The 72089-nt window shown below is 35.1% G+C and overlaps 2 protein-coding genes across 3 annotated transcripts; both read left to right on the top strand.

The window, feature by feature from the left end:
- The first annotated feature begins 14977 nt into the window (after positions 1–14977).
- LOC18037145 (G-type lectin S-receptor-like serine/threonine-protein kinase LECRK4) lies at positions 14978–31886 on the top strand. The gene is given in 6 exon segments (XM_006427761.2): positions 14978–15178; positions 21813–21951; positions 23256–24368; positions 29656–29771; positions 29773–30887; positions 31685–31886. Coding segments are annotated over 6 exon segments (2886 nt in total).
- Positions 31887–32630: 744 nt separating this feature from the next.
- LOC18037800 (probable serine/threonine-protein kinase WNK7) lies at positions 32631–36873 on the top strand. Of its 2 annotated transcripts, XM_006427759.2 has the most exons (8): positions 32631–32846; positions 33516–33621; positions 33851–33888; positions 34165–34392; positions 34492–34712; positions 34965–35122; positions 35218–35653; positions 35786–36873. In XM_006427759.2, exons 2-8 carry the CDS (start codon positions 33535–33537, stop codon positions 36628–36630), a joined length of 2013 nt encoding a protein of 670 aa, XP_006427822.1. In that variant the 5' UTR covers positions 32631–32846; positions 33516–33534; the 3' UTR covers positions 36631–36873. The 2 variants fall into 2 exon arrangements, with proteins under 2 accessions (XP_006427822.1, XP_024036089.1); XM_024180321.1 differs by lacking the exons at positions 32631–32846; positions 33516–33621; positions 33851–33888 and having other exon boundaries at positions 34301–34392; positions 34471–34712.
- The last annotated feature ends 35216 nt before the right edge of the window (positions 36874–72089 follow it).

Below are 72089 nucleotides of genomic sequence, written 5' to 3'. Positions count from 1 at the left end.
TTGGACTCAAGTTGAACTCAATCTAAAACCAAGTATTGTTCCAATGTGTTCCACTAAGATAGGCCTTTTTGTGGCTCTTTCTTAGCTTGTATCATTATATGGGAGGTCAGCCGAAATAATGACTTTAAATAAATACTATCACAATAAAATGCTATAATAAGCATGGAGCAACATATAAATTCAGTTAAGGAGCCATTAAGATTATTTATCACTCAACCACAAATAATATTAGTTCATGGTTTGCAAAAGAAAACTAAACAACAAAGTTTTAGCTAGCAAATACATTCTCATATCAAAGAATAAACAAGAAATAAAAAAAAGAATAAGAAATACTGAATTCCAATTGATTCCTGCAAACTTCCCACTGGTGCAGCCTTGGTTCTTGCTCTTTAATTCTGTTTTTTGTTGTTTCCTTTCGGTTCTTGATCTTGGTTTGACGGCCCCCCTTTTCTTTTGCATGTGTGCCTCTTTTATAACTTAAAATTAAGGTAAATGGAGGTATATGGTGCATATCTTCCAGATTAGGAAACTACATATCACAATCTGTTAATTGCTTTGCGCGAGATTTTCTCTGTCGTTGTTCTAGAACTACAACAGTACTGGTTGTTACAGCAATGGCTACAATATCTGCACTGTTCTAGATTTGCTCCAATTCTTTTATACCCATATTCTTTTGCCATTTTTGTAAGCCCATTGCTATAACATCCTTCCCATGAAAGTTTAACTTCCGGTTACCTAAAATTATGCATATGTTTTAACACACAATTATTCGAAATCACACAAACTTTATTAACTTAAACTACAATGGATGGTAATGCAAACTATCATTAAAATGCACTAAAACACCTCAATTACTCTCTAAGTAATCTTAATTTAGGCCTAAAAATATTATGATAACTCTTATTTCATAGAGTTATCACCTATCTACCGTTTGCATCTAATAATATATCATTTATTTCGAAAATTAGTCTAACGATCTCCCATTATTTTTAAAATAAATGAATTTTGAAAATTATCTCGCACAAGCTTGGAAAACTTTGCATATATGAAGATTTATTTTGGACTTGAACCTTCATTAAGTGACAGCATATCAAGATTAATCAAGGTGGCATAGTAGACAAGCTTTGAACTAATGACCTTATTCGACTAACCAGATATATCTCACATATAAGTTTACAAAATTGTCAAGTATTCTTTACCTGACACATAGATTGGCCCTGTGTCTATATCTTATTTTCATGAGTGCTTTAGTAACCAACCAAGTTACATAGGAAACAACACCATCTCCTACACTCACTTAGGCAGATTTATTTAGAATGTTCTTATAACTAAAACATTTATAAATCTATCAAAAGCTAAATAGGTTATCCTTTCCCATATATTATAAGTATCAAGTATTGACCTTTGGAACGCATCTTAAAATATCATAGTGGTTGATACCACAACATATTGTGTACTTTGCTCATTGAACCCAAGATCTTGATGTTTCAAGTGTTGGGTTGAGTTTCCATCATTAGTGATAAGATGATGTTGTATTTAGTTCCATCTCCTTAGAAGCTTTTAATACAATGTCCCTTGCAAGGCCTTTAATTAAGGAGTTCGCCAAATTTTGGCATGATTTCATAAAGTCAATTGTGATTCCTCCATCTGTAAGTAATTATGTCACACATCTATGTCTTAAACCAATATGCCTAGACTTTCCATTATAGATTAGGATGTATGCCATTGATAAAGTTGCCTTACTATCACGGTGATTGGATACAAGTGGCATTAATGTAAACCAAAAAGGAATTTTTATAAGCAAATTCCTTAACTATTAAGCTTTCTTGCTATATGAAGCCAAAATTACAAGTTCTGCAGCCATGATGAAGTCTGCTATATAAGTTTGCTTCTTTGAGGCTCATGAAATCGCTCTTCTACCAAGAATAAATATCCAACCACTTGTGGTTGTATGATAATCTTGATCAATAATTTAACTAACATATGAAAATCCTTCAAAATTAAAGGATATTTAGTGTAATATAAACCATAATCCATTGTCTATTTTAAATATTTTAAAATTTTGTACACTGCTTGCTAGTGTGCTTGGTTTGGATTACTAGTATATCTACTCAACTTTCCAATAACAAAAGCAATAGTAGGCCTAGTACAAGTCATAGCATACATAAGACACCCAATAACACGTGTATATTTTAATTGAGATACTATTTTTCAGTGTTAGGGTATAATCTTACGTTTAAATCAAAAAGGTGTTGACACAAACTCACAATCATAATAATTAAATTTCTTTAAAATTTCTCAATATAAAATGATTGGGTCAACACTAGGCCATTATCATTTGTGATAATTTTAATCCTCAAAATCATATCAACAAGTCCTATATCTCTCACTATCATTACCAAAACTTAACATGTCATCTACATATAAACAAATAATTATACATTTATTTTTATTAAATAGGCTATATAACTATTTATCAAAAACATGAATATTAAACCCATTAGAAATAATCACTCTATCAAACTTTTCATGCCACTGCTTTGGAGCTTGTTTAAGGCCATATAAAGATTTGACTAGATTACAAACTTTATGTTCTTGTCTTTCATAATAAACTCGTCTGGCTGTTTCACGTAAATTTGCTCATCTAACTCTTCATTTAGGGAAGTTGTTTTTACTTCCATTTGATGGATTTCAAAATGATAAATTGAAGCAATCAAGACTCTAATAGTAGCAACTCTGGCAACAAGTGCATATGCATCAAAATAATCAAGGTCTTCTCTTTGTGTAAAGCCTTTTCCTACTAGTCTTTCTTCTAACCTTTCAATTGTTCCATCAACTTTTTTTTTTTTAAGATCCCATTTTGATACAGCAGAAGTTTAATGTTCAAAATATTCTGTCGATTCTAGACAATACTGGAATAAAAGAACAACTAAATTTACGTTGATTCAAAAGAATACCACCAATTTAGGGGCTAAAACTCGTTAATTCTCCAGAATACTGAGAATTAACTGCTCAAGTACTCACAAAGAGATTTAAAAGTTGAAAATATTATTGAAATCGAACATGCTTTCAAAGGTTGCAAAGGGGAGCTATTTATAGTAGTAGTAATTATCATAAATCACGAAGGAAAACAAAATTCTAAATTAAAAAGGAAACAAAATTCTAAATTAGAAAGGAAATTAAAAGTCTTAAACCTTAGTTAATCATGAAACATATCCTAGTATAATATAGATTCCTAATTTGCATCAGTTCCCTCCAAGATAGAGAGAAGTCGCCCTCGAATTCAGATTGTTAGTGGTAGCATCTTCTTCATGATCACCTTTGTAAGGAATAAGATGCTTGACATTGAACACATATGCAGTGCAGATATCACTAGGCAGCTTCAATTTGTATGCATTACAATTTATCTTCTCGATAATCTCTAAAGGTTTGATTTCCTAGCAGAAAGCTTGTTGTACTCTCTAATGAAGAACTATCTTTGGTTAAGACAGCCCAAACAAGATCTCCCATTTAAATTTCTAAAGCTCAACGCCTTTTGTCTGCCATAATTTTATAACCTTCAGCAATCTTCTTCAAAGACTCTTGCGTAGCTATATGAATCTTTTTAAGCTGCTCAATAAAGTCTTCTGCCTTGTTGCTTTTGCGAACTAAATCTAGAACTAGAACCAAGTCGATAGGAGCTCATGGATCATATCCATAATTCACCTGAAAAGGGATTAAACTAGTACTACGCTTAACTCCTCAGTTATAAACAAACTCGACTTGGTATAACTTTTGATACCATGTCTTCAGGTTATTGCCAATTAGACTACATAGATGGTTTCCTAAAGAACGGTTGACAACTTTAGTTTGACCATTTGTTTGTGAGTGATAAGCACTTCCAAGATTCAGACAAGTGTTAGTCAACTTCCATAATGTCTTCCAAAAATGGCTAAGAAATCATGTATCTCAGTCAGATACTATAGAACTCGGTAAGCCATGCAATCTATAGACTTCCTTGAAGAATAGACAAGCAACAGTCAATGCATCTGTAGTCTTCTTGCAGGCAATAAAGTGAGCCATTTTCGAGAATCGATCCACAATAACAAATATTGAATCCATACTCCTCTGATTATGGGGTAATCTCAAAACAAAATCCATGCTAATGTAGCGGAAGCACTTGTCTCAAATAGCTGATGCAGCGGAAGTTTAATGTCCAAATATTCTGTTGATTCTAGATAATATCGAAATAAAAGAACAACTAAATTCACGTTGATTCAAAAGAATACCGCAAATTTAGGGGTTAAAACTCGTTGATTATGTAGAACACTTGAATTAACTGCTCAAATACTCACAAAGAGATTTGAAAATTGAAATATTATTGAAATCGAACATGCCTTCAAAGGCTACAAAAGGGAGCTATTTATAGTAGTAGTAGTAGTAATTATCCTAAATCACGAAGGAAAACAAAATTCTAAATTGAAAAGGAAACAAAATTCAAAATTGAAAAGGAAATTAAAAGTCCTAAACCTTAGTTAATTAGGAAACATTTCTTAGTATAATCTAGATTTATAATCTGCATCAACCATTGATTAAGATCAAATCTTGATCCAATGACCGTGAATGAAGGGCTATCATGAAAAATGACAACATAAATGGAGGGGCATAAGCTTATCTATAAATAGAGGCCATGCTTAGGCCATTTGGATATAAAACAAAAAAAAAATGATCCTACACCACTTTTTTCTCAGGCCTCTTTTCTAAAACAAATTTCATTACATAACCTCTGTATTTTATGAATCAAACATCCAATATATTGTTCTTTGTAAGAACAATATATTGATTCTCGATAGGCTTGTGACGTTCAAGAGTATTAAGATTTGCTTTCATTGATGCACAACGCAAGTAAACAAGTAAGTGCTTTATTGTATCCTAGAGGCGCTTTTGGTTAACCCTTGTACATCACTCAATTGATGGGTGCAAATAACATCTTAAGGAAAATAACGTTTGTAACGTGCCCTGAAGTACACATTATTTTTCTGTAGTTTACCTATTACTATTATTTTCTTCCTACATACAAAGTTATAAATACACTACTCTATACAATAAAATTCCATTATTATTACTACAATTCTTTACATTCGCCAGTCTCCACAAGTACACATCCCCAACAATCTTAAGACGTTATTTTTGTAACAATGGCACTAAGTTCATCTCTTCAACAATTTGCAATTGATTTTGTCAAACTAGAGTAGTTTGATGGTGGCAACGTTATATGTTGGCAGAAAAAAATTATTTCTTTTTGACAAGCCTTAATGTGGTATATGTTCTCACAACACCAAAGTCTCAAGATTGTGAGGATGAGACATTAGTAGAAACTACAACGTGATGGAAGTGGAGCAGGATGGCTACGTCTGCAAGGGACACATTTGCAATGCCATATTTAATACTTTGTTTGATCAGTATCACAATAAACCCACAACAAAAGAAATATGGGACTCATTGGAGGCTAAGCATATGATGGAAGACGGCACGAGTAAGAAATTCTTGGCTTTTAAGTTTTTTAATCATAAAAATAGTTAATAATAGACTTGCGATTGAACAATATAATGAGATTTTGCATATTCTTGATCAATTCAACTAACACAACATAAAAATAAATGAGTTTATTATTGTTTCTTCAATTATCTATTGTTGTACAAAATATAAAAAATCAACAAAATCGAGCAGAAAAGTTGAAAAAAAAAACATTCTCCCCAATAGTGGGGAGCAACCATGCTCCATAAGGAGCAGAAACCATGCTCCCCAAGAATGGGGAGCAGGAGATATAATCCCCAGGGAGTAGAAACCATGCTCTCCAAGAATGGGGAGTAGCAGGGAGCAGAACCCATGCTCCCTGGAGAGTAAAAACCATACTCCCCAAGACTGGAAAGCAGTAGTGGGAGCAGAAGCCATGCTCCCGAGGGAGCAGGACTAGTAACCATGCCCCTAGGGGTATCAAAATAAGTGATGGCCGATAGGACCATTGACCTGATTTTGGATTATAGACCACGTAGAAAAGCCAAGTCTAATTAGGGGCTATTGTTGAATTAAGCCCAATAAAACAAAAGTCACCAATGAAAGGATATTACTTAGTCCAAAAGTAAATTAAATAAAGTTTGACACAAATATAACTAGTGAAAAGATAAATAATATTTTCGAATTCAAATCCTAGAGGATAGAGAAGAATTAGAAAGAGTTTAAGTAAGAAAGGGACTTTATCTGTAGAAGGCTATAAAAGCAAAGGTCTCTCTTAGTAAGAGCACGAGCACTAAAAATGAAGCAAAGAGAGGGAGAGTTGAATTATAATTGTGATCTTAATAAAATATTTATTTTCTTTGCCCTTGAACTTAGGCCAAAATTCTTTGTCTTTTTGTTATAATGCCCCCACCTAGGTTAATTCTCACTAGAGTTTACTTCTAAAAAAACCTTAACTCTTACTGATGTTTATGATGTACCTGAAATTAGGAAAAATCTTGTATCTAGTAGCCTTCTTAATAAATTTGGCTTCAAACTTGTATTTGAGTCAAATAAATTTATTTGTCCAAGGGTGATACCTTTGTTGGAAAAGAATACATGTATGAGGGAATGCTTAAACTCAATATTAATAAAATGAACATTTCTTCTGCTTACATGATTGGCATATTCGTTTAGGACATGTGAATAGTAGAAGATTGGATAAGATGGTAAATTTAGAATTAATTCCTTAATATGAAAATGATATGTATGAAAAATGTAAAGTGTGTGCACAGACTAAAATCACAAGAGCTCCTTTTCAAGAAATTTAAAAAAAAAAAACTTCTTTGTTGCATTTAATTCATAGTGATGTATGTGTTATATATAGTAATCCTACTAAAGGTGGTAAAAAGTACTTTGTAACATTTATTGATGATTTTTCAAAATATTGCTATGTGTATTTATTACATTCTAAAGATCAAATGCTAGATAAAATTTATAAAAACAAAGTTGAGAATTTTTATGACATTAAAATTAAATACCTTAGAAGTGATAAAGGAGGTGAATATGCATTTCCTAAATTTTGTGAATCTATTTGCATTGTGCATGAAACTAGCACTGCATATATGCCGCAATAAAATGGCGTAGCCAAAAGGAAAAATAGGACACTAATAGAAATGGTTAACATTATGCTTTTTAATGCTGGACTTGGTAAAGATTTTTGGTGAAGTTCTTTTAACTACATGTCATTTCTTGAATAAGGTGCCTACTAAAGAAAAAAAGTAACCCCTTATGAATTATGGAAAAAGAGAAAACCTAATCTTTCTTATATAAAGTTTGGGGTTGTCGAGCTATTATAAGACTACTCGAACCTAAGATTAAAAAAAAAATCAAAAGAAAGGGAAATTGAATGCATATTTTTGGGATATGTTGAATATAGTAAAGTTTGGAAGTTTCTTGTAACAGAACCTGATAGCTTTGTTGAGATCAATACTATAGTGGAGTCAAAAGATGCCATATTCTATGAAAATAGATTTTTCATTCAAAAAGTTTTGATTCTCAAAAGGATGATAAACCAATAGAAATTAGTCAAAAGTGTAATGCTAATAATGAGCAAAATCAATTGAGAAGAAACAAAAGAATAAGGACAAAAAAATCCTTTGAACAAGATTTTATAGTCTATTTAGTAGAAGAAACAAGAGACTAACAATTTAAACAGATTATTATCATTCTTGCTATAGTGTTTGATCCCCTCACCTATGAAGAGGTAATAAATTCCTAAGGTGCTACCTTTTGGAAAGAGGCTATTAATGATGAAATTGACCCATTATGGGTTAACAAGACTTGAAAATTAGTTGATTTACCACCTGGCTTTAATCCTATAGGTTGTAAATGTGATGTAGATTAGGAATCTATATTATATTAGGATATGTTTCCTAATTAACTAAGGTTTATGACTTTTAATTTCCTTTCTAATTTAGAATTTTGTTTCTTTTTCAATTTAGAATTTTATTTTCCTTCGTGATTTAGGATAATTATTACTATTATAAATAGCTCCCTTTTGTAGCCTTTAAAGGCATGTTCGATTTCAATAATATTTTCAATTTTCAAATCTCTTTGTGAGTATTTGAGTAGTTAATTCTCGATATTCTGTAGAATCAATGAGTTTTAATCCCTAAGTTTGTAGTATTCTTTTGAATCAATGTGAATTTAGTTGTTCTTTTATTCCAGTATTCTCTAGAATCAATGAAATATTTTGAATATTAAACTTCCACTGCATCAATGGTTCAAATTGAACCATCACCATTTCAAATGAAATGCCACCATGAATGGATGTATCATTAAGTGAAAAGGTACCTCTTTTACAAGGCATAATTAATTGGACATGTCTTTACAATAAGACCATTTATTTTTAAAATGGGAAAATATCTACCGTCCACCTGTTTTTTTTAACTTTTTCAAAAATACAAAATTCTTTTTTTTTTTTTGCTAGAATCCACCTAAAGTTACATTTTGTTTCACTTTTACACTTCCGTTTGGAATCCGTTAAAAAAACCAATGGAAGCTTAAAAAAACGACCATTTTACCCCCCAAAATGAAAATAACAATTTCACCCTAAAAATTACCAAAAATAATCAAATTAAATCTAAATATTTTCCCCATTGGTTAATAAAGAAATTAATTCCACAACCATAAAATGCATGTTTTTTTTAAATATGTCTATAATTAGAATGCTAAATTATAATGGTAGTATTAAAAATAGTTCAATCTTACAAACCATCAATTGAATTTAAAATAAGTATAGTTTTATTATTTACTGAGTTATAATTTCTAGTAGTTAAGATTTTTTTATACTTCATTAATGTACCAATAATGATATTTATCATTAAATCTGATTATTTTTGGCATTTTTAAGGTGAAATTGTAATTTTCGTTTTGGGGGTAAAATGGTCATTTTTTTAGGTTTCCGTTAGTTTTCTTAACGGATTCCAAACGAAAGTGGAAAAGTGAAACAAAATGTAACTTTAGATGGATTCCAACAAAAAAAAAAGAATTGTATATTTTTGAAAAAATAAAAAAAAACGGATGGATGGTGGATATTTTCCCTTTAAAAATTAGTCCACCTGTTTTATCTTCACAAATTGTGTATAGAGCTTCGGAGAGAAAGACAAAATCCCTTTCGCCGACATGCTCTACTTCTCCTAAAGCCTTATTCTGGGGAATATCATCAATGCAATGCTTTTGGAATTTTAGATATTGTTAGGTGAAAAATGCATCATTTTTATTGAGCTCGATTTTCTTTTCTTACATATTAGTTGTTTCTACAGCCGTAGCCAGCATTTCTATTCTGATGACCTGATTAATTTTTCATTGCTTGAGAGATAATAATTCCGTTTCTTAAACGAAATTGCAAAGACGATTATGTCAGGACGGAAGTTATCAGTAGAGAAATTGTTAGAAAGCTGATGAGAAAAGGCTTAGCCTACAAAGATACTACGGAATCCTTTACTGAAGATAAAATGAAGATGAGGGAAAAGAAAACAAACGAGGGCACTCTACGGGACACGTTCAATGGCTTGAAAGAGATTAATCATCTGGCTAATGTAAGAATTACAGAGGCGTTGTCAATGTAGGGAGGTTGTCAAATCAATCTGGAGTTAGCCCCAGTTCCCAAGAGCATGCTTGAAAAATATGAGGACACTATCAGTAGCCCGTTTACTCATAGCCTAAAGAGGATTCTCCTTACCATGCTCTGTTTCATTATGCGGGACATGAGGGACACTGGGGTGATGAATATCGAAGTGGACTTAATTGTCAGGTGGTGGCTTCAGTTGAAACTTGTTCAGATAGCTGGGCTTAGAGTTGATTTCGCCTTGAAACATGTGAAAACAACAGCGGATGCTTGTTATTTTCTAATAGATAATGAAACTGTTAACAGGGCAACCCTTTTACGAGCTACAAGAGGAAATAGCTCAGCTTTCTGAAGAGATCGATGAACGAAAGGCGAGAATCGAGAATCTGAAGAAGGGAGCATGAGACAAGATATATGGCCATGGTTCTGAACGATCGAGATTTGAAGCAATGGGCTTCAATGGAGCTCTGAGATAAAGGGGCAAGACAGCAGCCGACGGATTACTTGACAACATCCCAAAATCGTAGTCGTTAGTTAATTATCCATCATTTGTTTTCTGCAATTTTCCATCAATTGAAGATTTGCAAATTGTACTTAATATCCCTGCTCAATTTCTCAATCACATTGTGGAAACAGTTTCGCGATTTACAGACCATTTCAATCCTTGGAAAATATACTTTCAAAATCGACCCTGTTATAATGAATTGAAGTAAAGAGTTAGTCATTGCAGTAAATATTTGCTGAAGAGAGTGCTTTTCCAATAAGGATTCCATAATTTATTGAAGTGTAGAATGAACTTTTATAATGTTGTAAACAGGTTTTATGTTGTGGTAAAACCCAGTTAAAAGCCCTTCTTCACTTTAACCTCACCTGATAATTTCTTATTTGCTGAATTCAGCATATAAGGCCGTTTGATTTATAAACACCTCTCATACATTATAAGCCACTTTTCGCAAATGAACACCAGTGCCATAGTTCCAGTACAGTTGCTGTCATTTACTTCAAGAAAATACAAGTTCTCTGCAACCTACAGCAATTGCTTTCAAACCGCTATTACTGAAGAAAAAGCAGTTTCTTACAGAGATTTGGATCTACAAGTTGTTTACAAAATTGTCTAATGCACCATCTCAGCAAATCCAAATAATTCACGTATAAACACTTGGCAAGGGACATGAATCCCACTGTTGAAATGTTGGAGCACTGTCTCAAGCTTAACTTCTCAAGCTTTTAACAAAGGATCATCAGATTTCATCTCATTCCCTCTGATAAGGCTCGAAATCAAGTCCCTGACCTTGGGGAGAGTACTTAATACCAATAACTAATATTAACTGATGTGGAACATTTTCTCATTCAATGATCATGAATATACGTCTCAAGAGCCTAACGGAATGGTTTTTGAAATAATTTTATTTAGTTGGCCAAATGAATTAGAATTTCAAGGGCATAGGAATTGAAATTTGATTTGGACTTTATTCACCTCTCTATTTTTAAAAGGAAAATAACATAAGTATCTGATTGAAAATTCATTCAGTATGAATCCTCTCACAAAAAGAAATTAAGGCTTAATTGATGTCTTTCGAATGTGCACCACCTTTTGAAATTCCAATCATTTGGCGAAATTACCGAACTACGTCCAGCTTCTGAAAAATCAATTTCAAAGCTAATATCATTTTTGGCAAAAAGTTAACTTTGTATTAAACCTCATTATAATACACCAAACACCGCAAAAAAAAACCCGTGGGGGAGTCGTAATTAGGCAGCATTGCATTCGAAAAGAGAGGCAAAATATTTTCTTCTTCCAAACACGATCCTCAACCTCAGCCACGACTATGAAACAAAATTTCTCTTCTCAAAACCCAAAACAAAACTTTTCTCTCAAACTCACTCGCCTATTCACTGATTTTCCTCCCTTCTCCTTCAATTTCTCAAGAGCCAAACATAATGAACACCTTGTCAGTGCGGCCAAGCCCAGCCGTCGTGCAACGTCAATCATTAAGTGAGTGGTACAGTCGCAGCATCTGAATCTTTGATTGGAGCGACAGTGTCATTTGAATTCGAACAACAGCGTGGTGCGGCGGTGGTGCTACGGCGAGATTCGAACGAATTCACGTGCAGATTTCATTTTTCCATTTAGGTATTCAAGTGTTTGAGTTGATGGCTCTATAAAGCCAAATAAATAATAATAATAATAATAATAATCTATTGAAATCATTTCCATGAAATCTGGAAGTGTAAAGGCGTTGATGTGAGAGAGTGTGATTAAGAGGGTAGTGGAGATTGTGGTGTTGAATTGGTGAATTTAGGAGATGGGCTTTTTTTTTTTTTAATTTGTTGGCTTGTTTGTTGGTTTTTATGTTTGTGTTCTGTTTTCTAGCAATTGTTTTGGGAATGAGGTGAATGTTAAGAATTTGGAGAAGAATGTAAAAATATTGGCGATTTGAATTTTTTTTTTAAGAAAAAGAAAATCATGGCTGATTCTTGCAGGAAGAAGATGATTGCTGCTAGAACAGTTAGTTACTTTTTATTTTTCCCCAATGTTTCACTTTTCCAACTCTTGGTGATTCAGGGAAAGCCTGAGTTGGTGGCTGATGATGAAACCAAGATGGCACAGATGGTTTGCTCTCCAACAAACCATGAAGAGTGCACGGCTTGTGGAAGTTAAAGGAGCGAATTCTGGTTATATTCCTTAAATATATATATATATATAGGTTACAGACCCTTAATTGAAGGGGGCATGTTTTGATAATATGGGTATCTGAAGTATGATTAAATAACTTTAACATGAAGTAACTTAAAATGCTCTGTATAGCTTATGTGTTAATATATCTTGTTAACTGTATAGCTCCTATTTCATACTGGGTTGCTGTATTAAAGAGTTTGAATACTGTGGAACCGGAAGTAACGGTGAAAATTTATTGAATTAGGTTATGACAATTTATTGAATTAGGTTAATTACAATTAACGCTAGTGTTACTCATGATTGCAAAGTTGTATTTTTTGGTTCGATTTTGTCCTAGGAATGATATGAGAAGTTTGAAATATGGTGCGTTACTTAAGATTTTATATGCCTTCTTGTGAATTCATGCATACTTACTCATGTCTCACATCTTTTCATTGGGTGCTTAGAACGCATTTTGGTACTTGCATGCAATAACATTGAGGGGTGAATGGTGATGGCCTCCTTAATTGGAAGAAATGAATGAATGGATTAGGAGAAGCCATAGTGAGAGTGGAGTGCATTTGAAATTCCTATCACACCCATTTGGATGCACTGTTTTCCACTCTTTAAATTTCCTTTATCCTTCAAATTAAGTTGAAAGTAGTTTTGAATTTTGATGATGGAGCCTTAGACTCTTGAAAATCTTGAAGATTGCGATGTTACTGAAGAACATGAAGATGGCGTGATTGCTGAAGATGCTGAAGCTGGTGTTGCTATTGTTGCTGCAATAGTGAAGTTGAGGTTAGTAGCAGCACTGTAAATGGCGGTGCTGTTGCTGCTGAAGAGAGCCCGCATGGTAAGGGATGATATTTGACATTATTTATGGGTATAGCATAATTGTTCTTATTCTAATATTCAACATTAATTTTACAAATGAAGAGAAGCCTTAAGATTGCTGCTTGCTAGGGAAAGAATAAGTGAAGAGAAGCTTAACCAAATCTTAGAAGACATGCTTAAAGTTTTTTTCCCAATAAAAAGAGAAGCAACATCGCAAAGACTACTTATTGGGGCAAAATTAATATTGGGAAGAAGAATAATCCATGGGAAAATGCTATGTAGATGCTCCTAAGATAGAGATATATGAGCCTTGTAACTAAGTTAATATCTTGGTTACTAATTATAGTGAAGCACGTTTATTTAGATTCTCATTAGGTTTATTATTTTCTTGGAACTTATTGTGGACTAAGAATTTAATATGCCAAGTGAATTGTGTCTATTGTACATCAACTTTAACATATAATAAATCAATAAAAGATTCAATTTTAACAGTACCTGTATTTACATCAATAAGAATTTCAGAGATACTATAAATATCAGTTTGTATATTTGAAACCCTAGTGTTCAATAAATTTGAAATTTATTAATAAATTAATATTTTTACATTATAATTTATTAATAAATTTTATATTTGTCAGAATCCTATTTCCTTCTGATACCAGAAGGAAATAGGATCGAAGGATGGATGTGTTTTCGTAAAAACTCTTTATTGTTTACTTTTGATAAAATAATTGGATCGTGGTTGGTTTATTTTAAATAAGCTTTACCGAGTTTGGTTATGGAGTTCTTTGGATCATACAGTGATCAAACAAATTTGAACGCAGTTGGTCAAATTTTTAATAACTAATTGGTACGTGGCGTTCTTAAACCAGATCGATGCTACACAAAGTGAAGCCTTTGGACCCAGATCTGATTTAGAACAGATCAATAGTCCGCACGTTCGGGTTTCCAGCCGATATACCAAATCAGTTTTATTTTACCAAATAAAGTTAAGTTGCTTTAAACGTGGTTGATTCTTTTTATTGGGCTATTATCAGATTTAGATTAGGTTCTTTTAGAGGTTTGGGTACATACACAGTACCAGATCCGGATCTCGGAAATGGTGCTCTGAAGGAATGGAGGGAGAAGAGAAGATTTACAACTGAGGATCGAGATCCGGTCTCTTTGCCTCAGAGGAACGTAGAAATTTTATGGCAGATCTGATAAAGACCAGTCTGCAAGCATGCTTTGAAAAGAAAAGTACTTTAAAAATAAATTGCTGGAATTTAAATGTGCATAAAATTAAATTGCAGAAAAGTAAATTGCAGAAATTTAAAGTACATGGAATTGAAATGGCTTTAAATTAAATTGCAAGTGCTTTAATGAAAAAAAAAATGGAATGCTTACATTGATTGCTTTTCTTTGTAGAGAAGAAAGGGAAATTATGGGAAATTAATCTGAAGACAGGAGAAATTCCTTTTTGTCTTCGGATTCCAGATTCCTATTCCCAGAGAGAGAGAGAGAGAGTTTTAGAGAGAAGGAAGAGAAGTAGAGAGAGAGGCTCTGAAAATGAGAAATGAAAAACCTGAGGAGTCTAAGTCTTCCTCTCGGTTTATATACAAAAATCTTTAAACTGTTCACTGTAGCGGGACTTTAAGTGCACAGTAACATCTGGAACGTTGCACTGTTCACTGTAGCGGGACTTTAAGTGCACAGTAACATCTGGATCGTATCTTTGAATAGTAGAGGCTTTGTACAAAAATTGAAATACGATACGGGTGAAGAGACATGTGCGCTCTCACTTGTGTCCAGAGGACCACCCGAAGAAATACTAGAAATTTTTTTTTTTAAGTAAATAATCAAATAATTATTTACAATGCTTTACAGGAGAGAAAATGCCGAAACAATCATTTTTGTTTTCATCTCCAAGGGAAATGAATGGCTCTTCGTCTTCATCATCATCTTCATCTTCAGAGGAGTCTGCAACTGAGGATTTTGATCTTGAGGCGAGGAGTTGTTCCATAGCTTTGAAATATTCATCTTCAGTTTTGGCGCTTGCCAATAGAGACTGGGCTTTGGATTTTTGGGTTAGGAAGGTCTGTTGGGCTTTAGAGGCTTCCAGGGTTGGTTGTAGGAGGTTTTTAGAGGAGAGCCAATCTTTGATCATGTTAACAGTTAATTTGGACTGTTCATCAAATTTTGACCACCATTTGACTTTGAAGGTTCTTTGAAGGATGACTTGGGACTCATGAGTATGAAATCGGAGGTTCCACATCCAGACCCATGGTAGGAAGAAGTTTGTACAAAAACAGAGAAAGGGGGGAAATCTTTTCTCTGAGTCAGAAGGATTATAATGGTTTTAAAGAGGTTTAAACAATTTGTGGCATTTGGAGTTAGGATTTGAGGTATTGGTCTGAAGAAGTTCCACCAATGATGAAACCAATTTGGTAGGCTTTGGACGGTTATTTTTGAATTAAAGAAAAATAACCAAGAATGAGATTTTTTAGGGTTTTGGATAAAAAAGGTGTTATACCAGGCTTGTTGGTAATCCCAGTAGGAAAAAGTCCGACAATGTGGTAAACGGGTCTCAAAATTTAAAGGAAAGGTTTTGAAATTGTGGAGTAGATCACCCCACTGGTTTGGGCTCAAAACTTTTAAGATTGTGGCCGTGGAATAAGCCGGCTCAGAATGGGTTTTATCAAGAAAGAAATGCTTGAATTTAACGGATTCAGTTATTTCTAAAATGCTTTGATAGTAAGACTGGGGTTTTGTCAAATCCCATGGTTTGAAAAACCAGCCTTTGGGAAAAAACTTTGAAATGCTTTGAAAATGATCAGTATGGTAAAATCCATCTTCCATAGAAAGAATGTTTTGAAAATGGGTTTTATCAAACCAATCAGAGGTTTTCTTTGAAGGTGTTGGCTGAGAAAGCACAATTTGAGAAGATGAGCTTTCAGCAGAGACAACAACATTTTGGGAAGAGGGTTTTGTAATTTCAATTTCTTTTTTAGGAGAAATTTGGCTTTGAGAAAGGTTTTGAAGGGCGAGCATGAGCTCAGGGGATTTTGTAATAGAACTCATCCATTGCTTTACTTGGTCATCAGAAGAAATAGATTTGTATTGGGCTCCATGTTCTTCAACCATTTCTATCCAAGATTTAATGGGCATGGCAGAAGAAAGTAGTTTTTCTTTAGAAGGGGTTGACTGGGGTTCTTTAGAAGGTTCTTGAGAACCAGTAACTTTTAGAACTGCTTTACCTTTATCTTTCTTCTTTGGCGGCATTATCTATTTTGAAGAAATTCTCTGGTTAGAAAATCAGGAACAGAATTTTTGTCACCTTTAATAAATTCAATATCAAAATCAAAAACACTTAAAATAGCTTGCCATCGTGCAAAAATCTGTTTTGATGCAATGTTTTGAACATCTTTTTCTAAAACATGTTTTGCAACTTTGCAGTCAATTCTAAGTAAAAATTTTTGATTTAGTAAATCACTTTGGAATTTAGATATGCATAAAACAATAGAAAGAATTTCTTTTTTGATAGTAGAATAATTTTTCTGGCAATCATTCCAATGTGCAGAAACATATTGTACTATCTGTTCTTTGTCATTTTCCTTTTGTTTTAATATACCTCCATAACCTATATCAGATGCATCAGTTTCAACAATTTTAGGTAAAGCATGATTTGCAAGAAATAAGCATGGAATATTTTTCACAGATTGCTTTATTAATCTAACAACTTTGGTATGTTCTTCTGACCATGCAACAGGATTCTTTTTTAACCTATCATGCAAAGGTTTAGACATCCTATTGATATTAGGGCAAAAATCGAGAACATAATTTAGACTACCAAGAAATCTTTGTAATTGGGTTTTGTCCAGAATTTTGTCTGGGAATTTATCTGCAAACAAAAGTGATCTCTCTATTGGAGTGATAGTTCCTTTGGAAATATGATGACCAAGGAACCGGACATTTGTTTGGAATAAAGAAATTTTTGAACTAGAAAGGGCTAATCCAGCCTTTTTTGTAACAAGATAAAAAGTCTTTAAATGTTTGAAATGTTGATCAATACTTCGAGAAAAAATCAACACATCATCAATATAAACGATGCAAAACTCAGAATAGGGATTATAAATATCGTTCATGATTCTTTGAAATTCTGAGGGTGCATTTTTCAAACCAAAAGGCATTACTGTCCATTCGTATTGTCCAAAGGGAACAGTAAAAGCTGTTTTATATCGATCTTTGGGGTGAATTTGTATCAGCCAAAAACCAGACTTCATATCAAATTTGGAAAAAATGAAAGCTGAACAAAGTTTTTGGAGAAAATCTTTTTTATTAGGTATTGGGTACCTAATCCATTTTAAAGCTTTATTCAAAGGTTTGTAGTTTATCACAAGTCTAGGTACGCCTCTTTCAATTTCAGAATTTTTATTAACATAAAAAGCGGCACAAGACCATGGGGACCTTGACTTAACAATGAGTCCTTTTGACTCTAAATCTTTAATTTCATTTTTGCAATGTTGTTCCAATTCCATGTTCATCTGGATTGGACGTGCTTTAGTGGGTATTTGTTTTTCATCAAACGAATTTTCATAAGGCAAATCTACCAAATGTTGTTTTCTATTCCAAAAAGCAGATGGTAAATCGGCACATATTTCTTTTTCAATAAGGCTTTTGAAATCGGAGATTTTTCTTTGTATAAAATCATTTTGTAATTGACTTCCAATTCTTTGGAAATTCAAATCTTTTTGTAAACAAAATAAATCATCTTGTTTGGACTTAAGAATGGCATTAATTTTATTTTGGTAAACAGAACAAGCTTTGACAATGTTTAGATTTCTAGTCTTTGGTATTTCAATAAACGGGAAAACAAGTTTTTCATTTTTTGCTTTGAAGGATATACTATCATAATTGACAGTATATGGAGTTATAAGATTTATAAAAGGAGTTCCCAAAATGATGGCATGATGAATATCATTTGTGAGGACAAAAGAAGTTTTAAAATCAAAACCATTATTATGGATTGAGGCTTCAACCTTGGAACTGACATTCAGTTTTGAATTATTAGCGGCAGAAAGTCTTTCTTTTGTTTTTTCATGAAATCTTTTGGGGACGATGTCTTCTCTAATGCAATTTAAATCGGCTCCAGTATCAAAAAGGGCAATGGCGTCCATTGCAAAATCATCAGAAAAGATTAAAGTGACTTTAATCAAATACTTTCTTGTGGTGATTTGCTTTAAAACAAATAGAAAATCATTGGGTACTGACTCAATGTTTTCTACTTTAATATCATCACCATCATCAGGATTAGATTCATTGTCTGAATTATCCTGCAATTGTTTTTGTAAAAGAAGTTGGATAGTATCAGAATCACTTTTTTGTTTTTCTTTTAAATCTCTGATTTCACTTTTGATTTCTTTTATCTCTTTCTGAAGATCTTGGATATTAGGAACCGTCTTCTTTGTTTTCTTTTTATCCAAAATTTGAGTAAGATCATAAGAATTCTTTTTAACAATTGGGACTTTAGAAGTCTCGGCTTTATTAAAATCCAAAGTTTTCAAAAGTTTATCAAGATATTCTTTTTGAAGATTTGGATCAGAAATATGCTTTACAAGTTCAAGAAAAGTTTCTTGGTCTTTAGTCAAAACATTGATTTTCTTTAAATATGAATCAGATTCAGATTCACTACTGCTAGATACAGAGTCATCTGAGTCAAAAAGCTCATCAACTTGATATGGATCACTGTCTCCCGACATGGAAGATTCGGAATCAGAAGATTCGACCAGAAGGGGGGCTAATTTGGAAAGGATCTCTTCATCGAGGTCAAGTTCAGGAAGCTTTTTGTTCATCCTGCAATAATTTGCAGTATGACCTTTCATGCCACATTTATGACATATAGCTTCTTTGTAATTAAAAGGGGTTTTTGGTTCCGCTCTAAACTCTTTTCTTTTAGGGAATTTGGATTTCTTATAAGGCCTCGAAGGTTTCTTATAAGGAAGTTCCCTAAAATTACGGAAGGGTTTCCTAGAGTTTTTTGATTTGTAATGTTTCCTGCGAGGTTTAGTAGAACACTCGTCATTACAATCTTTGGAATAAGAAGTTTTAAAGGGGTCATAATTGAATTGTTTGCAGAAACCGCCTAATTCTTGTTTAGACTTCTTAAGCTCCCACTTAAGTCGTTTCTGTAATTTCAAATCTTGACAAATCTTTAAACTTTCTTTATTGACAAAACTGACAAGTTCACCATAGGTAAGCTCGTCATAAGGAATACGATTATCATAAAGGGCTTTGATGGAATTTCTTACTTTTTCACCTAGAAGGGTAGGTAATCCAATAAGAAATTTTTCTTTCCAGGTTATATGATTTGCATCATCCCTTAGAAATAGTCTGGTGAAAAAAGAGGTTTTGTAACTTTGAAATTCACTAAGTTTCCTACATCTTAAATTATGTAGTAACTCAGCGTTTTTATCACGAAGGTGTGAAGGGTCACCAATGAAATGGAGGGAAATGGTTAAAATTAGAGTAGCAACAGCATCCTGAATTGGATTGTTGAACTCATCAAGAATAGGGAGATTAGTGAGAAGATGATCCCACCAACCTTTTAGTTGACCAGTAAAACCGGCAATTAGGAATTCTGATATAGCACGATCAGAGGTTCCTGCTTGGGTTTTATAGGCATTGGCTGCCATTGTCATTTGTTGCAACAATCCTAGGATATTGTACTCAGACATGCCGTCAATATTCCACTCATAGACTGAAGATGCATTATATCTGGATTGATTTAATGCACTTGGTCTATTATCTATTGCTAGATCCGGTGGAGTCTTGACAGTAGGAAGGGCTAATTCCCAATGGATTTTGTTGGCTTTAGGAGTAGGTTCCTCTTGGAAGGCTTCTACGTCCGAAGAGGCTATAGAAGTTTGATCATCTTTCTCTAATACTCCAATCTTGCTAGATTGAGGAGTATCAGGGGCTATCTGAACTTTGCTAGATGAGGAAGAAGCAGCTTCTATCCTATCTAATTGTTCTCTAATGGCTTTAGCAAAATCTGATTTTGACTCTTGAACAAGCTTTTGGCTAGTTTTCGAAACCTGAAAGGGTTTGAAAATAGGTTCCTTAAGCTTTTTGTCAGAATCCGATTTTGTTGGAATAGGTGAAATTGAAGGAATAGTAATGGTTGACTTCTGGATTTGGTTTTCTATCCTAGTCAATTGCTTTCCAATAGTATTTAAGTTAGTATTACAGAAATTATTCTGTTGAATAATACTACTTAAATTACTATCAGTATCGTTAGGCTTAGGGATTTTGTAAGGTGAAGCTCTGATTTCTATAGGAGGTTCGCCGTGGTCAACAGTTATACTCCGGAGGGGTGGATGCTCAGAATCGACTGTTCTATTACTTTCGGAGAGTTTCCATTCAGTGGTCTTCTTCCTAATAGTAATAGGGTTTGACTCTTTGAAGGGGTAAGAGATGTTGTTATTAAAAGAATATATCTCGAACCAATCAAAAAACAATATATGAACTTGATGAAGATTCACAAATTCATAATAAGTTTGTTGGATTTCTTTTCTTTGATTTAAAAAGTGTTTGAAAAACCAAAGTCTTTTTTCTTTGTTTAAATCAGAATAAAAGTCTTTATGCAGAAAAGCTTTATCCAATTCAAATTCCTTTTCAATGACATTAATAACATTTTCTGTAACAGCAGAAAATGTAGGGGAAGTTGGAGGAGAAGGTTCTTTCTCTTCCTGCCTTTGTTCATGTTGACTACTAGTGTAAATAGGGTGAGGAACACTAGTGGCATAGTCAACAGATCGTATAGAAGTGCTAGGTATATCTGAAGTTGAAAACCTAGGTTGACTTTGAAAAGGAAGATTTATAACAGAAGGGATTTTTGTAAATTTCCTTTCTAGTGAAGGAATACTTGAGCACGACTCTTTATCAGAAAATCTAGTTGAAGCAGATCTTCTAAATGACAATTTGACTTTTCCATCAGAATATTGAGTCACATTTTGCAACTCTGTATTAGGCTCAAGTTGTTTTGGAATCGCTGGTGGAGCGGCTCCTTCAAGAATCCATTCTTCTGGAAGATGGACATCTTTCCATTGAATAGGTTTTGGAATGACAGTGTTGGCTCTAGATAAATCAGTCTGCAAGAGAAGAGTCTCATCTCTTTTTTACTGGAATTTATGTTGTGTACTGAATGCAGTGATCATTGCCTTATATGAGATTTTAAAAATTAAGGCAACTGGGATGGATCCCTCAATCATATTATAATTATGAGTTTTGATTTGTAAAATCATGCTTTTCAAAATATTTTTATCTTTAAGTGAAATTGTTATGTTTGGATAACAATCAAATGAAATTGGACCTTTACAAAGACTGGATTCGATGCTACTTAGCAAAGAATCATCAAAAGAGATGAATCGCCCATCTCTTAGGACAGCAAGGATAGAAGTATCCAAGCCTTCTTTGGTTAAGGGTTTTATACCGACTTGAATTAGTCCGATATGAATATAATTGAAATTCTTTTCTTTTAATTTCTTTAAAGAATGCTCAGAAAACAAGTGAATTGTTTCAAATGGATTTGAAAGAGTTATGTCACGTTCTTCAGTCTTTATAATGTAATCACTCTTTAAAAAATCAAGCTTTTTTGTTTTGTAAATCTTTTCTTTAGAAATTTTTGGAAGTTCCCAACAATCAATTGCTTTATCAAAGTTCTCAATAAAGAATTCTTCTGAACTCACAACATACTTTGAAGCACTAGTCTTCCCGGAAGAAGAGCTAGAAAAGGATGATGTTCTACAGTGTATAGGGTCCATGAGTAAAAACCTATGGTCTATCTATGGTTTTGTCAGAATGGCTACAGGTATGGTTTTACAGCCATAAACAGATGACCTTATCCTATGGCGGGACTTACTACCAGTAAGGATTCACCACACAACAAAACTTCAAAATAAAACACAAGTCTTTAAATACAGAACTATAAACTGCTTTACACTATCCTCCCCTTGGCTCTGATACCAGAAGGAAATATACAAAAATCTTTAAACTGTTCACAATACCAGATCCGGATCTGGTACTGTGTATGTACCCAAACCTCTAAAAATATTAATAAATTAATATTTTTACATTATAATTTATTAATAAATTTATAATTTTTATAACTAATAATAAATATTTAAATATGAATAAATTCGAATAATATTAATATAAAATTAATAATAATATAAATAATATGAAATATTAATACAATTTAAATATATTAATATAATATAATAATTTATTTAAATTAATCAGAAAAAATAATACAGTACAGTGTAGCACCAAACATTGTACTACATTGTTATAATACAATGCTAATGCAATACAACATAATATAATACACCAGCATTAAAATAATGCAATATAACATAATATATAGTATACCAAATGCATCCTGAAAGAAAGTAATGCGACCTAACTAATTACGCGGATCGGTCAAAATTTGATTATTCACATATTCTACAACTTAATTGGTCTAAGAAGATTTTGGTTGCAAATTCCAGAAAGTTATTTTCATTGTCCCTCTCAACACGGTTTAATTTCTTGAATGATGGAAGAATGATATTAAGGTCAAATGCTCAAGTCTTTTGCACAATATTCAGTGCCCAAAAAAAAAAGGGGGGGGGGTCAAATGTACTATGCAAGTCATTGTGCTTTGACTGAAAAATATCAAATGCAATCGTGGATTTAGCATATGGAGGAAAATATGGCCAGCGACCAAAAATCATATATAGACCACATCTTTTTTCCAAATCCATTATTGACTAGAGTTACGTTTGCTTGCTTGGGTCATTTTGGCCTCGGGGGCTAGGATCTTAGAATCAATGATTTTATTGCATCAATGAATATTAGACTTTAAATGAACAATAAATAAATAAAAAGCAAGCAAGTGCAACCATATTATTGCCAAAAACAAAATAAAATCCGACCATATGACGTTAGTCCGATTGAGAAAGTGTCAACCTAAATCAACCATTTACTTGACTTTAATACAAAATCAAGCAGAGAGTTTACTTTGTGTCGACCACCAAATTCGCTAAGAAGTCCCCTAGCAATTACTACAAATGGAAGCAAGTAGCAAGAAGCAAAAACCCTTTTGACATTCATTATAAAAGCTAACTCCAATAGGCAAATGGACTAAAACCTTCCTTATCATCTTATTTATCTATATGTTCTCAACGTCCAGAGCTCAAACACCACAATCCAACATAACCACAGGTTCCACTCTTTACACAAATTCCTCTCCAAATTTCTGGCCTTCTCCTTCTGGTCATTTTGCTTTCGGATTTTACCCTACGGGCAATGGCTTCAGGGCTGGAATATGGCTTATTGGCAGCGGCCCAGCAAATGACATAATTGTTGTATGGACTGCTCGACGCATAGACCCCGTGGTCTCATCTGGTGCTGCTCTCCAGTTCTCTGTCGATGGCAGCAGAGTCCTGCTTCGCAACTCCAATGGCGAAGTCCAGTTGATAGCTGAGCCTACTCGAACAACTGTGGCTGCTGCAATACTTGATTCTGGTAACTTTGTGTTGTATGACTTAAGCTCTCAAACTGTTTGGGCTAGTTTTGATAATCCAACACATACCCTTTTGGTAGGCCAAAAGCTAGCTACAAATTCAGCGTTATATTCAAGCATATCTTTAACCAATCAATCTACTGGAAACTTCAAACTCTGGATGCAATCAGATGGGAATTTGAATGCATTTCCACTGAGAAGTATCCAAGAAGATAAATATGGTTATTGGTCATCTTATACCTCAGGTGCCGGACATAACGTAACTTTGAATTTAGACCAAGATGGCACTTTATATCTTGGAAATTCAACTGGATCTGTTGTAAAGAATTTAATTGAAGGTAGACTTTCAGTTAATAGGACAACCTTGTATCGAGCTACTCTTGATGTTGATGGCGTTTTCAGGCTTTATCAGCATCAAATTGGGACTAGCAGTAGCTTTAGCTCCAAGATATTGTGGGTGGCAATCGTTGATGAAGATCGTTGTGCAGTGAAAGGAACTTGCGGATTGAACAGCTATTGCAGCCTTAACGGTACAGGCATTGATTGTTTTTGTCCTCCGAGATTCATTTACATTGATTCGGAAAAGCCTCAAGAGGGCTGCAAGTTAAATTCCACAATAGAAGATTGCCTTGAAGACAAGAGTGGCAACAGTTACAACATTTCTCTTCTAGAAAACACTTCCTGGGAGCGCGATGAGTATGATATTGTCACTCGGACTATTAGTGAAGCTGATGATTTGTAGAGAACAGAAAAGAAACTTCAGTTTAAGAGGGGATGTTAGTGAAGCTGCTTAATATGAAGAACAGAGGAATCGAGTGCAGTTTATTCAGCTGTGCTTGACTACAGCAGATTCACTTCCTCAGCTGATGTGGCTTGGTGACGTGGCTTAGTTAGTTACTCGGAACAAGCATTCTTCGTATGTGTGTAACATATTACTAACAAACGCAACAAGCTGCTCTCATGACATATAAATATCTGTGTAATCTGTTTAGATCAATAATAAGAAGTTTCTCAAGTTTTCATTATGATATTTTCTTTCATTTTCTTTTAGCTTTCTCGCTTGCCAAACATAAATACTTAAAGTTCTATCATGGTATCAGAGCCATCAATGGCAAGCATGATTCAATCTAATACTTTTTATAACTTTGTTACACCTGTAAAATTGGATCAGAACAATTTTATTCTGTGGAGAACACAAGTCTTAGCATCAGTCAAAGGAAATGGGTTAGAAAGTTTCATCAATGGTGGTTTGAAATGTCCAGGGCAATTTCTTCCATTTACTAGCGCTAGTGAAGCTTCGTCATCAAATGTAAGTGAGCTACGATCTGCAAATCCTGATTTCATTGCTTGGGTGAAAACGGATCAACTCCTCTTGAGCTGGATGCTATCATCTATTCAGCAAAACTTGCTGTCAACTGTGATCGACTGCACTACTTCAAAACAGCTTTGGGATTCACTTAACAATATGTTCATTTCTCAGTCTCAAGCTCGAATTCAAACTCTTTGAATGCAAATCCAAACTATTAAGAAAGGATTTTACTAAAATCAAACGAATAGCTAATACATTAGCCTTAGCAAGAAAACCAGTAGAGCTTAATGACTTCGTTATGCATGTGTTGACTGGTCTTGACTCTTCTGATTATGAGTCCTTGACAATTGCTGTTCTAGCTAGAGAAGGAACCATTACCTTAGATGATCTGTATTCGTTGTTTCTAAATCATGAAAATAGGATTGAACAAAAGAAAGGCAAACTTGCTAGTGATGTTATGCATCATATGTCAGCAAATATAGCTTAAAAAGGTTAATATTCTGGTAAAAATAACAATGGTTTTCAGAAAAACTTTGGAGGTAATTTTGGTGGTGATAATAGTCCAAATGGTGGTTGTAATAATAATGGATCTCAAATTGCTGGTGGAAGAAATTTCTCAGATGTTGTCTGGCAAATTTGCTTCATTCCTAGACATGGAGCAAATAGGTGCAAGAACTGGTTTAATCCTTCTTTTGTGCCTCAAAAGATTTTTGGTAGAGGGAATTTCAGAGGTCAATATGGTAAAGGCAGGTCTTTTAATAGTTTTGGAAGGGGCTCAATGGTTCCTGGTCCTCATTTTGGATCAAATTTTGGAAACTCTTGTATGCCGAGGGGTGCTGCTTTTCAAGCTACTATGGCATACTCAGATCCTGCTATCATCTCTGGTTATCCTCCTTTTAACTACACCATTGGATTTAATAACTTTACTCCTGGTTACACTAATAGATTCTCACCATATGCTCCTGGTTTCACTAATGGAATGCCTAGTACTTCAGCTCCACCAACTCAGCCACACTGTGCTGCAAATCCTGAGATTGTTGAAGATCGCTCATGGTATATTGACAGTGGAGCCACAAATCATAACACAAATGATTTAAGTAAGCTTGTCAATTCTAAAGCTTATATTGGTAATGAACAATTATTGGTTGGTGATGGAAATGCATTGCTTATTGAACATGTTGGATCAGTTCAGCTTGTCACAAACACTTTTGAATCACTGCTTCTTAATCATGTTTTACATGTACCAAAAATTTGCTTAGTGTTTCTAAATTGCTTGCTGACAACAATGTTACACTTGAATTTGTTGGCACATCTTGTTTCATTAAGGCCAGGAGCACCGGGATCATCTTGCTTGAAGGAGTTGCTAAAGGAGGCCTCTATAAAATCAAAAGTCCAATCTCATCCTCCCATCCTCAGTCTGTTACTCAGTCAGCTGCTGTCAATACAGTCATTCTTAGTCAAAATAAGTTTCAGTCTCTTTTTGTTTATCTTCCTCATTCAACTTGTGAAAAAATTAGTTCAAATTCTTGTCAGGGCAGTGACAAAGTTTATTTGTCTGTTGTGACTGAAAAATCTCTTGATGTAAATCTTCTTCATAGAAGATTGGGGCACCTGCCATTCACACATTAAAAACAGTTCTAAATTCATGTAAAAAGTTTATTGATATCAATAAAATTCAAGAGTTAGAATTCTGTAATGCATGTCAGTTTGGGAAGAATCATATGCTTCATTTTAATTCTGTTAAAACCATTTTTACAGCACCATTACAACTTCTTTATGCAGATCTTTGGGGACCTTCTCATGTTGTTTCCAGCCTAGGTTACATCTATTACATGTCCATACTTGATGATTTTAGCAGGTTTACTTGGATTTTCCCATTAAGTGCAAAATCTGATGTTCTACCTGTATTTGTTAGTTTTAAAAATTTCATTGAAAAACATCTACAAAGAAACATCAAGGTTGTTTAAACAGATGAGGGTGGGCAATTCAGGTCTTTTTCATCTCTACTCAATAACTCAGGGATACACTTTAGGCATTATTGTCCTCACATCCATTATCAAAATGGAAGAATTGAGAGAAAACACAGGCATATTGTTGATATTGGTCTCACCTTAATTGCCCAAGCTCATCTACCCTTACATTTTTTGTGGGATGCCTTTCATACATCAATCTTCTTGATCAACAGACTTCCTACACCAACTTTACATAATATCTCTCCATATCAGAAACTTTTTCATCAAACACCAGATTATTCTACTCTTAGGATCCTTGGTTGTGCATGTTTTCCTTATCTTAGACCTTATAATAGACACAAACTTGAGTTCAGAACTGGGAGATGTATTTTTATTGGATACAGCTCTCATCATAAGGGATATAAATGTCTTCATTCATCTGGGAGGGTCTATATTTCTAATCATATGATCTTTGATGAAAAATCTTTTCCTTATGTTCCTGGTATAGATTTTTCATCAGTTACAGAAGTTGTTCGAATCAATTCTTTAGTTGAGTCAGCTTCTGAGTCTTCTTCTGTTACATAATTCCAGGTTCCTTTAACAGCAACTTCAGCAGCTGATCATGTATCTCCAGTTTTCAACTCTCAGGTATTGTCTCAAAATTTTAATGCACATAATACCTCACTATCACACTCAACTATTGCCATACTTAAGATCTCACCATTTACTTCTCATTCCCATAATTCCCCCCTTCAAATTCTTTCTGCACCTCCTTCCATTGGTAATTCTATGATAACCAGATCAAAGAATGACATTTTCAAGCCAAAGTCTTATCTTTATGTTCTTTTAGCACAAACCTTTATCTGATCCATTATGGTTGAAAGCTATGCAAGAAGAGTTTAAAGCCTTAAAGGTTAACCACACATGGGATTTAGTTCTGCCTACTGCTCTTGTTAAAGTAGTTGGTAACAAATGAGTTTTCAGAATCAAATACAATCCTGATGGAACCATTCTGAAGTACAAAGCAAGGTTGGTTGCTAAAGGCTTCCATCAGACCCATAGTGTTGATTATACTGAAACTTTTAGTCCAGTAGTAAAAGCATTTACTGTCAGGGTAGTTCTAAGCATTGCAGTCATGAACAATTGGGTTCTTAGGCAAATAGATGTCAACAATGCCTTCCTAAATGGCATTCTTGATGAGGAAGTGTATATGTCACAACTTGAAGGTTTTATTGATTCTCATAAACCTCAGCACATTTGTAAACTAAGGAAAGCTCTCTATGGTTTGAAACAAGATCAAAGAGCTTGGTTTGCTAGACTTAAAACAACTATGCTGTCTCAGTGGCATTTTCAGAATTCCAAGTCAGATAATTCACTCTTTTATAAGAGAGAAAATGGTCACTTAATTCTAGTTTTGGTGTATGTGGATGATATTATTGTTACTGGTTCCTGCTCAGTAAAAGTTCAACAAGTTATCCAAGATATGCAACAGACTTTTGCCTTGAAAGATATAGGAGAACTCAGTTACTTCTTAGGAATTGAAGTTTCTAAAATTTGAAATGGAATTCATTTGTCTCAGGCTAAGTACATTGCTGATGTTTTGGCAAAGCATGATTTAGTCAACTACAGTCCAGTGCCAACACCTATGTCTACAGGCCAGCAGCTAACAAAAGCTTCAGGTTTTGAGATTTCCAATATCTCTCAATATAGAAGTATTATTGGAGCCCTGCAATATGTTACTCTCACTAGACCATAAATAGCTTTCACTGTCAATAAGCTTAGTCAATTTCTTTCCAATCCAAGAACTGCACATTGGGAAGCATGCAAAAGGTTGTTAAGATATCTAAAAGGCACAATACATTTTGGTCTGCAGTTCTATAATTGTGGAGCTATGCAAATAAATTATTTTACTGATTCAGACTGGGCTTGTGATCGAGATGATAGGAAGTCAGTTGCTGGTTTTGGAGTTTATCTAGGTGCTAATCTAGTTTCATGGTCATCTAAGAAACAAGCAGTTGTCTCAAGATCTAGTACAGAAGCTGAGTATAAAGCTTTGGCTCATGCTGCATCAGAGGTTATTTGGATATAGTCCTTGCTTGCTGAGCTGAGAATTCAGTTAAGTGCTACACCAATTATATGGTGTGATAATCAGGGTGCAATAGCATTGGCTTACAATCCAGTTTATCATGCTAAAACAAAGCATGTTGAGCTGGACATTCATTTCATCGGAGATAAAGTGGCATCTAAAGAGTTAGTTGTTTGTTTTGTGCCTAGTGAAGATCAAACAACTAATGTCTTAACTAAAGCTCTCACTTTCACTCAGATTCATTATTTGCATAGCAAGTTAAATGTTCATCCTAGAAGCCTCAGCTCAAGAGGGGATATTAGTGAAGCTGATGATTTGTAGAGAATAGAAAAGAAGCTTCAGTTTAAGAGGGGATGTTAGTGAAGCTGCTTAATATGAAGAACAAAGGAATCGGGTGCAGTTTATTCAGCTGTGCTTGACTGCAGTAGATTCACTTCCTCAGCTGATGTGGCTTGGTGACGTGGCTTAGTTAGTTACTCAGAACAAGCATTCTTCATATGTGTGTAACAGATTACTAACAAACGCAACAAGCTGCTCTCATGACATATAAATATCTGTGTAATCTGTTTAGATCAATAATAAGAAGTTTCTCAAGTTTTCATCATGATATTTTCTTTCATTTTCTTTTAGCTTTCTCGCTTGCCAAACATAAATACTTAAAGTTCTATCACGGACAAGTGAAGAAGCTTGTTCAAGGGCATGTTTGGAGGATTGTAATTGCGTCGTGGCAATGTTTCTGAACCAACTGTGCTTTAAACACAAGCTTCCTTTGAGATATGGGAAAAAAAAATAGTACAAGCCAGAACAAAGCTCTGATCAAAGTTAGAGTTAGTGGCTTTTCTAAAGGTGGAGATGAGGTTATCAATAAGACAATCAAGAAAATTGGCAAGGAATTTGTAATTGTTGTTATTGTTCTAATTGCCTTTTCCCTGATAATTTTCTTCTCAACTCTGTATTTTGTGTTGGCTCATCAGATGTGGAGCTACAAGATCATCTCAAGGCAAGTGAGTTCACCTGATGTATTTGAAGAAATCAAGTTGAGGTCATTCAGCTATGAGCAGATCGTGTTGGCTTCCGAAAATTTCAAGGAAGAGATTGGCAGGGGAGGTTCGGGGAGGGTTTACAAGGGCTGTATTAATGGTGGGAAGGAAATTGCAGTGAAGAAGCTAATAAAGATAGTAGAAGAAGGTGAAAGTGAGTTTCGAAACGAAATGAAGATAATCGGTAGAATCCATCACAAGAACTTGGTGGACTTGGTGGGGTTTTGCAGTGAAGGATCAAACAGGCTTCTGGTGTACGAGTTCATGAGAAATGGTTCGTTGGGAAATCTTCTTTTCAGAGCCGAGCAACGCCTAAGTTGGAGTGAAAGGAGAAGGATTGCGTTAGAGATTATGGAAGGGCTACATTATTTACATGATGAATGCGAAACCAGAATCATCCACTGTGACATCAAGCCGCATAACATTCTCATGGATGAATCTTGGAAGGCCAAGATATCAGATTTTGGACTTTCCAAGCTGTTGAAGACCGATCAAACGAGAACATACACAGTTTTAAGAGGGACAAGAGGGTATACAGCTCCAGAATTGCACAGCCGCAACAATCGTATTACTGTGAAAGCGGATGTGTATAGCTTCGGAGTCATGTTGCTTGAAATTGTTTGCTGTAGAAAGAACGTGGATGAGAGTTTGAGAGATGATGAAATTGTTCTCATTGACTGGGCTCATCAATGCTATGAAGCTGGGGAGCTCCAAAATTTGGTAAGTGATCAAGAAGATGTTAACATGGAGGAATTTGAAAATTTGGTGAAGATTGGACTTTGGTGTGTGGAGTGCGAGCTAAATTTAAGACCAACAATGAAACAAGTGATCTGGATGATGGAAGGAATTGTTGTTATACCACACTACACAAGACAATTGTTGATGTTGAATCATCCACTGGATTTTTCCGCACAGTATATTTCTGACAGCTCCATGTACCCTCGGTAATAATAATAAAAGAAAAATAAGATTAATTTTTTTTCAAGGGTGGTGATTTAGGACGAGTTTTCGGAGTCTAGAAGTACTTAATCTTATTTTAATTGGATTTTGATTTATTTAGATTTTGTCTTGTATCTGTTATTTTAATTTAATAAGAGTTTGAATTTCTTTATTTTTATTCAAGGAAGTTTAGAAATAATTGTATAACGTCATTATTTTAATGGTGGCTTTATTGTGGTTGTTGTAGTTTTTACGGCATTAATTTGATCGTCTTTTGTTCATTTTGAATTCAAATTCTCTACTCATCTAAACTATACAAAACTAAATAAAAATAGACCCCTTGACTATATTGTTTACATAGAGGTTAATCATTTGCATATTAATTGAGTATCTAGTATGCAACGAAGATATTGGGACAATAATATTATAGAAAACATTTTCTAAATTTATTTTGTGAAATACATCTCATTAATAAGTGATAACCCCAAATATGAAAAAAGGGAAAAAATAACATATTTGCCAAATTAGAATTAATTTTCTAGTAGTGAACAATTGAAATATTCAGTAGGATTAATTATATGATTTATTATTTATACAGCATTATGAAATTCAAACTCAAACAATATCCAAATTAACGGTAAAAAAAAAAAATCCATCCAAGTTTTTACAAATACCATTTTCAGAGGAAAAAAAAAAGAAAAACTTTTTCAAATACCATCAGTCCATCGCCTGTCGCTAATGTTCCTCAATGTCCAATAGCCACCTCATCAAAACATGCTGACACATCCAACTTCCACCAACCAAGAAAAATCCACGTAATCATAAACAAATCACCCGATGTCGGCAACCGCCACAATTGGCAAACGTCAGAATTTTATTTTGTTGAAAATAAGATAATGAGTAAAAACGTCTAGGGTCCCTAGATTTCAATTTAATCGCAGTTTAAGGCCATGGTTTCTAATTACCATTAATGCTATCCAATTTTCAGAAACAAAATTATTAATTTGAATAATATTAAGAAATGGTAGAACCAACAGAAAGGCCGGTTCAGTTTGATTTTTTCAATTTTAATTCAATTTTTTAGAATGAAAAATACATTCCCTTTTTTCTTCTTTTCTTTGTTACATCTGAAAAATAGGTTCGATAACAGTTCAAATTTTGGAATTAAAAAACTTAATATTTTGTTACATAAGTGAATATGTATCATGTTATTATTGGTGGGCTATAAAATAAACATAAAATACAAATAAAAGTAAATATAAATTATAAATTATAAAATCGAACTAAATTAAAATTGGTCGACTAAGTCTAATTCCGATTCTATTCTATAATATTTTGATTTTTTTTTTTAAGTTTCTGTGAAGTCAAAATCTTATCGAAACTAAGTTGATCAACATGGTCTGAATTGAAAAATGAATTGAAATAATCTGGTGCCAACCCCTACCTATTATACTCATAAGGCCAAATTATCCACGTACTTATGTGTCGTTGATTTTAATAAAAGAAATTAGAGTACAAGGTTCGGCATAAACTGCCATAAACTATCATCGTTAGTGATTTTATAATAAGTTAGGGAGCTGAATGTTATATATTTCCAATAAGATAAATTTAAAACGAAACAGATAAGTATAAATATACGCTGTGTAGATCATGTCGAGGTTTCTCTGGTTTTAGAGAGAAATTGATTTGCTTTGAACACGGAATGTGTTGGTCTCTGATTCATCAAAACGACACTTGTTTCATTTTTGTCTCTATCTCATTCTCTCTCTTTTAGGAATCAAATTCATTAGGGTTAGGGTTTTCATTGTTCTCTTGCTAAGGATAATAACATTTTGGTTCGTTTAATTAGCAGTGAAGCCAAACCAAGCAACCAGGTATGAACAGAAGAAACCGAATTCTACATATTAATTTTATTTAATTACTAACAATTACTTTTTAAAATTTTTTTATCGATATATGCAATGCATTATCCTTTGTGGCCATATGTATGTTCTTTTATTATTTTTATTTGATTGTTATATTGAATTCTTTTAGAAGTAAATTTAGGTTCAGTTGCTGTTTTAATGAATTGGGTTCTTTTTAGTTTCTTAATTAATTTGCCTGTATAATTAGTTTTGGTTTTCTTGGGATAAAGTATCAACACCTTCTCTGGCTCTGTGCTGTTGTTCCTTTGGAGTTGCTGAACTTGGGAATTAGGGCCTTGGTATTATGATTTGGACTTTTCGGGTGTTTGGATTTCTTTTTTTTAAAAAAAAAATAATGGATTTGTGTTTGATTGGGGTTTATTGGGTGTTTGGATTTGAATCTTTTTTTGTATAATGGGTTTGTAATCTCTTTCTCTTGAATGCCTTACTGTCTGTTTTTATATGATAGTTCTCAAATGATCTTTCATTAAAAGATTTTTATTTAGTGTCCTATACTTAATGGAACCTTGAAGTAGCAACGATGGTTTCAGTTTTAATTTGGTTTTTGAAGTCTTGCAGTAAACAAGTTAGATATTTCAATTTCGATTCAGATTTAAAAATTTGGATAAGTTGTTGCAGAGAGTGGAGCTTTGTTAATATGGAAAGTTCAGAAGATGGTGCGGCAAAAATGGAGCCTCCTGATCCTGATGTACTTGAGACTGATCCAACTTGTCGATACATCCGGGTAATGTTATGCTCTTTTTTATATTGTTAATCAATTTCTTCTATTTTCCCTGCTTGTTTGCTGGGAAAATTGGGAGGTGAAAGAAAATTAGTGTGTTGTTATCTTTTTTTGTATGCCTTGTTTTGCTTTTGAGGCAAGAGACTGAAGTTCTATGATGTGTCTTTTCTTATGTTTTTCTGTCAATCCCCATCAACAAAACTGAAATATAACCCGATGTGGGTTCTTACAGTACAAAGAAGTGATTGGAAAAGGGGCTTTTAAGACAGTGTATCCTTCATTATTCTGTTTTTTTCTTCCTTTTTTGTTTCATTCAGAGATACTAGTGTTTGTACTTTGTCCTGTGGATACATATGTTTGCAGAAGCTGTTACAGCCGACATTTTTTTTTCTTTTTTTTTTCTCTGATAAGAAAAAGGTAATGTTGGACAAGCTAGTCTGTGACTGGATGTAACAAAGTTGCAAATGGAAATAAATTCCTTTTTGGTAGTTTGAGCTTATTTTGTTCATGGATCTGTATGCTTTCCTTAATTTTATGAAATCCTAGCTACAAGGCATTTGACGAAGTCAACGGACTTGAAGTAGCATGGTGCCAAGTTCGGATTGACGATGTGTTGCAGTCACCAGAAGACTTAGAGAGGCTTTACTCTGAGGTGCATCTCTTGAAGTCACTGAAGCATAACAATATTATAAGGTTTTACAATTCATGGATTGATGACCAGAACAAGACGGTGAATATTATAACTGAGCTCTTCACCTCGGGTAGCCTCAGACAGTACGTTTCCTCTCCTTCTCATGACTCCCTTAAAATTCCCCTTTTTTGGTTTTATAGTGACATTAGCCCTGTGATTAGTGGCCCTGAACTGTGATTTAGGTACCGGAAGAAACACAAGAAGGTTGACATGAAGGCTGTGAAAGGTTGGGCAAGACAGATTTTGTCAGGCTTAATTTACCTTCACAGTCATGATCCACCAATAATACATAGGGATCTGAAGTGTGACAACATATTTATCAATGGTAACCAAGGAGAAGTGAAAATTGGAGATCTAGGGTTGGCCACTATCATGGAGCAGGCTAATGCCAAAAGTGTAATTGGTATATTTATATTTTTCTTCTTTAATATCTTTGACACTTATCAGATGCAACTTCTCCTCTTACATGCAATTATGCCCTGATTGATTTGGGGAAAAATATTCCAACAGCCCCAGGCATTATGGGCTTGATTCACATTCTAATGGTTTTATTGGAGATTTTTGTTTTATATGCCTTCTATATTTACCCAAATGTCATTGCTTCTGAGTTGGCTCCTCATTCTTTCCAATTGATCCATGGAGATGGTCTTCACAGGAACCCCAGAGTTCATGGCTCCTGAGTTGTATGACGAGAATTACAACGAGTTGGCTGATATATATTCCTTTGGAATGTGCATGCTAGAGATGGTGACATTTGAATACCCCTATAGTGAATGCAGAAACTCTGCTCAGATTTACAAGAAGGTTTCATCTGTAAGTTATCTATGAATGATATTTTGCATTTTCTTTAGCTTGTAATGGCTATTGCCTATATGTTGGTCAATGACCTTTGTTTTATGACTTTGAAGGGCATCAAACCTGCTGCCCTTTCTAAAGTGAAGGATCCAGAAGTAAAGAGCTTTATTGAGAAGTGTCTAGTCCCTGCATCTCAAAGGCTCTCAGCAAAGGAGCTTCTGACGGACCCTTTTCTCCAAGTGAATGGAACAACAAAAAATCGTCCACTGCCGCTGCCTGACATTGTTTTGCCCAGAGTGGGAGCCTTTGGAGATAGGTGTCTAATGTCAGAAGGACCAGCTGGTGTGCGAAATAAGCATCCCTCCATGGATTTTGATAGTGACACAGAACTGCCTGTTATCACTTTTCTTGATAACTCTGGTGGTGGGGATTCCTATTCTCCGAGCATTGAGGTTCGAAGATCTAAGAGAGGGAACTTTTTCTTGTTAAAAGGCGAGAGCAATGATGAATACTCTGTATCATTGATCCTTCGAATATCAGATCAGTCTGGTCAGTACTTTGCCTTTTAAATGCATGTCTGCTCTCAGATTCTTATCACTTTTTCTCTAAACTTTGTTTCATTGCACTCTCTACGATTTGATATATTTTCACATAACGTTTGTTTGATGTCCTTAAATGCAGGCCGCCTGAGGAATATTCATTTTCTTTTCTACCTTGATAGTGATACAGCCTTCTCAGTTTCAAGTGAAATGGTTGAGCAGCTGGAGCTGGCTGACCAGAATGTTACATTCATTGCAGAGTTGATTGATTTATTGTTACTGAACCTGATACCTGGTTGGAAACCATGTGTTCGCATTGACCATCTAATTCCCCAAAAAAGCAGACGACAATCTCCTGGGGACCACGAGAAGGATGCTTTGTCGCTAGAACGTGTAGACAATTCTTCAGGGTTGTCCCAGAGGTCTTATGAAGCTGACAATCATTCAAGGTCTTCAGATGGCCAAGATTCTACTTCTCTCAAAGAAGGCATTCAAACAACAGTGCTAGGGCCTGATTTTATTAAGCCCGATGAGAAAAGATCTCATAATGATTTCAGCTGTCAGGGTAAGGCCACAGCAGATGATCAAACTTCTGAGAAATCAAATGTTTCTGGATCCTCCAGTGAGCAGAATGAAAAGAAATACTGCTTTAGTTCAGATATATTCCCAGAGCCGGGGACTATGGACTTCGATGGACATGCATTTGTTGTTAGAACGAGTGAATCTCCTGCCAGAATGGGATTAGGCGAAACCCCAGATGAAAAGAGCAATATCATGGACATATGCTCCAATGGTGTGGTGGACACTTCGAGTGGTCTCACTATCTCTTCTCTGTCTGACCTAGAAATAGACGAAGAAATCAGAATGAAGCTGGAAATGATTGACCTGCAGTACCAGGAGGAATTTAAAGCAATCTCCAAGAGAAGACATGATGCCATCCTGGATACGAAAAAATCGATGAAGAAAAAAACAGAGCCGGTTTATTAGTTCTTTTCTTTCCTTCTTTTTTTTTTTTTTTGTTTTTTCTTTTCTTTCCTAGCCTTTTCTGTCTTCTATTTTTCGATTGTTGCCCTAAATCCTCCTTTTTCTAGTTCTTTACAGTCTAAAGTCCTCCCTGCAAGTGTAAAAATTGTGTTATAGGGGAGAGACAATCGTAATAATCAAATCACTTTGTTTCCAGAAATTCTTCTTGAAGTCCAGTCTTCAAATTTACTTCTCTTTTTTCCCTTATTTATTCTTAATTTTATAGAAATGATAAAGGTAGAAATTAGAATGAAAATAGCCAAAAGAGTAGTGATATGGAGCCATATTTATTTAATTATTGTTTGACACGTACCCCATGTTTTAACATACAAATTGATGTGGGGCACAGTGATTGATTAGGGATGGTAAAAATCTCCACAGGGACGGGGATCTTTGGGAATTTTTCCTATTCAAGGAGGGTATGGAGACAATTTTATACCCAATTACTTATTCGGGAAAGGAACGGAAATAATTTTTTACCTAATTTTTTATTCGGAGAAGGGACGGGGATGAGGTGGAATCTCCATTCCCTACCCATTTCCCCATTTTCTCGTATTAATTTTTAATTTTATTTTTATTTTTTAAAATTATTAATAAATTAATAATGAAATTTAAATTATATTAAATATTAGTATAAATAACAAATATCAAAATATTTATACAAATCTACTATAAAAATTTTGAGCCTACTTAATTAGTTGTAGTCCTGAATTACTATTTGACCAAACCTTATTCTAAAGGTCTTGTCCCAAAATTGTTTTAAATTATGAGTCATATTGCTTATATTATTTTTATTGTTTTAGATTTGAAACCTGATGTTATCTCTCAATTTGTCAAATTTCTCGAGAAAGAACATGAGGAACATGAGGTGCAAGAGTAAATGCTTTTATTAAAAATATTAATTTCAGTATCTATATCAATTTCATTAATTCTATTATTAATATAAAAATAATTTTTTTATTATAAGATCAAGATTGACGAAGATAATTATTCTGATGATTTGTATTTGGTAGTGTGATTTTTGTAATGAATTAATATTAGTGTAAGATATATTGTCAAACTTTACTTTGGCTTAAATTTTTATTTTAATATGGTTAAATCAAGTTTAGAATTTAAATTTAAAAATGTATCAGTTATTCGGGGATTGAAGACTTTTCGGGAATTCTCTCTTATTATTCAGGGAGAGGACGGGGATCCCATCAAGCAATTCTAATGGGGACAAGGAGGGGACGAGAATATATGTAGAATATCGGGGATGGGTGTGGGGACGTCGGTCCCTTCCCCTCCCCTTCGCATTGCCATCCCTATGATTGATTGATGCAACATGTAATGCAACAAAAATTCAGTGGTTAAATCGCTATGAAGCATGCAAAAACGCAATCATAATAAAAGGTTAAGATCTATTAACGATGGTGAACAATGAGCACATGGCCTCCCATTGCTAATGCTTCAACCCCTAATACTGAGAAAGATTTTCCGAACAGCACGTAATTTCGCCACAACATCTATTATTTGCATTCGCCCGGATGGGGATTCCGATGAGCAGAGAACTCCAATTTTCACTATAATAACCAAGCACTCCTCGATTTTGGCTCCATAATTTTCAGGATTCCTAGAGTTTCTCGCCCTTGCTTTCAGGTCCAACAACAAAGAAGGATAAACAATTTCATTACTTTTCTGGTAGAACCTGTTGTGCGCGGAATGCGGAATCAAGCGCACCAAATAATTATAGAAAAATAAAGGACACAAAATTTACGTGGTTTGGTAATTAAACCTACATCCACGGAGGCAAGAAAGAATAATTATTTATTTAACAATTAATAGAGTACAAATATTTGAATAACGAATCTCACTTCCCAGAAACCCAAATATACCCAGTACTCTCACACTCTGCAGGAAAGATAAATTCCCCAGACACACTTCTCTCACTTCTCTTAAAAGCTTAGAAACTTATAAGCTTAACAATTTAGGGATGCTTAGAATGGAAGAAGTGTCATCTATTTATAGGGAAAACAATGGCACTATTGCAACAACCCCTTTACTATTCCACCTAACCTAAGCAAATTGTCAATGGTGTCCATTTGGTAAATTTGACAAATTTGCCAACTTTTCATTTTTTTTCTTTAATTGTTTGGTAGCCCTTTGAAAGTTTGCATGCCTTCTTGAATCTGGATGCCATATGCATGACTTTTCAACAATTCTCTACCTCGACGAAAATTTGTCTAAATCTGAGCCAACTACCAACGAACCATCATCCCCAAAATGGCTGCATCTCTGTGACTGCCTACGTACCCAAAATTTGGGATCAAGCAATGTTGAAACTTAATTCCAGAAATCACCTTTGTCAACATATCTGGTGGGTTATCCTTGGTATTAATCTTTGTCAACAACACATCACCACCCTCGATAATCTCCCTCACATAATGATATTTCACATCTATGTGCTTCGTCCGAGCGTGATATGTTTGATTCTTCGCGAGGAATATCGCACTTTGGTTATCATAAAAGATCGCAATGGTCTCCTGGATTACTCCCAAATCACCTAACAAGCCTTTCAACCAGATAGCTTCCTTTACAGCTTCAGTTACTGCCATGTACTCTGCTTCTGTAGTGGACAGAGCAATTGTCTATTGTAGAATCGACCTCCAGCTAATCAGACATCCACCTAATATGAATACGTAGCCCATTGTTGATCTTCGCTTATCTAGGTCTCCGGCGAAATCAGAATCACAATACCCCACACATTGTTGACCACAATCCTTCTTGAACAATAACCCAACATCAATTGTCCCATACAGATATCAGAGAATCCACTTTACCGCAAGCCAGTGATTTTTACCCGGATTGTCCATGTATCTACTTACCATGCTCACTGCTTGAGATATATCGAGCCTTGTGCATACCATAGCATACATAAGACTACCCACAGCACTAGCATATGGAACACGAGCTATATAATCACACTTTTCTTGAGATGTAGAACATGAAGAAGAACTTAATTTGAAATGAGGAGTTAGATGTGTACATACCGATTTAGTTTTGTCATTCGTACCGAATCTTTCTAGCACTTTCTTCAAATAAGACTTTTGAGTCGACCATACGCTCATTTTCTTCTTGTCTCTACAAATCTCCATCCCAAGTATTCTCTGTGCATCACTCAAGTCTTTCATCTCGAACTCAGAAGCCAGCTACTTCTTTAATCTTTCGATCTCATCTCTATTCTTCCAAGCTATAAGCATATCGTCGACATAGAGTAACAAATAGATGAAAGCTCCATCTAGTAGTCTTCTAAAGTAAACACAATGATCGTGTTCACTTCTAGTGAATTTCTGCCCTTGTATAAATTGATCAAATCTTTTGTACCATTGCCTTGGCGATTGCTTCAGTCCGTACAAAGATTTAATCAACTTACACACATGATTCTCCTTTCCAGCAACTTTGAAACCACAAGCTGAGTCATGTAGATTTCCTCTTCCAAATCTCCATGTAAGAACATCGTCTTAACATCCAATTGAGCCAACTCTAACTCATATTTTGCAACTAAGGCAAGTAAGATATGAATGGAAGTATGTTTTACAATTGGAGAGAAAACTTCATTGTAGTCAATACCTTCCTTCTGAGCAAAGCCTTTTGCAACGAGCCTTACCTTGTATCGAGGAGTTGATTGATTTAGAGATCCTTGCTTCTTGGCGTAGACCCATTTATTGCCAATAGCCTTTTTCTCCTTTGGTAACTTCACAAGTTCCCAAGTCTGGTTTTGATGGAGAGATTTTATCTCTTCTTCCATGGTTAACTTCCATTGATCACTTTCACTGCTGTGTAATGCTTCACTGAAAGTGTTGGGGATGTAATCATCAATAACTGGAAGTGTATAGGCTACTACCATATCTTTAGTAAGCCATCCGGGTTTCTTTATCTCTCTTCTTGACCTCCTTATTGCTATAAAATCATAATTATCTACATCATCAATTGTTTCTTCATTTTGTGGGACATCAGAAGAAATAACCTCTTCTTCAACTCTATGTGTCACCTCCATAGTTGAATCATTCTCTGATGTACAACTAACTAGTACATATGGAGTTGTATCAAACTCCACCTGCTGCAATACCTCTGTGGTCTTGTTCTCCACCTGTTAAGAACTTGAAGCTTTCATCATTGAAGCTTTATTAAATGTGACATCTCTACTACACACAAACATTTTATCTTCGAGATCCCAAAACTTGAAGCCCTTTACTCCACCTTTGAATCCCACAAAGATAACTTTTCTAGCACGAGGATCCAGTTTACCATCTTTGACATGATAATAAGCTGAACATCCGAATATACGAAGGGAATCATAGTTTTGTGCATGCTTTCCAAGCCACATTTCCATAAGAGTTTTACCCCCAATTGCAACAGAAGGCATCTGGTTTATTAAGTAACTTGCGTAACTCACTGCCTCAGCCCAAAACTTTTTGTCTAAACCAGCATTAGATAACATACATCGTACCTTCTCCAGTAAAGTACGATTTATACGCTCAGCCACACCGTTCTGTTGCGAAGTATGTCTTACTGTGAAATGTCTTTTAATACCCTCATTCTGGCATACTTGCAAGAATGGATCAAAAGTATATTCACCCCATTATCATATCGTAATACTTTGATCTTTCTGCCAGTTTGAGTCTCCACCAGTTTCTTCCATTTCACGAAAATCTCTAAAACCTCATCCTTTACTCGCATGGTGTACACCCATACACATCTAGAGAAATCATCAACAAATATAACAAAATAATGGCTTCCACCAATTGATGCAGTCTTGGTTGGTCCCCATACATCACTGTGAACATATTCAAGGATCTCACGAGTATCGTGATTAGCCGTACCAAACTTGACCCTTATTTTCTTGCCTACTACACAATACTCACAGAAATTTAATTTATAGGTTTTGGTACCTTTTAAGAGTTTGTGCCTCATCAGAGTTTGCAAAGACTTTTCTCCAGCATATCCCAATCGTACATGCCATAGCTTAGTGGTGTCACTGTGCGCCTCAGCAACATTTGCTTCATCAGTTGTACCTCCCTTCAAATAGTACAGATTGTAACGCCGAACTCCTTGCAGAATCACCATAGTCCCATGTGTAAACTTCATTGTGCCACCTTCAATGTTAACCTTGTAGCCTTTAGCTTCCAAAGCATCCACATAAATTAATTTTTTCTTTAAAGCTGGAACAAATCTAACCTCTTTTAGTTCTCTGATCATTCCATCAAACATTTTGAGCTGAATTGTTCATATCCCCATTGTGCGACAAGGTTGATCATTCCCCATCATAACTGCACCAGATTCCAATTTGCTGAAATCCGTAAACCATTCCTTAATGGGACACAAATGATAGGTTGCTCTAGTATCAAGTATCCACTCACTCGAACTAGCCACGTATACTGCAGGAGTAATACTTAGTAAATAATCAGAGTCTTCATCTTTCCGTGCCAAGTTTGCTGCTGCTGGTTTGTTTCCATCTCTCTTTTAAGCCTTTGGTCTACAATGGCCCTTTTCATGACAAAAGGCACACTCGTCTCAAGCTATATTTCTGATTCTCGATTTGGATCGAGAATTCTTTCCACCACGCTTCTTCTTTTTCTCCATCGGCCAATCTCTACTCACCAAAGCTTCAGACGATGCTCCTTCAGAATTTTTATCATTATTCTGAATCTCCAAATTAGTCAATGCTGTGCAAACATCTTTGAAGATGATCATGCTTTTCCCATATATCAAGGTAGTCACAAAATGTCTATATTCCTCTGGTAGTGAGTATAACAGAATCACAGCCTTGACTTCATCCTTAATATCCTCATCAAGATTCTTCAAATCAGCAAGTAACTTTTCAAATCTTGAGACATGATCATGCATTGACACCCTAGGTTTCATTCGAAAGCCATATACTTGGCTCATTACATGAAGACGATTTTCAAGACTTTTCAACAGGTACTTCTCCTCCAATGTACGCCACAAAGACATCACACACTCTTCATCTTTCACCAAGTATTTCACAGCCTTGGTCAAACAAGATCTGATCTGACCACAGGCTTTCTCGTTCATACGATCCCAAATTTCTTCATCATACAAGTATCTTTTATTTTTCAAAACAACATCGAGATCGATTTGAATAAGGGCATCCATAACTTCGCGCCTCCACATTCCGAAGTTGATTTTCCTGTTCAGCATGTTCTTCTTCATTGTTGCTAAAAATTAGAACATCATTAATGTATACTAGGCAAAATTCTGTTATGGGCTTGTTTGCTTTATCCATCCTATGGAGAAATTCTAATAGAGCATTATTTAGTCCAAATGGCATAACATTCCATTTATAATGTCCATGTGGCACTATAAATGTTGTCTTATGCATGTCTTCATATTTTATACCGATCTGCCAAGATTCTGACTTCATGTCGAGCTTGGAATATACTTTTAAAGATGTTATTCATTTCAAGAGATCGATCTTTCTAAGTATAGGATATCTAATGTCTTAGAGAGATTTATTCAGCTTTATGTAGTTAATGACTAAATATTTATTCACATAAAATATTGGGTTAGCCCAATGAGACTTAGATGGTCTAATGAGCTTGAGGTCCAAAGTCTGTAAGATTTGTTTTGTGAAATGCCTATTTGATAGCTCCATAATCGTCAGATACTTTTTTAAAAAATTCTTCACTAATTGTTGGAGTATTGATAATTCTGATTAGCCTTATAAGCCTTATTGAACAAGATCTACGCGACATGCGAGGACAAGAATTTAGATGCTTTCCTTCAATTTGACAGCTTTCACATGGATACAAAGGCTTTGTTTCTCTGAAAAAGAATACTGACACTCTTTCTACCGTTAATCTATCCATTCGTGGAGTCTTATGAATCTGTAACTGTTTATTATGGGGAAAGTCCAAAATCACACATGTTTGACAAGCTAAGATTAACATTAATAATGGGGAACTGAAACTAAACCACAAATAAAGAAGAATCTATTATCAGTAGGGTAACTCACTTCAAATTATCCATGTTTCCATTAAATTCTTATCTAATGATATTGTGATAAAAAGACAGTCAAGGCAGGATCATAATCCAAAGGTATAAAAAGGGGGGACTTTATACACTTAGAGAAGCATGCAAGGAAGCATTGGCAATATATAAACCAAATAAAGCTTTTTTTTTTTCTATATGGCATCAGCGAATGAGACATCCACATATGAAGTTTTTTAAACACTTGCAAGTTAAGTAATTCATTAATGTATCTAGTTGGGTGAAATCAAATTCTATTTGTATAAGTTGCCAAATGGAAAAGAATTGTAAGTTATCTTTTGACTCTTCAAAGAAAATCTCCAAGTTTTTTTTAGAGATTGTGCACTATGACCTATAGGGATCATCACGCTTGACATATAATTAAGGTTTTACCCTTTAAGAAAGAAATTTGAATTTTATGAGTGTTTCTTAAGGTTTCAAGAATTTGTAGAAAATCACTTTGAAAGAAAAATCAAAACATTCTAAAGTGATGGTTGGTGTGACTTTAAATCATGAGATTTTGAAAATCATTTAAGTCATTATGGAATTTTATTACATCTATTTTCCTGTCCATGCACTCTAGAACAAAATGGAATTGTCAATAGAAAGCACAAGACATTTGGCTGAAACAGGACTAACTTTTTTATTTCAAGGAAATTTGGCGCTAAAATTATGAGTTGAGACGTTTATGACAAATTAATTGTAACACCCTAGGTAAATCCTACATCGGCAAAGCACATGAGAGATGCTGGGATTATAAGGGTGATCCACACCTTAATTGGCAAGACGCGTTTTGGGGTGTATGGGCACCCTAGAAACAAACCCGTGCGGGCCTTGTTAAGACTTAAAGTGGACAATATCTTGCAAGGTTTAGGTTGGGTCATGACATTAGTTACATAAACCCTCCTTAGGGACTCAATGCCCTCATTGAGGTTTGCCCCACCATCGCTCAAGAGGACACGCGGAGCCGTTATGATACCATAATATCATGATCCAACTCAGACCTGACAAGATATTGTCCGCTTTGGTCCTTAACAAGGCCCGCACAGGTTTGTTTCTAGGGCGCATACACCCCAAAACACGTCCTGCCAATTAAGGTGTGGATCACCCCTTATAATCCCAGTATCTCTCCCGTATTTTATCGATATGGGATTTGCCTAGGGTGTTATATTAACTTAATGTCTTATCCTCTCTTAAGATTGAAACTCCATTGCACAGCGTATATAAAAAGATCATGATTATAGTAGCTTAAGGGTATTTGGGTGTAGATACTTTACTTATTTAAGGAAATAGAAAAAAATTAAATTTGAAAGTAAGACATATCCCTACGTTTTCATTGGGTATAGTACACATCACAAAAAATACAAATGTCTGGATCCTAAGATGAGCCGAGTATATATATCTCGTCATGTAATATTTGATGAGTCTAACCTTCAATATGTGGTTGATTTTCAATAGGAAACTAAAATTAAAGGCACTCTAAAATTAATCAATTTTCATGAATTTGAGGCGTGGACCAATAAGCTAGTAGTAATTGGAGATTTTTGTTGACTGTTTATTAAATTCAACTGGATGTTGTAATCATGCTAATGTTAATGAGACAAAAGAAGCACAGACTCGGTACAACACAAATCCTTCAATTACGAGAAACCAATATTAATGACTTAAAGGAAACAGAGAATTATCGCAACACCTCTTCACTAAGTTTTGTTCCTGTTTAGCACGAATTTATTGAGCCAACATAACCTGAAACTAGTAATGATACACTCACTCCCTCACATGAATTAGAAAAAGAAGATTGCCTGCTAATTCTACAAGCATTGAATGCACTGAGAAAAATAATCAAAATTTTCATGTTCATGATCCAAATGGCATTGATAATAAATTGTTCATTGATTTAATTTATTTAATCATCCCAAAAAAAGTAAGAAATTATCTTATCGACATTAGAAAATCACCATTAGATTATTACAAGATGAAAATTGTGCAACAATCCTACTTTGGCTTATCAAATGGCAGTCACAACAAAATATGCTCTATATATTTCGGAACCAAAATCGTACAAGACGGCTTTGAAAATACCATACTGGCTAGAAGCTATAAATGATGAAATTGAAGCATTGAAGAGCAACAATACACGAACCATAGCTCATCGGCCAACAGGTGTGAATACACACTACAAAAGAAAGTGTCTTTCGCAATAGCTCTTGCGACTGCAAAATAAGCCGTCGCAATTGTCACTTACACAGCCCACTTATGACTTTATTGGGTTAAACAAAACGGGGCCCAAATTCAAAAAGCTTATTAATTTTTGTGCAACCTTTATTCTTCGTTATATCAAAAGCTCAGTCCACTTATAATACTCTTTGTTTGAAAAACACATTTTACCTCATTTCTCAAAACAAATAAAATCAAATTCCAGAAGACAGAGCGGGCTGAGCTATTACGAAGATGAATTGGTGTTTATCTCCAAAGTGAGCTCCAAATTAGATGAATTGATGCTTTCTCTACAGAGCGGGCTCTCTGTGGCTTGTGCTTTCTCTGGTTCTTGCCTTTTTTTTTTGTAAGTTTTTTCAATTCAAATTTATTTCTCCTTCTTTCTAGATTTAGTTTTTATTTTTGAAATGTGAAAAAGCTTATTGTTGGAATTGTAAAGACCCAAGCCGAATTGATTCTTACAATTTAATAGAGAAAAAAAATTGGTGCCTAATTCACCTCCTGTCTTTGTTCTCATTTGCTACAGGATCCATTGCTTCTTCATTTACACCACACAGGTGAGAGAACTTAACTAATATTTTTTTAATTTATCCTCGTTATTTTCCTTTGCTTTCTAATTACTGTTGTATTTTAAGTTCATGCATTGATGATATTTCGGCTAGATCTAGCTCTATTTTCATCGATGATTGTTAGCTTATCTAGAGTAAATTTTATGTTTAAGTAATTTCTATGAATGATTTTATTTGTCTACAATTGGATTGTTGAGCTGTAGTATATTTAGAGTGAATTTTGGTTGTTGAATTCTATTTGAGTAGCTTTTGTGATTGTATATTTAAGTAGCTTCTGTGACTAATTCTACTTGCCCACCAAATTTTGAATTAGATGAGTTGTTTTATTGAGCTGTTGTTTATCTAGTGTGATGTTGGTAGTTGAATTTTGTTTGATCAGCTTTTGTGAGTGATTCTATTTACTTACTGAATTCTGAATTGGATATATTGGATTGACTAAATTGAAGATTATATAAAGAAAAAATGTTGTGCATTAAAGAAAAAAAAGAAGAAAAAATATCTTGACTTAATATATGTGAAGAATTAATGTAAATTGACTTAATGGAAATTTTATCAGTGTGAAATAGGATTTCAAGTAATATTGTTGGGTTGGTAAAAGGACCAAAGTGTGAAAAAGAAGTAGAGAGAATGAAGTGGTGGATTAAGTACTTTTTGAGAAGTAATAATTTAAGGAGAAGTGGACTAATTTGCTTCCTGGAAAATTTGCATTTGTTGGCAGTGATTGATTTTGGTGACTTAAATTCTTTAACTGTCAATAAGTTCTTAAGAATGACCTGTTAAATGAGTAAATATTTTTCATTTAATATCTAGCACTTATCTTTGGAATTAAGCAGCTTATAGTGTAGAGACAATTAATCAAATTCATTGTTGATTTTATTTGCTTCTCATTTGCAGATTCCAGATGCATCAAGTTCTCACCATAACAATCAAAATGCAAACCCTAATTTTGAGAGTAACAACTAGCATGCTTGCTTACACAGTGGATTTTATAATTGATTTGCAGATTTTAATGGATAATGTTGTTGGATAATTGGTTCATTGTATTGATTTTAAAACTTGTTATTTTAGGTTTGTAATTGTTACTTTTCATTCACATTGTATATTGAATTGAAAATTATCAATGATATATTTTATATTTTGAAATTATATGAATGTTATTCAGAATGTGAATGATGTTGTTAATATATATTTTGGGTAGAAAATGAAAAAATAGAACAGGATTTGGGAAGAAAATAGATAAATAATAACAATTGATTACTTATTTGCGTCGCCTAAATTCTAACGACGTCATGTTAATTTACGACGGCTAGTTTGCCGTCGCAAAAAATGTCATACGACAGTCATTTCCCAATCACAAATAGAAAACGACGCGATTACTTGCGTCAACCATTTGCCGTCGTATTGCCGACGTAAAAGGCCTTTCACGATGGTAAGTAGCCGTCGCAAAAAGTCCTTTTTCTTGTAGTGACAGTCGAGTCAAAGTGGGTTTTTAGAATGAAATTTAATGAAGATGGCACAGTAGACAGATTTAAAGCTCGTCTTCTTTCTCATGGGTATAGTCAGATTCATGGTTAGGACTATGATGAGACCTTTAGTCCAGTTGTGAAGGCTACAATGATAAGATTAATTCTTGCCATAGCAGTTCATTTAAAATGGTCCATGAGACAAGTTGACATCAAAAACATTTTTCTCCATGGATTTCTTAAGGAAACAGTACATATGGAATGACCTTCAGGATTCCAAGATTCAAAATTTTTTAATGGTGTTTGCAAACTCAATCGGTCGTTGTATGGACTTAAACAAGCATCACATGCATGGTTTGATCATATGTCATAGTTTCTTCTTCATAGTGGTTTCCTTCTTCATAATAGTTTTTATGCTAGTTTACGTGGATGATGGGGTTCTTACAAGAAACAATGAAGATTATCTTGGCAAGTTTATTTAAAGGTTAAGCATAGAGTTTGCATTTAAAGGTTAAGATTATCTTGAATGCTCACACACCGCCAACCAAATCACAGCAGTCAAAAAACACCAATCCGCCATGGTAGCCACAAAAAACAAACCAAAATAGTCACAAACTGCTGCACTAGCCCTCAATTAGCTACCTGCACCATGATTTTCCAGCCACCATCACTACCAATCCGTTTACTATCGTCAACCCTTTCTTTCTAACTAGTTCCCGCATTATTATCTGCCATCTTATTTACTGGAATTGAAACAAACCTCTAACTACCAATTCCATCCAATTTTTTAATGAAACCATCACAATCTAAGTAAACAACCACCAGCTCACACTCATTGACCTCAACTCTTCCAAATCCACCCATCTTTTTTTAATTTTTCGATCACATTCATCAGTATCCCATCTTTTGCTTATTTATAATTTTGACCTAATAATTTCTTTTAATTAATTGTTGCCCTTTAGTTTTCTGTTCTTACAAAAAACATAAAAAACTAAAACAAAAAAAAGAAAAAAAATTAAAAAAGAAGTGTATAATGAGATATACCGAAAATGATGATGATCTTTTCTATTATGATGAATTTACTAATCCTAAAGATATTTTTTATTAGATTTTCAAAATTGAAGATACTCTTGAAGATATTCCAGAGAAAAAACATGTCAAGTATGTGTCGTCTAAATTAATGGAACATGTATCACAATGGTGGACAAACTTACAAGCAACATGAATTCGATATGGAAGAGATAATATTTGAACTTGACATAGTATGAAAAGAAACATAAAATCTTATTTTATTCCTCTTGAATATTTTTGAATGATCTGAATAAAATTTGATAAGTGTCAACAAGGTATGAATTTTGTTCGATTCTATGAATCTCAACTCTGATATTATCATTCTCATGTGAATCTTCCTAAAAATGATAAAGATACAATTTTAAGATTTATAAAAAGATTAAATGCTAATATTAAGGAATAAGTTTTGTTACAAATTGTTACTACTCATAAATATTAAATTTAATATGTTAAAACTACATTAGAAGTTGAATTACAAATCTAGAGAGAGAGAGAAGCATTAAAGAGATCTAAATGAGTGCAGGAGCATCACCAGAGCCAAAGAAGAAAAGATCAAGAGTTCAATAGATTTATTCTTCTAAAACTACAGCATGAGAGTTTGTCATTGAAATAGGATCCTATCATGGACTTCTTCTAGCTGAATGATAACTCTATAAAATGAGAGTTATCATAACACTTTTAAACTTAAATCAATATTACTTAGAGAGTAAATGATGTGTTTTCATTGCATTTCAGTTATATTTTGAATGGGCATCCATTTTCGTTTTGTTTTTAATAAATGAAGTTTGCTTTAGATCATTTTTGTGCTTGGATCATGTGCATGATTGTAGGTGACCGAAAAACTCGAGTTTCAGAGATGAAATGTTGTTGTAACAAACTTGCAAAAATAATAAAAAAAACTTGGCATAGGAGTTTAAATAAGTCTAGAACAGTGAAGATACTATAGTTGTTGCTGTAGCAATCATGAAGCACTGACAGAAAAAAATTTTGCGCTCAATAACTAAAAGATGGCAATATGATGTTTTCAAAAATGGAGGATACGCGCCACACACTTTTGGTTGCCCTAATCCCAAATTATAAAAGGAGCACGCATAAAAAGAAAAAAAAAAGAGTTGTCATCCAAGGAGAATTCTGAAAAGAAACAACAAGAAAATAGATATTAAAAGAAAGATTTAAGGGTTGTAACAGAGGATTCAAGGAGAAAACAGAGGAGAAATCATAAAGACCAAGCATAACTCAATTCTTCTTCTTATTTTCTAGTTTCTATTTATTTATAGGGATGTATTTGATGGTTGAAACAATTTTATTTACGGTTCTATCGTAAATCATGAACTGAATTTGATTGTGGTTCAGTGATAAACGATCTTAATGGATGTTTAACTAACATATCTGTGTTGCTCTATATTTGCTACAACATTTTGTCTTAATTGTATTTATTTCAATTCTCTATTTCGGCTGACCACCCATTTAGTAGATACTAGCTAAGAAAGAGTCTAAAAAATGTCTAACTTAGTGGAATAAATTAAGAAAATACTTGGTTTTAGATTAGGTTTCTCAAGTTGAGTAAATCTCAATTTGAGCAGGGTTGTGCTTGATCTAAACTTAGTAAAGAACTAGACATAAGGATTCACCTTGTAGGGTAAATGGAACTTAAAATGTTTAATGTTATATTTAATATTAGCATAACAATTGGTCACTGTTGGGTTACATTTAGATATAAGATATCCAATATGTAACAGCTGATGATGCATAAAGGATTCTGCCCAGTGATGTAGTAGATGATGTTGTAGCAACATGTTCTTAATTAAAGAAACAATCAATACCATTAAGTGAGTTTAATCACTCAACTACTCTATTCCCATTGGTTACATCCTTATTTTTGATGTGAGAGTTTTCTTTAGTGCATTTATTTATTGTAATTTTAGTTTAATTAGTTCATTAGTTTTACAATTTATTTTATTTTAATTAGAACAAAACTACATTGTAAGATTGTTGTAGCAAGTCTGATAACATCAATCCATGTGGAGACGATTTAAATATTCATTAGTATATTACTTGTTGTGTATACTTGCACATTAACACCCATAACAGTAGAAAACACCCAACACTAAAGGATACTAATATCAGAAAGCAACCTTCTTATGCCAACAAAGATCATAATTTACCAATGAAAAAAAAACAAATTGTGCTTGATTCTACAATTACTGAACATGTGCTTATTAACACACTCGTCAATGACAAAGCGTTAATCCAAGATTCTAAAGTTGAAGATATTAGTATGGAAGAGTAACCCTTACTAGCTTCATCATTGGAAGAAAAGAATGTTGTAAAAGCTTCTCTTAAAGAGATTTCAAATAAACTTGAAGTTTCAAATGAAAAAGTACAATCCATTTTTGACTTGAGTCTTATCTCTAACAACATGGTTAAAATAATGTAAGAAGCTTAAGGTAAAGAGACAACAATTGTTCTTGAAGATGATAAAGTTGATATAGTTTGACCAATTATTCATGAAGTTAAGCAAATTGTTCTCAAAGACCTTGAGATAATTGATATGGTTTTGTCTAGTCATAGTGGACGCAAGAAGGTTATTCTTAAAGAAGATATGACTACCAAGATAAAGTTAATTGACAAGAACATTAAAGAGAAAATAAAATATGAAGTATTTTAAGTTTCAAAGGAGATTGATTTGAAAGATTATGAGTTCGAGCCTCAAGATACATTTCTACTCTACTTTAAGTTTCATCCTCTAAATAGTCTTTTGTTTTTGTTTTTAGCAAAACTTGAGGATGACCTTTTTTTTCCTAAAGAGGAGGAGACTATTGTAGGAAGCATATAAGGTAAAATAAATTAGAAGCTCTAGATTTTGAGTTAGCTCAGTATTTAATTTTCAATAGGATTTATCTTGTTTTATTATATTTATTGGAGTCATATTTGTAATTTTAGTCTAATTGAGATTTTAGATTAATTCTCTTATTTGAGAATGATTAGGATTAAATTAGCTACAACCATAAGTAGGGTTATTATCTTAGTATATTGTAATACCTTTAGCTTTTCATCAATAATGTTTTAGATTATTCCCTTTTAGGTTTATCTTTGTCATTAAGGAGAGTAGTGTTATTAGCTACAAACATTTTCTACCTTTAAGAGTTAATCTTTCTTGAGTTTCAAGAGCATACACTAGAATAACATTTAGTATCACTTTCACACTGCTTCAGGAAAGAATCATTATCAATATAAGCAATCAGCCAAGGTTGTGGAAGATAGTAAACAATGCACACTTGATAAGGAGAGTAGTCAATAGCCCATGGAATCAATTGATATCCCCATGCAATCAATTGATATCCTTGAAACCAATCTTGTTGAATGTAAGGCACTATTAAACGGATTTACATATTCCAGAACTACAAGTCAACGAACATATCATTAGTGTACAAGCTATAATCTTTATTCTGTTATAACTCACTTTTATTATTTTCCAAGACTATGGGAAGTCTTACTATATTTCTCGTATCTATCTTTATATATAAGAAAACATTGTACAATTAATTCGTCATCAATTAAAAAGCATTTCATAAAAAGCATTTCAATCACCAACTTTTAAATGCAAGACACGAACATAATTTTGCAATCTCAATAAAAGGTTTAGATCAATTGACAAGAGTGAACATCAAGCAAGTGGCCTCAATCCCATTTCTTTTTTTTTTTATCAATAAAGGGCTCTTAAAAGAGCTAAGGCAACACTAAACGGGAGTGTGCAACCCCAGAAACATCATTGTTTAATATGCTAAGCATATTTAAAGAAAAGGACTGAAAGCAATGTGAACCTAGAGGAAAAGAAAAGCTATAAGTAGCAAGGAAATCTGCTGCTGCATTTGCTTCCCGATAGATATGGTTCACTTGAATCAACCAATCACGTCGGAGAAGCTCTTGGATGGCTTGAATTAGAGAAAAATGCTCATTGATGATGGGGCTTGAAGTAGAGACTAACTGCAAGACACACTTGCTGTCCACTTCCACTATCACCCTACGAAAACCATATAGCCAAGCTATAGATAACCCATGAAATAAACCCTAGAGTTCAGCAGATGTTACTGAACAAACACCTAAGTTAGCATTATATCCTGTCTGCCAAACTCCTCTGTAGTCACGAATTAGACCACCAGCTCCTGCATGGCCTGAAGACTTTTTTGTACTGTCAGTATTTAACTTAACCCAAGGCCAAGTAGGAGCAATCCAACGAATCCACTTTTCAATACGGTTCCTGCCAGCGGCAATAAGGAAAGAATTACATTTTTGAATTTCAGTTGCCCTGAATTTTATAACCATTGCTATATTATTGCTCTCCCAATAATCCTTGGTGAAAATAAACCGATTTCGCCAAAACCAAAGCCGCCAAATAGCAACGCCAAAGATGACTCGCCAAAGTTTATTACCTAGGGAGGTGCTATGGGACTGCAAGTTCTCGGACATCCAGTTTGCAAGGCTAGACTCAAAGAAATGATGCTGATTGTTTCCTCGAATAAGCCGTAGCCAAACCGCTCTCGAATAAGGACAGTCACGAAGTACATGAATCGTATTCTCCAAACCAGCACCACACCTCTCACGAGATGGATCAATGTTCAAGTGTCGTGATGCTAGCTCTGCCCGAGTCTTCAACCTATTGTGAAGCACCAGCCAAATAAAAATCTTGATACTCTACGGGCCCTTCCATGACCAAGCTAACCTCTAGTAAGTGGCACTTTCCTGTACATGAGAGTGATCCAAAAGGTCATATGCTGATTTAACTGTGAACTTTCCTTGTGAAGAAGATGCCTAGTAAACTTGATCAACACCATTGCAAGTTGACGGGGGGTGGATTAAAGCAATTCGCATCATTGCATGATGGGGCAAGATATGATTGAACTTTGGCCAATTCCAAGAGCCATCTATAGAAACAAAATCAGCAACATACAAATCACAAAGGTCAGGAGGTATCGGCTGTAAGACTAAATTCGCAAGAGGATGAGGTGTCGTTGCCCAACAGTCCCACCAAAATTTAACTTTCAGCCCATTACCAATATTCCAGCGTAATCCGCGCTTAGCATAATCCCAAACTCGACCCACAGATTTCCACAAATGGGAGCCATACCGAGTAGGGAGAGCATGAGGAATGTCCGATAGAGAAACTCCATGTTTTATGGATAGCACTTGGACACAAAGTTTGTTAGGCTCAGTGATTAAATGCCATGCAACCTTCAACAGCAGCGCTTCATTCATGATATCCAACCTTTTAAAACCAAGACCACCCGCCATTTTTGGTTGGCAAATGCTGTGCCAACTAATTAAGCTCATTTTCCGTAGATCATCATTCCCACTCCACAAGAAACGTCTACAAAGTTGATCAAGTTTAGCCTTGATATTACCCGGCAAGTTTGTAGTCTGCATAGTATAAATAGAAACTGCTTGAAGGACGGATTGGGTGAGAGTGATACGCCCTACAAGAGAAAGTTGAGAGGCTGCCCAACCCAAAAGCTTTTGATCCATTTTATCTAGAATCCCTTGATAGGTTTGCTTAGAAACATGACTGTGCAACAAAGGCATGCCCAAGTCTTTCGTGACTGTATACCCCAAATCTCGGCCTAGTCTGCTGGCAACAGCATCTGGGACATTTTTAGAAAAATAAACATATGTCTTAGATTGATTGACCTTTGCGCCAGAGCTCAAACAAAAATCTTCTAAGACTGAATTGATCAAATGAGCTTGCCCACAAGTAGCCTCGGCAAAGAGAAGAAGATCATCCGCGAAAAAAAGGTGGCTTAAGGGAGTACCCAGCCGAGATAAGCGGATAGGCTTCCAGTGATCTTGTTGAATTGAGTGATAAATCCCATGACTTAATCTTTCAATACAGAGAACAAAAATATATGGAGACAAAGGATCACCTTGTCTTACACCTCTACTGAGAGAGAAATCATCCGTTAATTCACCATGCCATAAAATATTCATACTATTAGAAGTAATACACTCTATTATTAAGCGAACAAGATCCAAACGCAAGGCTAGCTCCGTTAAGGTCTCATAGATAAAATTCCTGCTCAATCTATCATAAGCTTTTTCCATATCAACCTTAATAGCCATGAAACCTTTTTTGCCCATCTTTCGTCGCATGGAATAGACCACTTCTTGAGCAATGATGATGTTTTCAGTGATATACCGGCCAGGGACAAAACTTGTCTGATGGGGGCCAATTAGATCAGGGAGTATAGTTTGCAGTCTATTGACAATAATCTTAGTCACTGTTTTGTAAAATACGGTGCAAAGGCTGATAGGGCGATACATCTTAAAGGAAGTGGGATGCTCATTCTTTGGAATGAGGACAATGAGGGTTTTATTTACTTCACTAGGAATACCATGGGAGTTGAAAATATCATTTATGCCAGAACAGAAAGAATCTCCAACTATATGCCACTGGGTTTGATAAAATCCGGCAGAGAAGCCATCAATTCCAAGCGCTTTGAATGGGCTCATCTGAAAGACTGCCCGACGAATTTCCTCGTTGTCAATCGAGCTAGCAAGAATTGACAAATGAGTGTGATCAATTTGAGGAAAACACCCTTGCACATGATACAGCCGGTGAAAGTCTTGATCAAATTTGTATAAAGTGGAGAAAAAAGACACGGCATGGAACTTAATGTCATCGGTGTCATAAAGCCAAATACCTTTATCATCCTTAATAGCATTTATACGATTTCGAGCCCTCTTTGTGATAGTTTTCTGATGAAAAAAAGAGGTATTCCAATCCCCATAATTGATCCAATCTCTGTGAGATTTTTGATACCACAATAATTCCTCTTGAGATAGGATTTCTTCTAACTTCTTTTCAACTTTGCCTCGAGACAGTACAAGCTACGGAGGGGTTGACTCTCTAAGGCCTTCTGAACCCTACCAAGACGAGCTAGCAACTGTTTTTTCCGTTTGAATATGTTGCCAAAAACTTCTCTATTCCGGTTAACCACTTTACTAGTAAAAATAGAAGCTGCTTGCGAGTAAGGAAGATTTTTATGCCAACTATATTACATAAATTCCCCAAAATGGTTATCAGTCATCCAAGCAGCAAAAAATAAAAAAGGCTTAGCACTCCCCATAAAACCATTCTGACGCTCAAAACGGACCAAAATCGGCCTGTGATTAGATTCAACTTGTGGTAAGTGAGTAACCGAATAATTATCAAATTTTAGAAGCCACTCCTTGTTGCTCATAGCACGGTCCAGATGCTTTGAAAGATTCTCGCGAGTCCATGTGTATCTAGGTCCACTGAACTGCAAGTCAACAATGTGATTAGCATGAAACCATGAGTTAAAGTTAGGACAAATACCCGTGCTCAAAGACGAACCCCCACATTTTTCCTCAGCATACAAGATTGAATTAAAATCTCCTCCTACAATCCAGGGATCATGCATCGACTCCGCAATGCTATTTAAATGATACCAAAGAACACGATGTCCAGCTGAATTTGGGCTCGCATAGACTGCAATGACCTAAGATTGGATGACGTTCTGGACACTGATTTTTAAGTGAATAAACTGAGTATGATTGAAAGCAATCTTGACATCAAAAAAATTCCTCCATAATATCCAAATACCCCCCAAAAAACCAGTAGCCTCTACATGGTAAGAACGGTCAAAACCATTTTTTTTTATGAAGTCATCTGCTTTCTTACCGCTTGTTCTTGGTTCTAGGATCACAACAATTGTAGGGTTGTAGCTTTTAACTAAGGTAGCAAAACCTCATCGAAAAGATAGGGACCCTGCCCCTTGTACATTCCATAATAGTATTGAAATCGTCATGAAGAGCATATAATAAGGAGGGTGAGCGTGAGAGACTTACGCACGAAGCTCCAGATCTGCTTCTCCATGCATTTACAGGGTTTCATTGACGAAAGAGTTTTCATCATCAGACATAGTGTCATCCTCTTTATTACTGAATGCAAGTTGAGGATCACCAGCAGAGTCAGCCATTGATTTTATATTCCCTTTCTCCTTGTCATCGGGAGGATCATTTATTTGTGTTGGGGGAGGTTGTTGTTCAGAGTTGACCAAAGCTTGTTTACGTGGGAAATCTGGTGGGTTGCCTACGGTCTCGTGGCTTTTTTTGGAAAAGGTTATTGCCGTATGATTTTGAGGATCTAAGGTTGTTAAAGTAAAAGTAGGTTCTTGGGGGAAGCTAGGTAAAATGTTTGCAGGATTCGGGATAGGAACATTTGCAATGGGGGATAGAATTTTTGTATTGTGGGGACGTAGGTTTGCATGCTTGGAAGTGGAAACTGTGAGATTCTGCTGTTTCAATATTGGGTGCTCTGATTTGGCCACTTGCTTGGCTTTAGAGAGTTGGTTTTTAGGTTTTAGAATGCTAGGAGTTTTCAGAGTCAGGTTCTTCCAAGTGTGGAAGTGGTCGGTGATGGATTTAGGTTGTCGTTGTGGGGATTCAAGGTTAGGGATCTTTACAGCAACCTCCACCATAATATTTGTATCTGAATCCTCAGATAAAGCATCAAAACGAGAGGTAACAGGAATATCATTTCGTTGATTCCTCTCTGCAGCAATAATGTTCTCCTTTCCACTACAAACTTAGGCTTCCCTTTCCTTGCCACAATCATCCATAGTCCAAACCTCTCACTATTTTTTGTATTAATAGCTAAAGCACCATCCTTTTCACCTGCCGTACGACCTGGTATAGTGTTCTCAGAAGTAACATTATTAGCCTCATTCATTTTTTGCTTGCTAGGACAAACAATACTATTATGGCCATATTTTCCACATTGATAGCATATGATTGGCAACCCTTCGTATTCAACCTTCTGGATCTTCCCGTCTAGATTAAACTGAGATAGCAGAGGCTGAGAAAGAGAGATGCAGACAGCAATCCTTGCAAACTTTCCCCTCTCCCGCAGTTCAGTAAGGTAATCAATTTTGATAACGATACCCACAAGCTGGCCAATCTTCCGTAAAATTCTCTTATCATATAAGTGAAAAAGCCATGCCGGGTAGCCGAATCTAAACAATGGCAGAGTCAAGATCAGTAATGTTGCTATCAAACTAAGGCGTCCAAGGCTGTACTATTAAATAGTGCCCAAAGATAACCCATGGCCCCTCGGTTAATGCATAGACAGCATCCTCTGGTGATTCGAGGCGAATTAGAAAATAATTATTTTCAAGATCAGTCACTTAAAAATCGTGAATCTGATGCCACATAACCTTCAGCCGATTACACAAGACTTTATATCCAATGTTTCTCCCCAGCAGTTTCACCACCACAGAGTTCTGCCAAGGTTTAATCAATTTATCTTGGAGTCGTTTAGAGAATTTGATAGTGGGCATGGTGCCATCATCGCCTACTGTTACATCGCCAGGTTCAAAGTCCCATTCTTCTTCCATCTCAATATCATCAGATTGTCTGTATTGGTTGGGGGGCACAAGCGCATCCTTGAAAGAGAGGGGGGTGGATTATCTGCGTCCGCTCCATGGCTACGAAACTGAGCCTTTTTGGTGGAACGATCTTCAGGTAACGGCGGTGGAATCGTTTTCAGTAAGCTAGGGTTTTCGTAGAGTTCAGGGTTTTCAGAGCTCTCCAACATTCTCGCTTCGCAATCCCAATTCTAATGCATTAAGCTCTGTTATTGAGAAAGATTTTCCGAGCAGCACATAATTTTGCCACAACATCTGTCATTTGCATTCGCTCGAATGGAGACTCCACTGAGCAGAGAACTCCAACTCTCATTATGGCAACCAAGCAGTCCTCAATTTTCGCTCTTTCATTTTTAGGATTCCTGGATGCTCACCCTTGCTTCCAAGTCCAACAACAACGAAGGATCAACAATTACCATTACTTTTTTTGGCCGAACCGTCTTGGCAAATTTATGGAGATTCAGACTATCATTAAACATCTTATCGGTTGGCCGTTTTCTTGTAAACATCTCTAGTAACAAAATCCCGAAGTTGTACACATCTCCCATCATAGACACATCCCTGCCAACGCCATATTCTTGGGAAAAAAAAGAACATTTTCAAGTTCTTTGTGTCAGGCATTATAACATTGATATTAACTAAAGAATGAAGTATCAAAAATGAAAACATGTAATTACCTGGGGCAACATAGCCAACGGTTCCTTTTATCACGATTGAACTTGATGGAGTTTCAAGAATTGTACTAGGAGAATAATCAGAAAGAAATCTTGCAAGCCCAAAATCACCCACATGGGCAATCATGTCATGATCAAGCAAAACATTGCTTGGCTTTAGATCACCATGAACAATTGGTGGTTGACAATGATGGTGAAGATATTCGATTGCAGAAGCCTCATCAATGACTAAGTTTAGTCTTTGAATGAGACCTAAATTGCCAGCTTCAAGTTTATCATTGCTCTAGGGCAACCAATCCTCTAAACTTCCGCATTGCATGTACTCGTAAATAAGAGCCTTGAAATCAACCCCTTTAAAATCAATGCTTGAGCAAACAGTGACAATTTTGATGAGATTTCGATGGCGAACATTTCTTAATGCTTCACATTCAGTAACAAAACTTTTGGCTGCACCTTTTTGCTTAAGATTCATTACCTTCACTGCTACTGTAGTCCCAGTTTCACCTAGCTTTCCTTTACACACAAAGCCAAAGCTTCCCTGACCAATCATGTTTGATGCTTAAAAATCATTTGTTGCTTTATTCAACTCAGGATAGGAAACCATTGGAAAATGTTGTTCCATCGGCAACGTACGAGATGATTTCTGTGTATGTTTCCTTCTTCTAGTATAAACAATAATCAAACATGCTAATAAGATCATCGATATTATGTTAAGCCAAGAGATTGGTCATTCGTGGGGCATGCAAAGCTATTATTGTGGCAAGGACTTTGGGATGTTATTGAGTGCAGTTTGTTGACTACGTGTCCACTAGTTTGTTAGCTTAAAATTAGGTTGAGTCGTGATTATTTTATTTTGAATAATCTTTGGCAATTTTGTTGTCATTAACTACCGGATAATGTTCTATTTCTTAGGGATATTATCTAGGAATTAGGAATAGTTGTTAATTTCTTTTGTATTTAAATTCTTTGATAGTCATTAATTAAAGGAGGCTGAATCCAATTAAAATTATTGTGGTCTTTTTTCTCACCCTAAGAGAATACTATCGTTACTATATAATTTACGGCTTTGATTGGGACCTATCAATTGGTATCAGAGCTACGTTATCCATGGCAACTAACAAAGAGAGAATTGAGCTCTTGGAAGCTGGACTTGGCAGTTTGCAGGATGGCATGAACCGAATGGAGCTTGGAATAAATGACAGGCTACACCACTTGGAAGAAACACTCAACAAGTTAACGAAAACAATTATGGCATCCAAAGGAGCATCAATTCAAATCGCCCATGATCAAAGTGGCTTATCACGCCCAAATCGTGAGGAGCATGAAGGGGGGCGACAAAACTTTTCATCCAAGATGACAAAACTTGAATTTCCACGGTATTCCGACGACAACCCAACTGAATGGTTTAATCGTGTTAATCAATTTTTTGAATTTCAGGGTATCAACAATGAGCAAAAAGTATCTCTAGCCTCATTCCACCTTGAAGGCGAGGCTAATCAATGGTGGCAATGGTTGCGGAGATCATATAAGGAAGAGGGTAAGGAAGTGACATGGGAAATTTTTCATGATGAACTGTGGGCAAGATTTGGTTCTACTGATTGTGAGGATTTTGATGAAGCATTGTCAAAAGTTGAACAAGTGGGCTCCTTACGTGATTATCAAAAGGAATTTGAGCGGCTGAGAAATCGGGTACAAGGTTGGACACAAAAGGCTTTGGTAGGGACATTCATAGGAGGACTCAAACTTGAATTAGCTGAGGACATTAGAATGTTCAAGCCAAAATTATTGAAAGAAGCTATTAGGCTTGCCCGGATGAGAGTTGAGCAGCTGATGCGCCAAAGGGAAACCACAAGACCCTTCAACCGAGCAGTTGTTGATTTCTCTTCATCAACAAAATTCACACTTGCTTTAATTGTGAGGAGAAATTCTCACTTGGTCATAGGTGTACGAGTCCACAACTACTACTCTTGGAGGGACGAAATGGGAATTTAGTCGAGGTTTGTGAATGTGAACCTTGAGGACAAGGTTCCTGTCAAAGGAGGGGGCAATGTTAAGCCAAGAGATTGGTCATTCGTGGGGCATGCAAAGCTATTATTATGGCAAGGACTTTGGGATGTTATTGAGTGTAGTTTGTTGACTACGTGTCCACTAGTTTGTTAGCTTAAAATTAGGTTGAGTCGTGATTATTTTATTTTGAATAATCTTTGGCAATTTTGTTGTCATTAACTACCGGATAATGTTCTATTTCTTAGGGATATTATCTAGGAATTAGGAATAGTTGTTAATTTCTTTTGTATTTAAATTCTTTGATAGTCATTAATTAAAGGAGGCTGAATCCAATTAAAATTATTGTGGTCTTTTTTCTCACCCTAAGAGAATACTATCGTTACTATATAATTTACAGCTTTGATTGGGACCTATCATATTACCGCCACTGGAATCACAACCTTGAGAAGAGTTATTCTTGTTATTCTTGGTCTACCGAAATGGCAGGATGGTAAATGCAATTCTTCTAAACCCCCACAAAGCCTTTCATTCCCAATCAAATGAATTCCTGTTCTGTTTCCGAAAACTCCTTTTCTTGGAACCTCACCCTCGAAGTGATTGTAAGACAGGTTTAAGTACGCTAAAAACAATAGATTCTCAAGATATTTTGGGATTTGGCCAGACAAATTGTTGCGTGAGAGATCTAGCTCTTTAATGCTTTTCAAGGTTTTCAAAGAGAGAGGAAGACTTCCACTGAATGAATTGCCCTGCAAATGAAGATACTCTAAGGTTGTACAAGCACTCAGAGTAACAGGAATCTCATTGGAAAAATGATTTTCAGATAAATCAAATTCTGCCAGATTTCTCAAGTTGCCCACTTCTAGTGGAATAGAACCACCAAGAAGGTTGCCGGACAGATCCAGGAGCCTTGAAAGGGTCTATATCCCGAGAATTTGTGGGGGCAAGCCGCCAATAAGTTTATTATTCGAGACACTCAATACCATCAAATTCTGACAATTGCCAAGGGATGAGGGCACATTGCCTTGCAGATTATTGAATCCTAAAAAAAGGCGATTCAATAGTGTTAAGTTACCAAGTGTGTCAGGGATGGTCCCCCGTAAGCTGTTTCTTACCAAAGCTAAACCTTGTAGGTTTTTGAGTTCGCCAATGGCATGAGGAATCGTTCCTGTTAATTGGTTATACTCTACACCAAATGCATTTATGTTGACAAGATTTTTTATTTCAGAAGGTATGGTACCAGATATTTGGTTGTCTCCCATGCCGATGACGGTTATTTTTGCCGAGAGGTTGGCGATAGAACGCAGAAATACTCCCCCAAATTTGTTTGTATTTAAGTAAAGCATTTCCATTTGGCTACAGTTTGTGAGAAGAGTTAGGAAATCAAGATCACTAGTTGACTCAGTTCCTAAATTATTTTTACTTAAAAAAAGCCTGGACAGATTCGAGAGACGGTTGAAATCAATTTTCACTTGTCCACTGAAATGATTTTTATAAACGTCAAGCACTTGAAGATTTGAAGCATTGGAAAATGAGTGTGGGAGAGAACCTGTGAAATTGTTTTGACCTACACTAAGAAAATTCACGTTTGGAATATTAAAACCTATGTTAAGTGGAAGACTTCCTTCGAATCTGTTTGAATGTAGAGAAATTATCTCAAGGGAAGAGATGTTCCAAATTGAAAGAGGAAGCTTACAGGAGAAATTATTTTCACTTATGCTTAAGTAGTTTAAGCTTCTTAGTTGACAAAGACTATCGGGAATTCTCCCGCCTAACATATTCGCGGAAATATCAATTGCCTCGAGAGCTGAAAAATTTGCGATGAAATCTGGGAACTTTCCTATTAACTGATTGTCTCCAACGTCTATCATCTCAAGCTTTAACTGTTGGGGAAAAATCAGGTTTTTAAATTTTTATAAAACCTTTTGAAGATCGCTCTCATATAATATATAAGAATTCGTATTCTAGAAATCGTACCTTGAAAATTCGAGTTGGCTTTTCCATTGAAGTGATTTAGGCTTCTAGATCACGATCTGCCACCACCACTCCTGTTAGATCACGATCTGTCACCACCACGCTTGTTAGATCACGAACTGTCACCAATGATCTTCCAGGTTATGACTCAGGTTCGATCTGCACTTGACGTGTGGGCGCCTTTATCACTACCAAAGCAACTAGCACGAGAAAATTTTTCTCTCAATCATGGAGAGAAAAATCTTATTCTTTGATTTGTATAAAGTGGCTTCCCTCTTTTCTTTAGAGAAAATAAGCCTTTTATATCACCCTTTAGTGAAAACCCTAGGCTCCAAATAATTCAAAAAACAAAACCCACGTTATTTGATTTTTCAATAAGGGACCCACCTTGTAAAATAACATAAGGCCCCTTACACAAAAGCTAATTAAATGGAGCCTCCCACTAAATGATATATTTAGGCTTTTGACCCAAATAGCTAGTTATCTTACTTATTAGTCCAGTAGTTGTGCAGTCAATTAAATGAGCTAACCCGGGGATCATTTGGGAACATACAATAGTGGCTACAATAATTAGGCCTGTAATTAAACTAGCCCAATTATTTAATTCCAAATCTACTCCACTAAAAGATTGGAACTTACTTCCATAATTGTATGCTCGAATAATAATTCGTCCCAAGCCACATTGATTTCTTTACTGCACAATCCTTTGTACCACATCGTTAATTAAATTGATATCTCAACTGTCCAATCAACTTAATAACATCTTATTCCTTGATCCTTACTGGTTTTCTCTAATGATCATTTTCAACATACTAAATATGTTGACACACTCTGGCCAGAGAATTCTATGATCAAGTACCGAAAACCTATCAAGAGATGTGTTGTACAAATTCTATATTGTTAATCCATAACTCCAATACTCATAATTGCTCCCACCAAGATACCGGGTAATCTTGACCACAAGGATGTGTCGTGCCCATTGATAACTCAAATGAAATAACAATCACAATCATGAAATCATAATTAACTCAAGATTAAGATTACAGTAAAATCAACGCCTATGAGATTTAATAAGTCTAACAGTTATTACAAAGTTAATTAAATCTCATATGTGATCCTGTTCAATGTAGTTGTACTACATAAATAAATTCATACATGATTAAGACAAATCATTCAATGAATTTATTACAGTCTATACCTAAATAAAGTGCCTAACTTTATTTATCAACTGCGAACTAAATTTATTTAATCATAAGATAACTTGTATTTATGTCTTCTGTGAATCCACATGGTGATCACATAAATACATATAATATGATTAAATGGACTTTAATACAAATATTAATGCAATTAAGATATTTGAATAAAATACCTCATTTATTTTATTAATCAGAAAAATTATTTATTACAATTAAATAAACACATATGCTTTTAAAGAGCATATTTTCCCAACAATCTCCCACTAGCTCTCAAAGCATATTTGGCATCTCACGCATGCCCATGGATTCTAAGTGCAAGTTAAAAGGTTTTCCAGGTATGGCCTTTGTAAAAGGATCTGCCAAGTTTTGCTGTGACGCAATCTGAGTAACCTCCACATCACCTCTCTGCACTATATCCCTTATAAGATGATACTTCCTCTCAATATGTTTTTGTTTCTTGTGGTTCCTTGGTTCCTTAGATTGAGCTACCGCACCACTATTATCGCAAAATAGTTTAAGGGGTGCAGTTACAGCAGGTACCACCTCAAGATCTTGTAGGAACTTGAGGAGCCATACAGCTTCTTTTGCAGCTTCGGATGCAGCCACATATTCAGCTTCAGTTGTGGAGTCTGCGATACAAGATTGTTTCACACTCCTCCAACTAATAGCTCCACTTCCCAATGTAAACACATAGCCGGAAGTTGATTTTCTAAAATCCTTATCTGACATAAAGTCAGAATCAGTATAACCCACTGGAATGAGTTCATCACCAGAATACACAAGCATATAATTTTTAGTTCTTTTCAGATACTTCATTATATGCTTGACCGCAGTCCAGTGTTCAGGTCCAGGATTAGATTGATATCTACTAACCATCCCTACCGCAAAACATATGTCTGGCCTAGTGCAAAGCATGGCATACATGAGACTTCCCACAGCTTCTGCATAGGGAACTCGTCTCATTCTCTCTATCTCTTCAGATGTTTTAGGTGATTGATCCTTAGAGAATGTAATTCCATGTCTGAATGGTAATAAACCAGTCTTGGAATTTTTCATGCTAAATCTAGCCAATATCTTATCGATATAAACCGCTTGAGACAAGGCTAAAGTTTTATTCTTCCGGTCTCGTAGTAACTTGATACCAAGAATATAACTTGCCTCTCCCAGATCTTTCATATCAAATTGTTTTGCTAACCAACTCTTTATTGTAGTCAATACTCCTATATCGTTTCCAATTAGGAGAATATCGTCTACATAAAGAATTAGAAAGGCTACAGATTTTTCTTGAATTTTCTTGTACACACATGGTTTATCAATGTTCTGAATGAATCCAAACGATTTAATCGCTTGATCAAATCTGATGTTCCATGACCGGGATGCTTACTTCAATCCATAAATGGATCTCTGCAACTTACATACCATGTGTTCTTGGCTTTTTTGTATAAATCCATCTGGTTGCGTCATGTAAATGTTTTCTTCAAGATGCCCGTTAAGAAAGGCAGTCTTGACATCCATTTGCCAAATTTCATAATCTAGCACTACAGCAATGGAGAGCAGAATCCTGATGGATTTAAGCATAGCAACCGGAGAAAAAGTTTCCTCATAATCGATTCCCTCTTTCTGAGTAAACCCTTTGGCTACTAATCTTGCTTTAAATGTTTCCACCCTTCTGTCTACTCCTCTTTTTCTCTTGTAGATCCACTTGCATCCTATAGGTTTTACCCCATTTGGTGCCTCTACAAGTTCCTAGACTTTATTGGAATACATAGATTCCATTTCTTGATTCATGGCCTTTTTCCAAAATTCAACATCTCTATCTATTAGAGCTTCGTTGTAACTAGTGGGATCTTGTACATGTTCATCTGAGATAGCTGTATAGGTTTCTCCCAAAAGCATGTATCTCGTAGGTAACCTAGTTACCCTCCCACTACGACGAGGTTCTAAAAGTGATGGTTGTTCAGGGTTAATCCTGTGTTGATCATCTGGTTGTTGATGTTCTTCCTGTTCTGTAACAGGCACTGAAAGCTGAGCATCAACCTGATCACCTGACAGTTCTTCAAGTATTACCTTACTCTTAGGTTTAAAGTTATTCATATAGTCTTCCTCAAGGGAAGTGAAATGTGTGCTCACGATCACTTTCCTATCTTGAGGACTATAAAATAAACCTCCCCTTGTTCCTTTGGGATACCTCACAAACATACAAACCTCAGAACGTGAATCCATTTTGTCTACCTTTGGTTTCAGCACATGTGCTGGTGATCCCCAAATACGGACATGTCGTAAACTTGGTTTGCGACCTGACCATAATTCTATTGGGGTTTTAGGCACTGACTTAGATGGAACTAAGTTCAAAAGGTAAACTGCAGTTTCCAGTGCTAGTCCCCAAAAAGAGATTGGTAATGAAGAATAATTAAGCATAGATCTCACCATATCCAAAAGAGTTCTATTTCTTCTTTCAGCTACCCCATTTTGTTGTGGTGTTCCCGGGGCAGTCAAATGAGATATAATCCCATTTTCAACCAGATACTCTTTGAAATCTCCTGAGAGAAATTCACCACCTCGATCAGATCGAAGTTTGTTTATGTTCTTATCTAATTGCTTTTCTGTCTCAGCCCTATACTCTTTGAATTTCTCAAGAGCTTCAGACTTATGACGCATCAAATAAACATAACCGTATCTTGAGTAATCATCAGTGAAAGTGATGAAATATTCATAACCTCCTCGAGCTTGTACATTGATTGGTCCACATACATCTGTATGTACCAATTCAAGTGGTACTGTTGCATATACTCCTTTGGCCGAGAATGGCCTTTTGGTCATTTTTCCTTCTAAACAGGATTCACAGAGTGGCAACGATTCATTTTCTAATGGACCCAAGAGCCCATCTTTGATCATTCTCTATATCCTATTTTGATTTATATGACCCAAGCGTAAATGCCAGAGGTAACATTGGTTGGAAGAAATATTTCTTTTCTCAGATAAATGTGTATGCTCATCATTATTTATCACTGTGTCATGCATAGAATGGATCATTGGACTTGAATGATATAAATTATCCTCCAATGTACCAGAACAAATTAGTCTCTTATTATGAAAAATAGAAACAGAGGATCCAAAATTTACAGTGTACCCTTGCTTTGACAAACAAGCTACTGAAATTAAATTCCTCTTAATGTCTGGAACATAAAGACAATTATTCAAAACTAAAGTCTCATTATTAAAAAATAATAAAACAGATCCAATCTTCACTGCTGACATGAACTGTCCTGTCCCTAACTGCAGCTTGACGCTTCCTTCACTTATTTTCCTGGTTTCCTGAAACCAATAAAGTGAATTACAAATATGATTAGTTGCTCCTAAATCCAACACCCAAGTGTCAATAGGATTCTGAACTAAACAGGCCTCAATTACAAAAAGATTTCCCATACCTGATTTCACAATCTTAGGGCAATCCTTTTTCCAGTGACCTTTATGTCCACACTTGAAGCATTTGCCTTTCGGCTTGCCATCTTGCTTGGTAGACGGTCTCTTTTTCTCAGCTTTCTTCTTACCTTTGCCTTTCGGCTTAGGCCTAGAAGATGAACTTTTTTCAGTAATATTTATGCTTCCCAGAGATTTCTCAGTACGATAGATCTCTTCAGCAGAATGGAGTTCGTTCATCAATTCAGTTAAGGTCATGTTTCTTTTGTTCATGTTATAATTGACCTTAAACTCCTTGAATGTTTCTGGTAGAGATTCTAGCACCATGTCAATCTTTGAGTTATCATCGATTTGTGCTCCCTGAATCTCAGCCTCATTCAAATAGTCCATCATTTTGAGGACATGATCACGAACTCTTGTGCCCTTCCTCATTTTACTGTTCATAATTCCTTTCAGCGCTGCTTGTCTCACTGAGCGAGTACTCTGCCCGAACATCTGTTGGAGACTATCCATTATTTCAGTAGCAGTCTCCAAGTTTTGATGTTTGGTCTGCAGAATATTAGAAATCGAGGCTAAAATGTAGCACTTTGCCATTTCATTGGCCTTTTGCCATTTCTCATAAAGCCTCCTCTGATTTCTATGAGCATCATCCGCTGGAATTGGAGGGCATGGCTGGGTTAAGACATATTTATAATTTTCAGCAGTCAGGACAATGAATAGATTTCTTTTCCAATCTATATAGTTCTCTCCAGTGAGTTTGTTTTGACTCAGAATAATAGTAAGTGGGCTCAGGGAAGACATTTTCTGAAAAATAAAACATCCATGCATAAATAATTTGAAACAATATTGACAATAAATGACAAAAATGCATAAAACCATAAATGCATTTTAATTTATTGTAACGATAATCTAGTTCCGCTTTGACAAGCTATCCAGTGGGAAAGTCATGTCTATACTTACTAGACCCAATTACCCATTGGATTATTTACTTTCATGTAGAGACATGATAAATAATTATCGTTATCCTTTTGGGCCTAAATTTGTTAACAGAGCTTCGTTGGGAAGGTTAATAACAAATTTTAGTTGAGTGTATAACCATTGTTTCAATTTAGATATTTTTCATTTCAATAGTCACCGTTGGGGTGAACAATCGATTGAAAAATATTTCAATTTTATCTTTGAAGAAGTTCATCAAATAAAATATCTAATATATATACCCTCCGAAGGGAGCATCACCGTATCATGAAGTCGAGGTATATATATAATTTTATTATTGAACTAACAATGGAGCATGTGGGAAAATTATCTTAAATTTTCCCTCTCCCACTCAATATTTTAAAATTGGTTTTTTCTTTTTAAAACATACATATTGTTAATTGCATGCTTCCTATAATATTATCTAGATGATATCCAATATTATTAAGCATATGCAAATTTCAAACAATATAATGAAATTCATTATTAATGAATGACATGTATCATTATGCATAGAGTGGCACTACCTATTCTATATGACATGTTATCATGGCATGTTATCAAGGCATGTTATCATCCAAAACATAACATATAGAAAAACAATTAAATAATCTTAATTCATGGCTTTCCTAATAATGAAAAATACATTAACCCTAAGCCTAATCTTCATTGGGCTTCTTGTCAATGTCCATCTTCCATAATCTTATCTTTGTTAATGGATTAGGAAAAATTAGGTTTTTAAATTTATAATTGGTCCAATTTTAATTTTGAAAGAAAATAAATAAATAATTAAATTTTGTTTTTATTAAAATAAAACTTTTGGACCAAATATAAATTTAATGTGTTCAATTTTATCTATGCATTTTAATCCATTAAGCCCAAATTTTAATTAGGCCTAAAACTAAGATTCTTTAAGCCCAAAACTATTTTTGGATTTAAACGCAAAAAATTGAAACATTTCTGCCCAAAAGAAAACTTATGAAACTATAGGGATCTCCATGATAAAAACCATGAAACCCTAAAATCATATTTTTCTTTCTTTCATCTTCCCCAGCCGCCATCTCCACAAAGGGCAGCGACTGTTCATGCCTCTCCGACGCCGATTTGCTGCCGCCGTCACACCGGAAAACATCAACCGACGCGCGTGCAACTGGAAGCCCTTGCTCACGCTGCTGGTTGCACTCTGCAACTGCTGGTCGCGTGCTGCAGCTGCCAGCCACTGCGCACACAGCGCGCTTGCAGCGCGCATGCGGCAACTGCTGGGCGTGCAGCGTGCGCTGCTGCCCACGCGGGCCGCGCGCGCTGCTGTTGCTCGTGGCTGCTGGCAGCATGTTTCTGAAATTTCCGACCTCCGTTTCCTCTGATCTGACATCCGAGATTAATTTACAAATTTCCTAGGCCAAATTTTGGCTTACAAAAATTCTATAACTGTAAAATAAATCAAGAGGGAAACATGATGATAAAAAACCACCCCTCTTGTTACAGATCTAAAGAAAAAATACAACGGAAAATCTAACCATAAATTAAGACAAACCAAAACATGCTTTATTCATATATTAAACAAATAATATATATCTGAATAAATTATGCCACTCTAATACATAAATTTCAAGATTAATTTCATACGAAATTCTTATATATTAATATGAGGAGGCTCTGATACCGATTGTTGGGAAAAAATCAGGTTTTTAAATTTTTATAAAACCTTTTGAAGATCGCTCTCATATAATATATAAGAATTCGTATTCTAGAAATCGTACCTTGAAAATCCGAGTTGGCTTTTCCACTGAAGTGATTTAGGCTTCTAGATCACGATCTGCCACCACCACTCCTGTTAGATCACGATCTGTCACCACCACGCTTGTTAGATCACGAACTGTCACCAATGATCTTCCAGGTTATGACTCAGGTTCGATCTGCACTTGACGTGTGGGCACCTTTATCACTACCAAAGCAACTAGCACGAGAAAATTTTTCTCTCAATCATGGAGAGAAAAATCTTATTCTTTGATTTGTATAAAGTGGCTTCCCTCTTTTCTTTAGAGAAAATAAGCCTTTTATATCACCCTTTAGTGAAAACTCTAGGCTCCAAATAATTCAAAAAATAAAACCCACGTTATTTGCCTTTTCAATAAGGGACCCACCTTGTAAAATAACATAAGGTCCCTTACACAAAAGCTAATTAAATGGAGCCTCCCACTAAATGATATATTTAGGCTTTTGACCCAAATAGCTAGTTATCTTACTTATTAGTCCAGTAGTGGTGCAGTCAATTAAATGAGCTAACCCGGGGATCATTTGGGAACATACAATAGTGGCTACAATAATTAGGCATGTAATTAAACTAGCCCAATTATTTAATTCCAAATCTACTCCACTAAAAGATTGGAACTGACTTCCATAATTGTATGCTCGAATAATAATTCGTCCCAAGCCACATTGATTTCTTTACTGCACAATCCTTTGTACCACATCGTTAATTAAATTGATATCTCAACTGTCCAATCAACTTAATAACATCTTATTCCTTGATCCTTACTGGTTTTCTCTAATGATCATTTTCAACATACTAAATATGTTGACACACTCTGGCCAGAGAATTCTATGATCAAGTACCGAAAACCTATCAAGAGATGTGTTGTACAAATTCTATATTGTTAATCCATAACTCCAATACTCATAATTGCTCCCACCAAGATACCGGGTAATCTTGACCACAAGGATGTGTCGTGCCCATTGATAACTCAAATGAAATAACAATCACAATCATGAAATCATAATTAACTCAAGATTAAGATTACAGTAAAATCAACGCCTATGAGATTTAATAAGTCTGACAGTTATTACAAAGTTAATTAAATCTCATATGTGATCCTGTTCAATGTAGTTGTACTACATAAATAAATTCATACATGATTAAGACAAATCATTCAATGAATTTATTACAGTCTATACCTAAATAAAGTGCCTAACTTTATTTATCAACTGCGAACTAAATTTATTTAATCATAAGATAACTTGTATTTATGTCTTCTGTGAATCCACATGGTGATCACATAAATACATATAATATGATTAAATGGACTTTAATACAAATATTAATGCAATTAAGATATTTGAATAAAATACCTCATTTATTTTATTAATCAGAAAAATTATTTATTACAATTAAATAAACACATATGCTTTTAAAGAGCATATTTTCCCAACATTAACCAGTTGCCAATAAATGCTGAAATTTCTCCAACTAGCTTGTTCTTACGCAAAAAAAGATTAATGAGGTTAGAGCAATGAGACAAATTGGATGGTATTTTTTACCTGAAAAAGAATTATTGGTCAGTAATAGAATCTCAAGCCTGAGCACACGACCAACTTCATTAGGAATTTT

Source organism: Citrus clementina, unplaced genomic scaffold (genome assembly GCF_000493195.1).
Source record: "Citrus clementina cultivar Clemenules unplaced genomic scaffold, Citrus_clementina_v1.0 scaffold_7, whole genome shotgun sequence".
NCBI classification, from domain to species: domain Eukaryota; kingdom Viridiplantae; phylum Streptophyta; class Magnoliopsida; order Sapindales; family Rutaceae; genus Citrus; species Citrus x clementina.
Note: the sequence above shows the minus strand (reverse complement) of the source record. Positions and strands in the feature narration are given on the sequence as shown.

Excerpts from the sequence above, each read along its gene's own strand:
- LOC18037800 (XM_006427759.2), top strand. The coding sequence starts at position 33,535 with ATGGAAAGTTCAGAAGATGGTGCGGCAAAAATGGAGCCTCCTGATCCT. Across the intron at positions 33,622-33,850 it reads CAACTTGTCGATACATCCGG|TACAAAGAAGTGATTGGAAA; the intron begins GTAATGTTATGC and ends GGGTTCTTACAG. Across the intron at positions 34,393-34,491 it reads ACCTCGGGTAGCCTCAGACA|GTACCGGAAGAAACACAAGA; the intron begins GTACGTTTCCTC and ends ACTGTGATTTAG.